We start from the raw sequence: 72,089 nt of genomic DNA, 5'->3' as shown, positions 1-72,089 counted from the left end.
AATATGCCCCAAGTTTTTGAATATCCACCAAGTTTTGGAAAGTTCAGTACATTATAGTTCAGCCACAAGATGGAATATTATACTATCACTTAAAATTATGCACTCATAGAATCTTTCATGATTTGGAAAACTATTCACAATGTGTTATAGAATGATCTGAATATGATGATGGGATTGTGAGTGAAGTTTATTTCTTGCTTATTCTGTTTCCCATGTGCGCTTAGTCACTCAGTCGTGTCTGACTCTTTGTGACCCCATGAACAGTAGCCCACCAGGCTCCTCTGTCCATGGGATTCCTCCAGGCAAGAATACTGGAGTGGGTTGCCATTTCCTTCTCCAATGTTTCCCATCCCAGCCACCAACTTCTACAAATGTAATGGCTGTCATTTAAAAAACACTGTACTCTCGAGCTTCTCTTCCACAATCACCCTTGTGGGCAGACAAAGAACTCTCTCACCCCCTTGTCTCAGCAGACCCCCTTCTTTCCAGCCCTAACTCAACTGTCCTCACTGGTGGCCCTTTCACTCCCCTGCATTTGCCCAGTTAGGAGGGAGACGGGCCCTCACATGGCGTGCATTGTCGTGGCCACCCCACCCACAGGACCCAGCACCCAGGGAGAAGGCACAGTGGTTCCCCAGGCTTTGGCGTTGGCACGGTCTACCTGGGTCCATGTATGATGCTGGCTAAAGATCGTGGGACGCTGTCCACGTGAGCCAAGTACGCAAGAGTGAAGGTTCTGTTATGACCACCACTGTCTCCCCAAAGTGGATTCAACAAATATTGAATGAGTGAATGAATGAATATTTCTTCTGTGAAATGGAGGAAGTACGCCCACTTGACAGAGCGCTGTGAGGACCGAATGCAGTGATGTGAGCCCACAGGCCCCTCATAGATGCCAGATGAACGCTGGTACCCACGCCGCTGCCAGCTGACCCCCGACGGGGGCCTTGGTCTCCCCGCTCTCCTATGGTTAGATGGCTTTGCTGAAGGTATGCATGGCTTAGCCTTGTCTCTTTGAGTTTTCCCAGACGGTCAGAAACACGTGGCTTTCCTCTTTTGTTTTCCTTTTGGTTTCCTCTGAGTCGATTCTGCCACTGGTGAAGGGCAGTAAATTAATAACTAGCTTTCCCCCCACGACACCAAGCCCAACAACTAATTGGCTCGATATCTCCCCGCTGCTGTGTCACTTTGGGATTTTCTGGGTGAGATATAAATAAGCCGATTCTATTAATAAGCCATTTGGCCAAGGGAAGAAAATACTCTTCCGAGATCCCCAGGGGCCTGGGGAAGCCGCCCGGTGGCCCGTGGAGCGAAAGACTTGATTACAGGAATGAAGCAGGCCGCCTCCGTGCCCGCCTCCCTGCAAAGCTGCACTCCCGGCAGAGGCCTCTCTGTCCTGGGGGGGCGGGGGAGGGAGAGCTTTGTTAAGTTTAAAAATTATAATTTAGATAAATCTGCACATTCATTGGTCTGAGGGAGTCTCTGGAAAATAATAGTTAGCAGGATAGAACCTGCCGCATTTCAGGGCTTTATTGTCTCCTCATAATTAAGTCCTGCACAGAAATCCAATTACAAATGTTCTCAATCGCCCTCCAGCTAAGTGCTAACAGAAGAGAGGAGGAAGGCTCTTGGACTTAAATAACTCTGGATAAAAATTAATATCGTGGCCGTGTTGGCTAATTAAAAGTACCGCCTCTATTAGCGGGCCTTTATATTAATAAATGAGACTATTATTATCATATCCAACAACCAGAGCCCTTATCAAGTCTGCTCTGTCAGCTTTGCTCTTGGAAGAACAAGTTCATTGCCTTGGGTCCAGGATTCTATGGGAGCAGACGGAATGACTCCCTTCTAGTCTGGAATTTACAGAGATGGACACCCTGGCCTCCGCTGCCTTGCCTGTTCCTCACACTGTCTGGAAGGTGAGATGGTTCCTGCTTCACAGGTGGCAGAAGCTAAGGCTTCACGTTCAGTTTAGTTCAGTTCAGTCACTCAGTCGTGTCCAACTCTTTGTGACCCCATGGACTACAGCACGCCAAGCTTCCCTGTCCATCACCAACTCCCAGAGCTTGCTTAAACTCATGTCCATCAAGTCGGTGATGCCATCCAACCATCTCATCCTCTGTCGGCCCCTTCTCCTCCTGCCCTTAATCTTTCCCAGCATCAGGGTCTTTTCAAAGGAGTCAGTTCTTCGCATCAGATGGCCAGAGTACTGGAGCTTCAGCTTCAGCCTCAGTCCTTCCAATGAATATTCAGGACTGATTTCCTTTAGGATGGACTGGTTGGATCTCCTTGCAGTTCAAGGAACTCTCAAGAGTCTTCTCCAACACCACAGTTCAAAAGCATTGATTCTTTGGCACTCAGCTTTCTTTATAGTCCAACTCTCACATCCATACGTGACTACTGGAAAAACCATAGCTTTGACTAGATGAACCTTTATTGGCCAAGTAATATCTCTGCTTTTTAATCTGCTGTCTAGGTTGGTCATAGCTTTTCTTCCAAGGAGTAAGCGTCTTAATTTCATGGCGGCAACCACCATCTGCAGTGATTTTGGAGCCCATGTTCAGTAACTTCTCCTAATAAGAGGCAAAGGACCCTGAGTCTAGGCCTTGTTATACTATTATATATATATGCAACATTATATATATATATATATGCCTCCCCCTGTATATATATATATATGTATATACACACACACACGCATATATATATATAATATAATTGTATTATATATTATAATATAATGTTATCATATTACACTAGCTAAAGTTTCCTTGCTGGGTGAGGGGGCAAGGGGAGGTTTTTAGTACATATTGGTTCCCAGAAATTGGAAAACTCCCCTTCAGTGTATTTGGCACATTCCTTTGTTTCCTGGTGAATGATTTCAAGTCTCCTGTGGGCCAGGCAGTGTCTGAGGCACCAGACACATGGTCATCCCCACTCTCAAGGGGCAAGCAGGTATTTACAATGGCAGAACAACACAGGGCACTTCAGGGCCCGCTGAGAAATATTAATAGCCAAGCCAGGCCTAGGGATAGGGAAGACTTGTCAGGGGAGATGGCAGCTAAGCTGAGTTTGGAAGGAAAAAGAGAAGAAACCCAGGTGCAAGGGGAGAGCCGACAGAGTGTGAGGAGGTTCCCAGGCAAGGAAACCTTGTATGGAAAGGCTTAAGAGAGTAGCTGGACAGTGTTCCTGTGCCTGAGACATCAAAGTCAAGGTGCATTTGGAGAAAATGATAAGGCTGCAGAAGGAAGTCAGGCCTGATCACATCAAGTAAGGTCTTGCCACTATACTCACGGTTTGGGCAGCTTACCCGAGGGTGATAAAAAGTCTTTGAATGGTTTTAAAGTTCTGGTCTCTCTGGCAGGAATGTGGGGATGAGCTGGCTACTGGAAGCAAAGGGCCAGTTAGAAGTAATGCAGAAGAGACATGAGGGGACAGTGAGGGGCCCCACTCAAGAAACATACAAGACACTTTTCTTTTCTCCGGAGCTCCAGATATGTTTCTCATAAGCAGCCATGTTTAAACACAACTGGACTATACAATGATCTTTTACTTTTATCTAGTCTGACTCTTTGGAAAAGACCCTGATGCGGGAAAGATTGAGAGCAAGAGAAGTGGGCGACAGAGGACAAGATGGTCAGATGGCATCACTGACTCAAAGGACATGAGTTTGAGAAAGCTCTGGGAGATGGTGAAGGACAGGGAAGCCTGGCGTGCTGCAATCCATGGGGTCACAGCGTTGGACACAACCGAGCGACTGAACAATAACAGTTTGCTTTACTTTGTCTTCGTATTCAGTGCTCCCATTTCATTTAGTTTATATTTTTCAATTTCTCCATCTCTTGTTTCTTTTTTTATTGATGTTCTTTCTCAAGCCTTTATCAAGCATAGTAGAAAAGCTTTTGTATAATATATGTAAATAATATGTATGATATATATATTTTATAAAACTTCTGAATTTTTGCCTAACTAAAGAATTTATGATGTTTTGATTCTGCTTATTTGACTTAGTACGAATAGAATACTAGATTTCTAATTTAAAAATATAGATATGCAACAAGCAACAAAGGTTTACAGTATAGCACAGGGATATAGTGCTATATTGATATCTTATAATAATATAAAATGGAAAATAATTTCAAAAATAATATGTGTCTACGTATAACTGAATCACCTTGCTGTGGACCTGAAACATTGTAAGTGAACTATATATCAATAAAATACATACTTTAAGAAAGAAAATAAAACATACAAAACATAGAATCCACCCAACTCAGAGACTGGCCACAAGCACACGTGAGGGAGACACAGGAGCCGTATCCAACCCCAGCTTTCTAGCTGGAACAAAATGAAGGGATTCCAGAAGACGGGAAAGAGAGAATGGATGAGGGGCAGCTTTGGGTGAAAGATAAGACATTCGATCTGGGGTATGAAAAGCTTTCCGTTCTTGATGGACATGCAGGGGCGTTGTCTAGTGAGCTGCGGGGCCAGGGGTCTGGAGCTCAAGGGAGACAAAGCTTCGGGACTGAGCTGATCACAGATCAGCGATTCTGGGGTGACCACAGATGACATCATCCAGGGGGAGCAGGTGGGTGGGCCTCCACAATCTTGTTCATCTTCACAGCAGATACTTAAAACACTTAGCGTGCGTCTCCTATAGGAAAGGCACCCTTCTCTTGTCATCAAGCATTTCTCCTATTAGGATATCGTGTCTTGGTGACAAGAGATGAGGAATGTCATGTCCAATTTCCCCCAGACCCACACAGAAATGTTAGATTTTTATTTGAGTCATCAGAATCTGTGGGCAACCCAGTGAGCATGAATTGAATTCGAATACTGAGCCCCGCCTTCAGTTGGCCTCAGGTTTACTCCGAAGCCAGAACGATCATGAGACCAGAGTGACTGAGAAAAAGCAGCCAAATACTCTCACAGTCTCAGAGAATATTTATCCTAAGTCACCAGAGCCCCATAATGAAACCCAGACTCGATCATTTTAATGTCTAAACTCCAAAAATAATGATAATAATGAATGAAATACTGACTAGACGTAAAGAATGAAAGCTTTTAAGTGAGGCAGGAGTAGGGGGAAGAGGGAGGAAAGAAAAATATCTGAAAACAACATCTTGTTTTTACAAAGTAATGGGCCAACCACTTGCCATCCATCAGCTAACAAATGCAGGAAGGTCCAGATTGATAGGAATGCTAAGAGAATGGCGAATGGCCGTGGAGGCAAGGGATTTTCTCAAGATAAGAGGGTTGTTTCAGCTTTCACTGAAAATCTTTCCAGCGTATCTGGTTAGGCTTTCCTGCTCTAGTGAGTCAGTTGACTTTCAGATCCTGCTCTTGGGTAGACCTGGAGCAGGTGGGAGGCAGGTCTGGCCAGTGTAGGGTTCAGGAGGTAAGCAGTGTCTTACACAAGATTATAAAGTGTTCAAGCAGAAGGCAGACCCCTAACATTGTATCTGGAGAGGTACCAAGGTCAAAGCCACATGACAAGGCCAAGACCTGACCATCAACCCAAGCAACTGGAGGGGAAGCTAAAGATGGAGTCAAAGCAAGAAGTTAAGAGCTGGGAGAGAGAACTGGGAAGCTAGAGAACAGTAAGCAGGGCCAATGGTGACTAGAGGGGTCTAAAGGAGTCCTGGAGATCAAGAATTAGTCTAGGTGCATCTGTTGCTGGATGACAAATTATCCCAAAACTTAGTGGCGTAAAACAAACATTTGCTATCTCACAATGCCTATGGATCAAGAATCTGAGCATATCTCAGCCTGATGCCTCTGGTTCAGCCTCTCGTGAGGCTGAAGTCAAGCTGAAGGCCAAGGCTGAGGCCTCCTCTAAGAACCTGACTCGGGGGATGGGGCAGGAAGAAGGATCCACTTCTAAGTTGACTCTTGCCATTGTTGGCGTCTCGTGGGCCTCTTCCTAGGCTATCTAAATATCCTCACAATGTGGCGGCTGGTAACTGGAGAAAGAAGGAAACAAGAACAGAAAGTGAGGGAGAAACAGAGAGGAAGTAGCACCCAAGATGGAAGCCACGATCTTTCTGTATGCCAGCCTTGGAAGTAACACGTCATCACTTCTACCATATTTTATTCATTTAGAAGCAGCTAAGTGAGTCCAGCCCACACCAAAGGGGAAGGGATTACACAAGTGATGACTACTGAAAGGCCGCGATCACTAGGAGCAGTCTTAAAAGCTTACCTACCACACTGTGGTTGTTTTTTGTCTCCAAAGGTGGGACCGCATGTATGGGCAAGCCAGGTTCGTTTAAAGGGCTGGAAACCAGTATGTGGGATAAACAACTTCTCTGACGAATGAGAGTCTTGCAGAATTTCTGGCTCATTCATTATCTTCCTGGGTTGTTATTTTCCATGGCAGCAGATGATGAAATGGAAGGTTTAGACAGCTCGGGTAACTGCATACTGATTTTCAGGTATTTTCTACAAGCTGACTTTTTTACCAAATCACTGATGACATCCTGACGTTTGTTCCTGTCCTCCCGTTGATCCCTCTCTCTCAAAAATTCCTCTACAATTATTGTCTGTGTTACAAATTAGTCTCAAATAAAAGGCACTGAGCTCTAAGCCTCTACACTTTCTCACAATGCTACTTTGACTGATAAATCTTCTGGGAGCAGAGCTCCAATATCCAGCCAGTCACATCAGGAAAATGCGATTTCTCTCTTGTCAAGGTGCTTGCAAGGCCTTTGCTTTTTTAAAGGGGGTGTCAAGCATCAGGATGGGTTTCTCAGGTGGCGCTAGTGGTAAAGAACCCGCCTGCCAATGGAAGAGATGTAAGAGATGCGTGTTCGATCCCTGGGTTGGGAGGATCCCCTGGAGAAGGGCATGGCAACCCACTCCAGCACTCTTGCCTGGAGAATCCCATGGACAGAGAAGCCTGATCGGCTACAGTCCATGGGGTCGCAAAGAGTGGGACGCGACTGAAGTGACTTAGCATGCACGAACACCAGGGGGTGAGTGAGAACACAGGGTGATGTGTGGTCAGAGGGACACAGTTAAATCGCATCTGGGGCCCGTTCCACCTGCCTGGATACAGCCTGGCTCCATCCATTCAGTTTCCCAGAGAGGTGTGTGAGCAGATGGAGTCCAGGAAGATCCAGGAAGGGAGTGCACAGGGGGACCCTGGCTGCATGTTTTTATACCGGGACTGGGTGTTTGTGGAGGACCCCTTGAGAAGGCATGCCACAAACGCATCTTTCGGTGCACGTCAGAACAACCAGGGACCAGGCCAGGTCTGTGGAGGGGAAACAGGAAAAATGAGGAAAGAAAGAAGGATGGTAGTAGAATGTGGGGGAAGGAGGTGGCCGGAGAAGAGAAACTAGCAGGAAGAGCCCAGGGTGGAAATGGCAGGAGGCTCCCACGCCTGGCTCAGGCGCCAGCAGCCATACTGCCCTCTTCCTAAACTCCTTTCACCAGCTCTCGCGAGTTCTCACGGAGCCCAGAGGACACAGGATGAACAAAACAGGCCTTGTTGCTACTCAACCAGAGTTCCCTGTAGAGGCAAACGGAAGTGGAGCAGGCAGAGAGGCTCGTGGGGGAGACGGCGCGTCACGGGAATGAGCCGTCACACGCACAGATGCTGCGGGCCCTTCCCCGCCCCCCGCCCCCAGCCCCAGCGCAGCAGAGTCTGCGTCCCTCCTTCCGGTTTGGGCTCTCCTGAGGAAATGACCCTCCCCACCTCCCTCCTCCAAGCCTCAGCCCGAGGACCCGGTGTTCAGTTCTCACGCATACTTCCCTCTCGGTCTCCCACCACTCTGACCATCTCTCGGGATCTGAGTTTGTTTTTTTTTCATCCTTTCCCGGTCTCTTCAAGAGCTTCCCTGGTGGCTCAGCTGGTAAAGAATCCCCCTGCAATTTGGGCGACCTGGGTTCGATCCCTGGGTTGGGAAGATGCCCTGGAGACGGGAAAGGCTCCCCACTCCAGTATTCTGGCCTGGAGAATTCCCTGGACTGTAGAGTCCATGCGGTCACAAGGAGTCGGACACGACTAAGCGACTTTCACTTCACTCACTGCCTCTTCAAGCTCTGGCCATTCAGACGTGTTAGGAACAGGAAGGGCCAGAGGAAAAAGCAACGGCTGCCGTTTGCCACAGGGTCGGGAAAGAGCACGTCCTCCAGCCCTGCTGACGGGAAGAGGAAGGAAGTGTGTCCAACAGGCCCCTCGGGGCAGAGGTAAAGGGCGGCGGCCCGGCCTCCCTGGCACCCTGCTGGTCTCTGAATGGCCCTGTTTCCCTGTGGTATCAAGACAGCTGGCCCTCTGGGCACGCGGTGGGGAAGACAACTCAGCCAAGGAAGCAAATGGCAGCTGGTGTGACGTTGGCTCCAAGGTACGCCTCTGGTCCCGGTCCACTCTGAGAGCCCTCGGTGTCTCTGGTCGCTGGATTCCTCTCCAGCCTCCAGGCCTCAGAGGCCAGCTTCACCCCACTTGACTTGCTAGTCGGAGTTCTGAGGTGGATTGTTGAGACAACCCTCAGCTCCTTTCCGCCCCTCATTCCTCACCTCCTTTTATGAGTTCCTTCCTAAATGTCTGCCCTAAATCCCTCCTGTCATGATGTCCTTCTACAGGAGCAGAGACCTGGAGTCAGCAAAATGCCACAAATTCTGGACACCCTTGCTGCACACAGAGGTCAAGCGCCTGAAGCAGCTTAACGGTTCACACGGGTACGCTGGGAACCAGGCGTCTCAATTAGCGCTTGAGAAGGATGGATGGAGAGCCAGGGTGAGGAAGCCTCCTTCAGAGGCCATGGAGCCGCCCCCGAAGGCTGGGGGGCGTACACCCACAGTGCCCACCCCTGGCTCAGCTCGAAGCTCCAGCGACAGGACTTGGAATGCACTTCCGGGGGAAACCGACCAGCCCCACGTGCGAAGGTGCTCCCAGCCGGGTCCCCGTCGTTGGTCCCGCAGAGCCCTTCTCGGGAGCCGGGTGCCCCATCATGCCTCTGACTCGTGCCTGCCCTTCTCCCACCCAGAGTGCCAGTGTGCACGCTGAGCCATCTTTTTAATTTTCTGGTTGGCTTGGCAAATGGCAGCTGCCCTGTCCCCGGAGCCCCGGGCTTCTGCACAACTTCCCTGCGCTCCCCTCCGCTGTCCCTGCCTGGCGAGCACCAGCTCACCCCAGCCTGGCCTTCAAACGGGCCTTCGTGCCAGTCAGACACCGTGTCCCTCCGTTGCCTCTGCCCTCCCAATCCCAGGGGCTCCCTTCCTCCCTGACCCCCACCCCCAGACTCAGCAACGGGGCAGCTCCAAAAGCCAAAAAGAGGAGAGGGAGTAGGGAGGGGAAGCTGGGAACTAAAAGCACCCCCACCCCCCGCCCGCATCTGCTGCTGCACTCACGCCCCTCCCCCAGCCGCCAGCAGCCCCCTCATGAGATCCAAAGGCTCTGGCGCCAGCCAGGCCCCTTGGAGCAGTGACAGCCACGTGCTGCGTGTGCCCAGTTCTGCAGCTGGGCTAATTACTGGGGATCCAGAGCTTGGGGTCCAGCCCCAAACCAAACAAATTAGGACAAAACCCATAGCCTTCTTCATTCCTCTCCTTCCCAGCCAGCAATTGCTAAAGGACCCCTATAATTGATAACAGTGCAATCAAAACCCACCACCTGTCCTTAATCCTAAGGACTCGGGAGCCCAGCCAACAGCACAGCGCATCCCTCTAAGGCCACAGCAACACAGGGTTTAACGATACAGCATCTCCAAGGGCCAGCGTCGCTTCCTCCAGGCTGGACCGTGTCCTTGCACCTGGGACCTGGGACCTGTCACGTCCCCAGACATGGTCCAGGACATGGACAGCTGGGTGGACAGGCTAGACCTTGGAGGACTTGGGGCCAGGACTTCCCACAGGGGTGGACCAGCCCTCTGAGAACTGCCGCTGCTGCTGTCAGCACTGGTGTGGACCCGGGGGTTTGTGGCTGGAACGGCAGCAGTGGGTGGCCTGGGCCCTCAGGACACTCAAGTGCACAACTCAGAGGCTGAGAGTCACCTCCCAGGAGGCCAAATTCAGAAAACTGGGGAAGCAGGAGGAGAGGATCAGCCGGGTCTGGCTCCAGCATCAAGGCCAGGTTCAGGAGCAGATATTAAAGCAAGGATGCGGCGGTGTGTGAGAGCTGGGTGTTAGGGAAGGAGATCACAGCACGGTCAAGGCCAGGCTCCACCAGCCAGGAGGAATCAGGACCCTGATCCGATGCTGAACTCAGACAGCCTGACCAGGGTCCCACTTAGTCCTGAAACAGAAGTGGCAAAAGACGCCGGGTCAGAGACGAGGACCAGCTCGTGGACATTGGTGAGGCGGACCTATTCCCCACCTCCGGTTTGAGCCTGAACTGACAGGCCCTTTGGGGGAGCTCTGGCCTGAGAGTGTCAGGCACCCAAACCCCAACACCAGACCACACGGGACGGAGCAGCCGCGCAGGTTCACGTGACCGTGGGAAGCGAGGGCCGGCCGGTCTGGAGTGAAGGGGCGGAGAACACCTGGAACCCGGTCCACGCTGAGCACCTGCCCAGCAAAGTGCCCAGTCCCAAGACCAGCATCAGCCTCCCTGGGAACCTGCTAGAAATCTACCTTTCCAGCCTCACCGCAGGCCCCTGTATCACAGACTCAGACGGTGGGGCTGGACCACCTATATTTTTATAAGCTCTCGCAGCGACTCTTGATTCTAAAGGTTGAAAATCTCTAGGTGCAGTTCCCAGGGGAGGGCGTGCGTGCATGCGAAGTTGCTTCAGTTGTGTCCGACTCTTTGCGACCCCATGGACTGTAGCCCGCCAGGCTCCTCTGTCCATGGGATTCTCCCGGCAAGAATACTGGAGTGGGTTGCCATGCCCTCCTCCAGGGGATCTTCCTGACCCAGGGGTCTAACACACATCTGTTACATCTCCTGCATTGGCAGGCAGGTTCTTGACTACTAGTGCCACCTGGGAAGCCCTCTCAGGGGAGACTTTCATTTATTCACAGTTGTTTTCAAATTCAGTCCTACGCTGGAATTATCTGAAAGGCTTGTTAAAACACAGATTGCTGGAGTCGCTGACTCAGCAGGCTGAGGTGGGCAGCCTGAGAAGGGGCATTTCTGACTAGTTCCGAGGCGATGCTGATTCTGCTGGTCCAGGGACCACACTTTGAGAGCCACTGATTTAAATATCTGGGGACAGGATGTAATCCTCTGACTGGAGGTGAGCTCCCAGACTGCATCTCTGGGGCAAAGCCAGGGCCCAGGAGGAAGCATCAGTTTTAATTAGGCAACGTGATGGGATGGATGCTTATGTTGTCCCTTCCAAATTCACAGGTCAAAGTCCAATGGATTTGGAAACAGGGCCTAAGAGCAAGTGATAAAGGGTAAATGAGGTCGGAGGCGGGACTTCCATCTGAGAAGCCTGGTGCCTTTATAAGAAAAGGGAGAGACACCAGAGCGCTTTCTCTCTCTCTTCCTCATGAGGACATGTCTAGAAGGTTGTCTAGAAGCCAGGAGAGAGGTCTCACCAGAAACCATATCATCCAGCCTCCAGAACTGGGAGAAACAAAGTTCTCTCATTTCAGCCACTCAGGATCCCCTGGGGAAGGGAAAGGCTACCCACTCCAGTATTCTGCCCTGGAGAATTCCATGGACTATATAGTCCATGGAGTTTCAAAGAGTCGGACACAACTGAGTGACTTTTACTTTCACTTACTTTCCGGCTGTGGTGCTTTATTATGGTAGCCTAACCCTGAGTATTCATTGGAAGGACTGATGCTGAAGATGATGATATTCATTGGCCACCTGATGCGAAGAGCTGACTCATTGGGAAAGACCCTGATGCTGGGAAAGATTGAAGGCGGGAGGAGAAGGGGACGACAGAGGACGAGATGGTTGGATGGCATCACCGACTCAATGGACATGAATCTGAGCAAACTCCCAGAGACAGTGAAGGACAGGGAAGCCTGGCGTGCTGCAGTCCATGGGGTCACAAAGAGTTGGACAGGATTTACTGATTGTACAAGAACAACAACAAGCAGACTAAGAGGCTCAGGGACCAAACAACCTGAGTATGTCTGGTGATTTAATCAAAGAGAGCGAAAGAAAAGTGTCCATGTTTCTCCCTCAGCTGTCAGCACAATGAACGCCATGATGGTTTCCTGCTGGTTCGGACCCCTCCTCACCTTCTGAGTGATCCTCCTCTTTTCCCTCCCTGTGCAAATAGCCCTCCCGAAACTGCCTTTAAAGTCTCTTCCTGGTTCCCCTCTCCTCCTCCGTCCGTCCACCAACGGCCTCTCCACCCAGCCGCAGGGCAGGCCTTCATCTCTGGTTGAAAGTCACACCCCGGTCTCCAAGCGGCCCCCTCCGTCCCTGCCTCAGTCTCCTTTCACCTCTGCCCCTGGCTCCAGCTGGGATGAATCATCTCAAGGAGCAGTCAGGAGAAGCAGGCTCAGCCGGGCACAGGAGGACCCAGCTAGCTATCGAGTCCCTGCGGAGGCAGCAGCCCCGGGTCAGGGAGGCTCCCAGAAGATTTATTGGCCACTAAACCCAGCTGGAGGGGGTGGAATAAGTAGGCAGGGTATAATCAAAGTGATACTTTATGTTGTTCCATCTCAGGAAAATAATTGTTCCACTGGAACATCATTACACTATCATTTTTCTACTCTTGCACCACTTACTGGGAAATAGAAACTCACTTTCTTCTTCATAATAAGGAGCAATTTCAATAACTCAAAAGGCTTTTTCTGAGATGGAGCCATTCTCCATCCTTCGGCAAAGGACAGTCCCCCGCCCTGGACTCCCAGTCTAGAGCAAGGGTCTCGGGAGCTCCTGGGGGCAGCTGTCCCCGCCTCACAATGCCCTCCTGCCCACCACTCGGGGGACCATCTAGCCCAGTTTCCCAGGATTAAAAGGTTTTCCAAGATCTTGGACTTTAGGCACCAACGTCAGGTCATAAAAATAAAATAGGGAAGGAAGATTGGCAGTAAGGGGTAGAGTGGTGTACTTCTAAGGAGGTTGATTGGGGTAGGCTTCATTAAGAAGGTGGCATCTGAGCACAAGTTTAAAGGCAGTGAGGCAGGTTTATGAGGATATTTGAGGGAAGGGCATTCCAGACAGAAGGATCAGTCAGGGCAAAGTTCAGAGGCAGAGCTTGGCGTGTGTATTCAAGAAATCCCATGGAGGCCCTTGGGGCTGGAGCAGTGCGAACAAAGGGAAAAGGGAAAGAGAGAGAAATGGCAAGCATGATCAGAGGCCAGATTTTGCAGGATTCTACAGACCTTGATGAGACCGTTGGCTTGTACCCGGAGGAGATGGACAAAAGGACACGATTCAGTTTATGTTCTCATGGACTGGCTCTGACCGCTGTGGAAGACCATGGAAGACCAGTTAGGAGACTGGAGCAATAACACAATTAAGTAATGACTGCCTTAGACCAAGATGGTAATTAGCGGACCTGGGGAACAGCAGCTGGATCCTGGGTATATTCTGAAGGTGAAGCTGATAGATTTTCCTGATGGAGATTGGGTGTGAGCTGTTAAGAGCAAAGAAGAACAGCGTGACTTCCAATATTTAAATGCACAGGGCCCATCACTAGATCGTAGAATAAATAATGCATGTATTTCAAAGGCTCACTCTACCCCAGAAAAACATGCACTTGAGATATTGATGGATTTAAGTTAGAAACTAAACCGCACTTCCAAATAGAATCATTTAGACTCTGGAGTATGGTCTTTAATGCAGAATAGCTTTGCATTCATCCCTAGGGCTGGGGCTGAATAACAGGACCACCTACCCAAGGTCAGCTCTCTAGCCTCGTGGCTGACTCTGTGCAGTCCAGCTGTTAAGAGATTGGATCTGCATTTAAACTGTCTGAGGTTCCATTTTTTTCATCTAATGATTGTCGTGAGAATTGAATAAGATTATGTTCATAAAATACATAACACAGGGCCTAGACCCTGGGGGATGCTTCATTACGGGTAGAGATGTTGTGCATGCTAAGTCACTTCAGTTATCTCTGACTCTTGGCGACCCTGTGGACTGCAGCCCGCCAGACCCCTCTGCCCATGGGTTTCTCCAGGCAAGAATACTGGAATGGGTTGCCATGCCCTCCTCCAGGGGACCTTCCTGACCCAGGGATCAAACCCACATCTCTTGCGTCTCCTGCACTGGCAGGCAGGTTCTTTACCACTAAAGCCACCTGGGAAGCCCCAAGAGATGTTGAACGCTCTTTGAACGGCGTTGAAATTCTGACAGTGACCAGCAGAGGGCACCACCAGCGGAGACAGTGCTGCGCACTGCTAGGGAGGCTGGCATATATGCCTTGGATCCACTAATCTGGAGAAGAAAAAAAATAATAATAAATAAATAAATAAAATAAACCGGCTTCACATAAATAATAAGCTGGCATTACGTTTTTCTTCTCTCCTCTTTCTCCTTACCCCTTTTTGCCAAATTTTACATTTCCCCCGATTCTCCGCCTCGTTTCAGAGACCCCCTGCTGTGTGAAATGGATCTTCTATTTTGGGGCTGCCTTTGATCAGAACAGCCCCAGAGCCCTGGCACTAGAGAAGAACAATGTACCAGCCTGCACCACCAGCCAGTTCTCAGCTCCTCCCCAGAGCCCAGCAGAAGACCAGACGACTCTCCCGGCACCCTGGGCGTGGGGAGGACAAGACAAGGAAAGATCAGGTTTGCCCACTTTTGCTCTGGTCCTTGGAAGTTCTGCTCCTTATCTCGTCTCCCATTGCTTCACCACACTGCCAAAATTACCTCGATAATATATTTTTTTTAATTTAAGAATTCATTTTCACTTCGAGAAAGAAGAACACTGCAGCCAGATAAGAAACTCCATCTGTCATCAAGAAAAAAGGGTCGTGGATTTGGGTGTCACAAATCCTGTAATGTCTTAAATTAAGGTGCCACTTCTGCAGGCTTTCTTCGTGTTTGTGAAATGATTATTCTACAGAGGTGCATTTAATATGGTTAAAATAATGATTATGCATGTTTAATACATCAATTTAAGTTATTATCTCCCAAGCTATAAAATGCAGGATAATTTCATAAATAATTATAAAGCATTTACAAATAGTGACTTGATGCAAACCATTCTTGCTAATCCTTTATCTTTCACAAACACAGAAATAACAATTAGATTCCTGGAATGGGAAAGGGAGGTTAGGTTCTAGAAAGTGTCACTCCCTTACTGAATGCAAATAAGGAGACAAGGGAAAAAACTAAAAGCCTTGGGTAGAACCAGTGTACGTTCCCCCTCTCCTGACAGCTGGAAGATGTCCATCTGGGGTATCATTAGTCTAGGTACCCAGCTTTCTCTCTGCAGGGACTTAGGAGTGGGGGGGGGGTGGCGGTGTGGCCTCAGGGAAGGGAGGAGTCTTTGAATCCCTTGGAGAAAGAATAATTCTGCCTCCTTCTAATTTTTTAAGAAATAGAGAAGTTGCCATACTGAGACCTGACCACATGGTTAGAATAAGAAGCAACGTTCCCCACCCAACTCACACACACACACACACACACACACACGTAGGCAGGACATCCCTTGACTCTTGAAAGTTTGATCCAGATCTTCAATTATGCGGAAGGATGAACTGAGTCACTAGGGACCATATAAGACAAAAAGCTTCAGCCTCCATCCTTGAGCCTGTCCATCAACGACACAGGCTTAGAGAGGCAGGAGATCCCTCAACGAGCCTGTACTCTTGATGGGGAGCCTGAATGTTCCCTTTGAAACTATTCGATGACACAGACATCATAGAGCTGAGGTTAAATCAGCCACAGTAAAATTTAGTTGACATAAATAAAGTAAATCCAGGAAGGCTTTTTGGAAGAAATGAGATGGAGCCAGGTCACAGATCAGTGGAATCAAGTAAATCAAAGACAGGCCAAAGATGCTGAAAGGGACAGTGCACGGTGTATTTAAGGCACCTGGCACACAGTAGGGACCAGCTGTGACTCAAGCTAGGACGTCAAGAGCCAGGAGATATCTTGGGATAATGCCCTTTGCATCCCGCCAAAGCAGTCTGTCTCTCAAAGGCTGGACAGTGGCGGAGATGAGGACGGGAAGGGGTCCCAAGCATGCCTCCAGCCGATCCAAACCCCAGCTCTGCAGAAACAGACGGCTCCCAGTTTGGCACCAGCATTTAAAGGGCTGTGGAGGGAGAAAGAGAAGGGGCCAGACCTCAAGGGCCCCAACGCTGGGACGTCGGTTCCTGTGATGGTGCATCATGGCTACTTACAGACCAGCAGAGCTCAAGTGAGTCCCTGCTGTAGACCGACTCCCCAGGTCTGGGGAGGGGGAGGGGTAGAGGAGGGTCTTAAGAGCAGACCACCAACCAGTGGGTCAGCGCAGTGCCAGGTGGCAACCCCACGGAGGAGGCTGCTGACAGTTGCTGAGTGGGCTCAGGAGTAGGCTCCAATCACAGCTCAGATGTAAGAGCCTCAGAGAAGCTAGAGGGCATCTCCTCCACTTCTGCCAGTCTCAGAGCCCCCAGCAGAGAGGGTCAGGGGGTAAGACAGACCGAATTCTTACAGCTGAGTCCTTGGCCCCTTTCCTGCAAAAGAGTTCATGTCTAGGAACCCACGCGAAGGGCACCTTTCACCCCCACACCTGCACCCGCACACTTTTGTCACCACCGTGACACGTCTGCAGAGGCCCTGGCCAGGTCCTCAACACTCCCCTAGTCGCGGTTCTGGCAACATGCTGCTGGGCAAGAAAAGGAATCCCTCTGACTCTCAGACACCAAAGCCCAGTCCGAGGGACCCTCAGATCTTTCATGCTGTATCTCTATCTCCCTCCTGTGTCCTCTGCACTGTAGTTTTGGTAAAATCAACTAACCCAGTAATGAACTCACTGAAACAGGATATCTGCTTAGCTTCAAAGCATCACCCCTCAAGGATTACCTGGTGGTTTTAACACATCTCCACAATTTCTTTGCCACTTTCCCCCAGAAAGTGTTGCTTAAATCCATGCCCTTGACTGTGGTCTGGACTTGGTGAGTCCCTTCTAACAGACAGAGTCTGGGAAGGGGAAAATAGTGACTTCTTAGTAGGGAGCATTGGTGAGGAATTACCCAGGAGATGAACTTCCTGGGTGGCTCAGACAGTGAAGAATCTGCCTGCAGTGCGGGAGACCTGTGTTTGAACCCTGGGTGGGGAAGATCCCCAAGGGAATGGCAACTCACTCCAGTATTCTTGCCTGGAGAATCCCATGGACAGAGGGGCCTGGTGAGCTACAGTCCATGGAGTCGCAAAGAGTCAAGCACAACTGCACGACTAACACTGAAGCTTTTTCTAGTAAGATACACGTAGGCAGGGCTACTAGATTATTCTGGAAAATTAGGCTGAGGCTACACTCTCAGAGAGTGCCTAGAAGGGCTCACATCCATGGCTTGTCATGTTGAGACCATGAGCCCTGTGAGGTGACTGGATGAGACGGGCACTCCGCCTCGGTGGTATTCTTCCTAAAAGCCATGCATGCTGGTGCTGTCACTTCAGTTCAGTTCAGTTGCTCAGTCGTGTCTGACTCTTTGCGATCGCATGAATCGCAGCACACCAGGCCTTCCTATCCATCACCAACTCCCAGAGTTTACTCAAACTCATGTCCCTCGAGTCAGTGATGCCATCCAACCATCTCATCCTCTGTCGTCCCCTTCTCCTCCTGTCCCCAATCCCTCCCAGCATCAGGGTCTTTTCCAATGAGTCAACTCTTCACATGAGGTGGCCAAAGTATTGGAGTTTCAGCTTCAGCATCAGTCCTTCCAATGAATACCCAGGACTGGTCTCCTTTAGGATGGACTAGTTGGATCTCCTTGCCATCCAAGGGACTCTCGAGTCTTCTCCAATACCACAGTTCAAAAGTTTGGCTCTTCGGGCACTTGTTGTCCACATCACTCATCTCCATCCTTATAAGCAGAGATGGCTTTGCAGGAGTAACACTCAGCTTGGAAATATCCACCACACTCCCACCCTCCTGCTTTCCCCACCAACTCTTTCCGGCTGAGACCACCCCCCAGCCTCTGGAGACAGGACAACAGTGCCTCCTGGTGACGGGGGTGAGGAACTGCGCATCTCCCCATCCCTGCTGCTGCTGCTGCTGAGTCGCGTCAGTCGTGTCTGACTCTGTGCGACCCCATAGACGGCAGCCCACCAGGCTCCTCCATCCCTGGGATTCTCCGGGCAGGAACACTGGAGTGGGGTGCCATTTCCTTCTCCCATCCCTATAGCTCTTCAGATCCCGGGCCCTGATGGAGCCCTGCTCCACCCTGCCTTCTTTCTCTTTCATCTCCTCTCGAGACTCAGTGAACTTCGGCACAAGTGACCCTGTTTCCCATGTAGGCACACACCCTTTTCCGGTTCTTTGCTGGGCTTTTTCCCTTTCTTTCTCTCGAACCCAGGTCTTCCGCATTGAAGGCAGATTCTTAACCAGCTGAACCACAAGGGAAGCCCTAACTCTTGGCAAGGCTCCCCCAGGATTCCTTCACTCCCTTTTTGTTACATTTGTGAACAAACCAATGACCTTCATGGAGACCAGTAAGAGCTGGCCTCATTATATGCAATTGGGGAAAGGGAGGGACATCCCTGAGTTCTGCACAGAAATTAGATAAAAGAAAAACTCAGTCTCATTGACTTCTAAAACCCTTGGAAATACTCTGAAATTCCATTTAGGTTTTTCCATGTCTCTCTCTACTTTCTCATCCTTTTCTAATCATTTTTCCTCAGACTCCAATATTCAAAATAAAAAATGTTTACCTATTTTACTCAATACTATCATATGTCTCTCTTAATTACTAGCTTTACAAGAGTATTGTTTTCTACTATTTTTCATGGCAAATGCACAGTACTTAATCTATACTCTGGGTTAAATAGGTTTTTGGCAGCCCGCCCGGGAGCCTTGCCAGCGCTGATATCCTTGTCGTTGTGGGAAAAAGCTTCAGACAACTAACTCAAATGAATTTTTGGAACTCAACCCATTTATAAGTCAGGAACTGCCTGGGCTGCCATGAATGGTTGTTTGATTGGTTTGGGGGATATAGGTCTTTCTTGTTTCCCAAATGAACTCATTCAATATGCAACAAATACAAATTAAGGCCTATTACAGGCAAGCCGTCCGCCAGACCCAGGGGATGCTACGGGGCCCAGTTTAGTATCTGCCCTCATGGGACACAGACCGGCGAGCGGGCAAGTCCAAGGCCAGGCTGTGATGGGGGTTTGTATTAGCTGAAATTCACCAGAGAAGCAGAGCCAGTAGGAGGTTACATACACATAGGCCTCCCCGATGACTCAGGGGTAAAGCAGCTGCCTGCAATGCAGGAGACACAGGAGACGTGGGTTCGATCCCTGAGTTGGGAAGATCCCCTGGAGAAGGAAACTGCAGCCCACTCCACTATTCTTGCCTGAAAAACCCCATGGACAGAGGAGCCTGGAGGGCTACAGTCCAAAGGGTCACAGTGAGTCAGACAGGACTTAGTGAATAACCGAATGTGTGTGTGTGTGTATATATATATATATATGAAAAGAGAGATTTATTTTAAGGAATTGTGGGGGCTGGCAAGTTTGAAATCTTGTAAAGCAAGCTGGCAGGCCTGAAATTCAGGTAAAAGTTGATTCAGTCTTGAGTCTGAAGTTTGTAGGGCAGCTAGAAGCAAGAAACTGGGAGGGGGAATTCTGTGTTTGAGTCTTCAGGTCAATTGTTCTTATTCAGAAAACAGGCCTTCAGGGGACTGGATGAGCCCACCCCCCCCACCCCCCCTCACCCCCCCCCCACCCCCTGCTCCCCCGCCACCGACACACACACACACTCACACTATGGATTGAAGTGGGCAATCCACTTCACTCAAAGTCTACTGATTGTTCATATTGAGAACATCTAAAATATATCTTTGCAGCAATGTCTAGACTGGCATTTGAGCAAACAACTGGCCTCCATAAGCTTGCTGAGTTGACACAGAATCAACCATCACATTGGAAAAACCCAGTGAGCCTAGACTCCGTAGGTGGCGTTCCTGCCCTGGTCTGCGGGAATCAGGTACAAGCTGAGACCTGAAATAGGGCTTCTCCAGGTGAACGTTTGGCAGACGGAGCCAGCGCTCCCCTCCACATCCCTGGGTGGTCTGTTCCATGACAGGCTCAGAGTATTACACCATACTTTGCCCACCCCTGGGTTTCCTTTGTGGCTCTGAAGGTAAAGAATCCGCCTGCAATGCGGGAGACCTGGGTTCGATCCCTGGGTTGGGAAGATCCCCTGGAGAAGGGAAAGGCTACCCTCTCCAGTATTCTGACCTGGAGAATTCCACAGGCTGTATAGTCCACAGGGTTGCAAAGAGTCGGACACGACTGAGCAACTTTCACACATAGCTTGCACATGCCTGGGGCTTCCCTGTGGCTCGGAAGATAAAGATCCCGCCCAGGGGATCAATCTCTGGGTGGGAAAGAGTCCCTGGAGGAGGAAATGGCAACCCACTCCAGTATTCTTGCCTGAAAAGCCGCAGGGACAGAGGACCCTTGTGGGCTGCAGTCCGGTACAGAGCCTGGCAAAGAGTCAGCGAGGGCTGAGCGGCTAACACACACTTGTGCACCCCCAGCCTCCAACCCGCGCCCCGCGCCTTCCTCAGACCCTAGGAGGGGCAGCAAGTCTTCTGTCCGCTCTGGTTGCCCAGGGCAAGTTCAGCCTTGGTCCAGGTGGGTATTCCCGTAAGGCCAAGAGCCCAGACCCCAGGGCTCTGGGGTGAGTGTCCCCTCCTCCCCTCCCCGGGGAGGAATCGTCTCCTGGCGTCCACTCCGCCGCGTCCACATCCCAGAATGTGCACCTGTCCTCTTGCCGCCCGAGGATGCCACCGAGCCAGGCCCCGAGCCCGGGTCGGCCGGGTCGGCCCCTGCCCGCCCCGCTCGCGGCCCCGGGCCCCCTCCCCGCTTCTGGAGGCGGCGGAGCATCTGGCGCCCGACTCCTGAGCAGTCCGTCAGCCTTCACGCCGCTGTCACCACCAGACGTGGGGGAACGAAAACAAAAGACGTGACAAATTTGTCCTTTTCTCTTTCATAATTAACCAAAATATCTCAGCGTGTCGCGAAGCACGGCTCCTAATTAACAGACAGGCGAGAGGCGATTAAGGAAAAAAAAAAAGGCCCCGCATCCCCTCTCCGCCCCCTCCCCCCGCGTCCCCCTCCCCCTCCCCGTAATTATGTTTGCAGGAGAGAATGATATTCTGGTCAGACGCGACAGACAGAGCGAGCCCAGTCCCCAGCGAGGCAATTAATATTTCACACCTGCCAACGCGCAGTGGCCGGGGGAGGGGGGGGCGCTGGGGAGGCGAGCGGCTTGTCACCAGGCCAGAGTGTGCAAAAGCCAAGTGGGGACAGTCCTTCTGTCGGGCTGCGGGGATGGGCAGGGCGGGCTGGCGCGGAAAACAACTCTTTCTGGCGTGGATGGGGGGGTGGGTGGGGTGGTGGTTGGAGGATCATTGGACAGAACAAAGAATCTGCCAGAACAAAGTCGTTGCATCTGGACAGAACAGAGTCCTTGCATCCACTCTTCAGCGGCGGTCCGGCTCTGGCCCCACCTCCGGGCTCACTGCACACACACCGCCTCCCCACCCAGAGGGTGGCATGGGAGGAGCAGCGGGCAGCTCCACACGTGGGCACAAAACGTGCACCCGTGCCCCCCGCCCCCAGGCCCACGGGTTCATACACTGCCTGCAGGGGCATCATTGCTGTGCCAACCCTGCCCACCCCAAGCACACATCCTCACACCCTCTCTGGTGCTCCCCAGGGAGCCCACGCACGGACACACACACACACACACACACACACTCATATTCTTGCTTTTATGTACGCACATACACACACAACCATTCCCAAGGCAAACAATCAGCAAAGTTGGTGACTATTTATTATGTTCAGATCCCTGCACCCCTGAGATTCTAGCCTCCGTGATGGAGATAAAACTATTATGACTTTTTAAAAAAACCAAGAAAAGGAGGTCACTGCAAAGCTCTGTCTGGTAAGTGATACCTGCCAGACAGGGGTGTCTTCCTCGCCTGTTCCGAGCATGCGCTAGTCACCAGGTTCTCTCACAGTCGCTTCATATCCCTTACATCCCTCACGGGAAAGTCACGCAGACCCAGAACACCCCTGCGTCTCACATACAGGAAATCCGAGACTCCCGGAGGTTAGGCATCTCACCCCAGTTAGAGAGTTAACAAAGCTGCGATCTAAACTCTTCTGTCTGACACCTAATTCAGGTGACCCGTCCACAATCACCTAATGGTTAAAGCCAGCCAAGTGTCACAGTTGAATGTGTTCCCAGACGAATGGATAAAGGTAACGGAGTACATTTATACAGTGGAATACTATTCAGCCCTGAAAAGGAAGGCACTTCTGACGCACAACACGGATAAGCCTAGAGGACATTAGGCGGAGTGAAATAAGCCATTCACAAAAACACACTGTGTGATTCTTATGTGAGTGACCTAGAGAAGTCAGATTCATAGAGACAGCAGACTGGGGGTTGTCAGGGGCTGGGAGAAGCGGGGGGATCCATGTTTACTGAGTGTGGGGTTTCAGCTGCAGAAGATAAAAAGCTTCTGGAGATGGATAGTGGTGATGGTTGTACAGCAATGGGAAAGGATCAATGCCGCTCAGCTGTAAACTCAGAGATGGCTATGATGGTAAATTCTATACTATGTGTTTTTACCACAATTTAAAACATAAAACCAACTGGCGCTGTTGCATACCATGCCAAGGGAGTAGAGAAGGACGAAAGATTACTGCGGGCTTGTGGCCTGAGTGAGTGTGTGGAGAGCTGAGATTTGAACGGGCCCTTGAAGGGAGGTGAGGACTTGAATAGCAGGGCTTAGAGTGAAGGTCGGCAAAACACCAAAGTGCTCATGGGGAGCTGGTGCCTCCCTGGGGAGGGCACCTGTGGAGACCATTTCAATCCAGAGGAAACCATTGTAATACAGATGATTCTAGAAGGGATACCTGAGTGGCAGGTTGGAATCACTCTGGATTCCAGAGTGAAGACTCTAAGGTTTCCAAGGACAACAAAGCCTTTGTGCAGAAGGAAGTGGGAAGTGAGTCCAACTGAAGCGTAGGGGCCTGAGGAGGAAAGAAGCCCCTGGACCAGCGGGGACACTCGGACATGGGGCCTGAGGCCACGCTGGGGGGTTTGGACATCCACAGGCATCAGGGAGACTTGGGAGGGCTGAGCAGAGAGTGGCGGGGGTGGGGGGGACCCTGGGGCTGGAAAGGTTGTTCAGAGGTGGAGGTGAAGATGGTCAGAGATATAGCCAGAACTAGAAAGTGAGAGAAAGCAGAGCCTCACCCTGGAATAGGCCACTGCCCTTGGGGAAGAGACTGAACAGGAGAACAGACTGGTAGATGAAAGGTAGATCAGGCCTTCCTGATGGCAGAGAGGCAGCATCAGGGGCACTAATGTCCTCGAGGAGGAGGCCACAGCCCGCCTGCAGGAGGAGGGCGGCTGATGGGAGGGGCGCTGCAGTTCAGTCCAGGTCCCCCCTCGAGAAAGGGGATCCCCTCCCTCGAGCTGCTGGGGCCTTACCGGCTCCCCCTCCAATGCGAGTCTCGATCCCACTCGCTTCTCCCCCATTGCTTTGCTCCACCCCAGTCCAACCATGGCCCACTGCTTTCCTGTGGCCTTCACTAAGTCATAGAAACAATTTTGTCTGCAAGATGCCGATCAGGAAACTAGCCTCCATGTGGTGGAATTACTTGCTAAAAGACCTGCAAAACTGATATTGATGGATCCTATTGAGGAACCTGAGCCTCCTAACTCAAAATAGGAGCAATTCCCAGGTGCGGGGACTTCTGAGACCGTTTGCCATCCTTCCCTTCCCCCAAGGACTTTACAATCAATTTATGCTTGTCAAAAACAAAATGTTGATAAAAAAAGAAAGGGCCGTGCATATCTGACACCAGTGTGAAATGAGTTTATAGCAAGGCCAGTGGGAGAATAGAAAGTATACAAATCCTAGGGACCCAGACACAGGGCTGGCATCTCACCTTCTCTTGGTGAGATCATGAGGTCACGGGCACATTCCTTTGAAAAGCCTCCATCTCTTCTTTAGTAAATGGCTACTGTTTCTTCATGTATTCACTCTTACATCTGTTTATTCAGAGGTAAATCATGAACAGATAGTCCGAGTCAGGCGTTGTGCTTGACACTGGAGACACCGTGAACGTGGAACAGTGTCTGCCCTCGAGGAGCTTACGTTCTGGTGGGATGGGGTCTGGGATGCAGACCAGGAAGAAGCTGTGCTGTAACACGGTCAGGAGACGACAGAGCCTTGGACTGGGCGGCGGTGCGGAGGTCAAGAGAAGAGCATGGACTCGAGTTACGTGCTAGAGGTGAAATTCACAGGGCGTGCTGACAGGTGAGAGGTTAGAACCAGAAGAGAGAGGGGGGAGAAGAGAGTAACTGCCGTAAGGAGAATTAGAATCAGCAAGACACTCGGCGCTGCGCCTGGCCCACACAGGGGCGCTGGCCACTCTCAGCACTGCGGGGACGAGAATGGAACCCCAGGAGGTTTCCACAGAGGCGGGCAGGCGTAGCAGACAGAGGCTTCTGAAGGAGGTGAGTCTCAGGCCCAGTTTAAAGCAGAGGAGGGAAGCGGATTGACACAGGGGGTGGAAGAGGAGGGCATTGGGGATTTCTGGTGGGAGGCAGAAAGGCCTGGACCAAACATAGGTTTGGAAGTGGCAACTGTGAGTCATCGGACTTAAGAATCAGTTAGGATTGCATATAAGAGGATTTTGCTTAATATACAAGTAAGACATATGTAGGATTTTAACTTAAAATAGAACTAAATCCAGATCCTCAAATTCCTGACTCCTCTTCAGATCTGTGAGCCTAGATTGGGAGTTGCTTTTTGTTTTTTTTTGTTCCCCCTCCACTTGGACACTCTCTCCTTCTTTGCAAGGAGGAAGAACTTTGAGTTGAAAAGGCTCCGAGAGGTTGTGGGGCAAAGAGGCCGAGTGGTTAAGGACCAGCACCAGAGCCCAGAGCCACCTCAGCACCTCTAACCAGCTGTCTCCCCGGAGTGTGTTCTAAAAGGAGAGCCCACCCGTGGGCCTGCTGGGTCTTCCTGTTTTAGCAGCTGCTGCCTACGCAACCTCTGCCTCACTTTCAGCCCCCACTCTCTGAAGGTTGCATTGAGTAAGCAGGAAAAGCGACTGAAGCTCCAGACTGGAGTGGCCTCACCCCAGGCGTACGCATCCCCCGCCCTTGGCGGCCGCGCTCTGTGTGGATGGCCTGGGCCCGGCCCGTGAAGGGGGCCGGGAAGGGGCTGAAGCCGCTCCTGCAGCAGGTGGGGCCATGCCTCCCCCGTTCGGAGGTCCGCCTATACCTGGCCCCCCAGCTCAGCACTTCTCAAAGTGTGGTCCACGGAGTCCTGGGGTTCCCAAGACACTTTCAGGGGTCAGAAGAGTCACAATATTTTTCTAATGATATTAAGACATTATTTATCTCTTTCACCGTGTTGACATTAGCACGATGGTGCAAAGGCAACAGTGGGTAAAACAGCTGACGCCCACATGACCCACAGTAACGACGCCAAATTGAACTAACAGGCATTTTATGTTTTCCTCATCTCGTATTCACAGTTTTATGAATGTTCTTCATGAAGCAGTAGAAATTGTTAATTTTAGTAAATCTCAACCCTAAGCCACATCTTTTAAGTTTCCGTGTGAGTAAATGAGACGTACATATAGATCATTTCTTCAGACACTGAAACCTAGTCTTTGTCCCAAGTGAAAAAACCACTTGAGCGACGGAGCTGTTAACTGAATGAGGTACTCCTTTCACGAAACACCATTTTTGTTTGAAAGAACAATTGACAAGCTATGGTAATTTAGACTTATGTTTTTGATTAGAATTTTCTCGAAAATGAGCCATGTGAACCTGTCACTTTAAGGAAAACACTTGACAGATATGTGGTCAATGATAAAATTGTACTTTCACGTGGAAAGTTTGGAAAATTTCATGAACTGATAGCTTCCCAGTACTTAAAATCTTCCCTGATGAGGTCAGTGACAATAGTAACAAATCTGTTTTTTTGTTTTGTTTTTTTTCTTTTAATCTTATATAATGTGATGTGTCAACATTTGCAAATCTACAAAACTCAGTGAAATAATGTTTTCCAAATGTCCAGGCATGCCTGGATAAAAGATCCGTTGCTAGTAGAAGAATCACCCATGTATCTTCATGCAATACCTGCAATAGGGTATGAAATATTTACTGATATGGTTTCAAACTCTCAATTGCAAATAACTTTTAAGAAACTGTCATGTTTGGAGTTTTAGTTTAGGATCAAAAATGAATTGCCACAATTATCTAAAGAAGCTATGAAAAACTCCTACCTTTTCTATCTCCATGTTTGGATGAGGCCAGATTTTCTCCACATATTTCAACCAAAACAGCAAATCCCAACAGATTGATGCAGAAGCAGATAGGATCCAGTCAGACATGAAAAATATTTTGTAATGGAAAACAATGCCACTTTTCTCACACATCTTTTTATTTTGAAAAATATTTTTCATAAAAATAAGTTATTTATTTTAACATGGAATGGTGGTGGTGGTGGTTTAGTTGCTAAGTTGTGTCCAATTCTTTGCGACCCCATGGACTGTAACCTGCCAGGTTCCTCTGTCCATGGGATTTCTCAGGCAGTAATACTGGAGTGGGCTGCCATTTCCTTCTCCAGGGTAACATGGAATAACTCTACTATCATTATTTTTGTTTTTTGCTGTTATTTTTAAATAAATTGAAAATAGGAATTTTTGAATTTCTGTTTTAGTGTCTAACATGGGAACTATTGTATTAGAAATACAACTCACATAAACAAATGATCTTTGGCATTCTCAATAATTGTTAAAAGAGTGTGAAGACTCCTGAGACCACAAAGTTTGAGAATCCCTCTCTAGCTCACTGTCCCCATGCCCATATTAGCTTTCTCTGGGCCTGGGGCCCAAGTGTTCCTCTTGCAACCATGCCCCAAGATTTGGCTCCTGAATTATAATGTCAACCACAGATCCATAATGCTTCTCTAGAACTTTCAAGGGTTCCCTTTCAGGGTGGTCTATGAGGGCTCCATGCTTCCTTAGCTCAGCACCTACCCCTGCTCGCTCTTGCTCTCTCTCTCTCTCTTTCATACATACACAACAATTGCTCCTATGGACAGTAAAGACCCAAGACTTTCTTGTAGCAGCTTTTTGATCCTGGAAAAGTCAGCCTCTCAGGCTTTGTTTTCCTCAACAGTAATACACAGATGTTAATAGTTAAAACCATCCTAGTGGGGTTTGCACAAGCCTCTTATCTTCATCCATCAGAGGGCAGAAAGAAGAAGCAAGAACTTCAATCCAATGTCCTCCAGAACAAAAAACACCATCACAGAAAACTAATCAGAATGATCACGTGGATCACAGTCTTGTATAACTCAATGGCTCATGCTGGGCAGGGCCATCCAAGATGGACAGGTCATGTTTGAGAGTTCTGACAAAATGTGGTTCACTGGAGAAGGGAATGGCAAACCACTTCAGTATTCTTGCCTCAAGAACCCCATGAACAGTATGAAAAGACAAAAAGATATGACATGAAAGATGGGCCCCCAGGTCAGCAGGTGTCCAGTATTGTACTGGGGAAGAACAGAGAAATAGCTCCAGAAAGAATAAAGAGGCTGAGCCAAAGAGGAAACGATGCTCAGCTGTGGCTGTGTCTGATGGTGAAAGAAAAATCTGATTCTGTAAAGAACAATATTGCATAGGAATCCTGGAGTGTTAGGTCCAAGAATCAAGGTAATTCTATGTGGTCAAACAGAAGATGGCAAGAGTGAACATCGACAACTTAAGGATCTGTGAAATAAAATGGACTGGAAAGGGTGAATTCAGATGACCTTTATATCTACCACTGTGGTCTAGAATCCCTTAGAAGGAATGGAATAGCCCTCATAGTCAACAGAAGAGTCCAAAATGCAGTACTTAGGTGCAATCTGAAAAATGACAGGATGATCTTGGTTCATATCCAAGTCTACATCACAGTAATCCAAGTCTATGCCCCAACCAGTAATGCTGAAGAAGCTGAACTTGAACAGTTCTATGAATACCTACAATACTTTCTACAACTAACACCAAAAAAAAAAATGCCCTTTTCATCATAGGGTATTGGAATGAAGAAGTAGGAGGTCAAGAGGTACTTGGAATAACAGGAAACTTTGGCCTTTGAGTACAAAATGAAGTGAGGCAAAGGCTAACAGCATTTTGCCAAGAGAACTCACTGGTCATAGCAAACACTCTCTTCCAACAACACAAGAGACATCTCTACACATGGATATCACCAGATGGTCAATACCAAAATCAGATTGATTATATTCTTTGTAGCCAAAGATGGAGAATCTCTATACAGTCAGTAAAAACAAGACCAGGAGCTGACTATGGCTCAGATCATGAACTCCTTATTGCAAAATTCAGATCATGAACTCCTTATTGCAAAATTAAATTGAAGAAAGTAGGGAAAACCACTAGACCATTCAGGTAGGACCTAAATTAAATCCCTTACAATTATACAGTGGAAGTGACAAATAGAGTGAAGGGATTAGATCTGAAAGACAGACTGCCTGAAGAACTATGGATGCAGGTTTGCGACATTGTACAGGAGGCAGTGATCAAGACCATCCCCAAGAAAAAGAAATGCAAAAAGGCAAAATGGTTGTCTGAGGAGGCCTTACAAATAACTGAGAAAAGAAGAAAAGCTAAAGGCAAAGGAGAAAGGGAAAGATATACCCAACTGAATGCAGAGTTACAGAGAACAGTAAAGAGAAATAAGAAAGTCTTCCTCAGTGATCAGTGCAAAGAAATAGAGGAAAACAATAGAATGGGAAAGACTAGAGGTCTCTTCAAGAAAATTAGAGATACCAAGGGAACTTTTCATACAAAGTTGTGCACAAAAAAGGACAGAAATGGTGAGGACCCATCAGAAGCAGAAGACATTCAGAAAAGTAGCAAGACAACATAGAGGAACTGTACAGAAAAGATCTTCATGACCTGGACAACCATGATGGTGTGACACTCACCTAGAGCCAGACATCCCAGAGTGTGAAGTCAAGCGGGTCCTAGGAAGCATCACTATGAACAAAGCTAGCAGAGGTGATGGAATTCCAGTCGAACTATTTCAAATCCTAAAAGGTGATGCTGTGAAAGTGCTGCACTCAATATGCCAGCAAATTTGGAACACTCAACAGTGGCCACAGGACTGGAAAAAGTCTGTTTTCATTCCAATCCCAAAGAAGGGCAATGCCAAAGAATGTTCAAACTACCGCACAATTGCACTCATTTCACATGCTCGCAAGAAAATGCTCAAAATCCTTCAAGCTAGGCTTCAACAATACATCACCTGAGAACTTCCAGATGTATAAGCTGGATTTAGAAAAGGCAGAGGAATTAGAGATCAAATTGCCAACATCCATTGGATTATAGAAAAAGCAAGGGAGTTCCAGAAAAACATCTACTTCTGCTTCATTGACTACGCTAAAGTGTTTGACTGTGTGGATCACAACAAGCTGTATAAAATTCTTAAAGAGATAGGAATACCAGAACACCTTACCTGCCTCCTGAGAAACCTGAATGCAGGTCAAGAAGCAGCAGTTAGAACTGGACATGGAACAATGGACTGGTTCCAAATTGGGAAAGGACTATATCAAGGCTGTATATTGTCACCCTGCTTATTTTACTTATATGCAGAGTACATCATGAGAAATGCTGGGCTGCATGAAGCACAAGCTGGACTCAAGACTGCCAGGAGAAATATCAATAACCTCAGATATGCAGATTATACCTCCCTAATGATAGAAGTGAAGAGGAACTGAAGAGCCTCTTGATGAGGTGAAAGAGGTGAGTGAAAAATTGGCTTAAAAACATTGAAAAAACTAAGATCATGGCATCTGGTCCCATCACTTCATGGCAAATAGTTGGGGAAACAACGGAAACAGTGCCAGACTTTATTTTGGGGGGCTCCAAAATCACTGCAGATGGTGACTGCAGCCATGAAATTAAAAGACACTTGCTTCTTGGAAGAAAAAGCTATAACAAACCTAGACAGCATATTAAAAAACAGAGACACTACTTTGCCAACAAAGGCCCACATAGTCAAAGCTATGGTTTTTCCAGTAGTCACATATGGATAGGAGAGTTAAACCATAAAGAAGGCTGAGCACCAAAGAATTGATGCTTTCAAACTGTGGTGCTGGAGAAGACTGTTGAGAATCCCTCAGACAGCAAAGAGATCAAACCAGTGAATCCCAAAGGACATCAACCCTGAATATTCATGAAAGAACTGATGCTTAAGCTGAAGCTGCAATACTTTGGCCACCTGATGTGAAGAGCTGACTCACTGGAAAAAACCCCGATGCTGGGAAAGATTGAAAGCAGGAGGAGAAGGGGATGACAGAGCATGAGATGGTTGGGTGGCTTCACTGACTCAATGGACATGAGTTTGAGCAAACTCTGAAAGATACTGAAGAGGAGCGTAGCCTGGCTGTGCTGTGGTCCATGGGGTCACACAAAGAGTTGAACACAACCTAACAAGTGAACAACCAAGTGGGGTTGTTGTGAGGATTAAGTGAGACAAATCAGATATTCCCCATCTGGAGACCTACCCTCACCTTCCCCGCCTGTCCTGTGGCCCTGGAGGCTTCCAGTTGCGTTTGGCCGATGGGAGGCACTGGTGGAGGACTCGGGGGGCAGGAGGAGAGGGCGGTCAGAGGGCCTGCACCTTCTGACATGCACACACACACACACACCGGGATCGGGCAGCAGAGCGGGCAGAGCTGCTCTTGGACGGCCCTTCACACGGGGCACAGAGTCCTCCCTTTGGCCTTCAGGCCTCAGAACGGTGTTTCTTGGCCCCGAGGAAACTGACCACCCCTCTGCTGGTTTCACCCAGCTCTAACTGTTCCTTTAAATTCTCCTTCCCTCACATTGTCTGGGTGTGCCATTTAGTTTCTGCAGGACCTTGGTCGATGCAGGATGTGAAACACTGGACACTTAGGTGTATCTGCACCAGAGACAAGTTCTTTTCCTTCTGACCCAAAGTCCTCTATGACCACCTGGCATCCCCAGCTCGTGGCTCACCTTCCTAGAAGGGCAAGAAGGGACAGAGATTTAATCCCACTCAATGCAGTGTATTCTCAGCACCGCTTATGTCTAAGGCACTGCACAAGGGGTTCACAAAGAAGCTCCAGAAACGGAACAAACACCCTGCACTTCCCCATCTTTGTGCCTTTCCTCCTGGTGTTCCCTGCACCCGGAGCATTCTTTTCTTTCCATCAGCTAGAACCCTCAGATGTCACCTTCTTAAGAAAACCTCCCATATCCCCCAGTGATAAAGAACGATTTTCTCACCCAAACACCTCTTTTCAAGCACTTATCTCCTTTTAACTCGTATCATTCAATTTGATTCAACACACATTTACCCAGTGCTTTTTTTCATGCTGAGCCCTATGGCAGACAACAAGCAGTACAAGGAAAAATTTTAGACAGTACCTGCCCTAGGGGAGCTCACATTCTTGCTAGGGAGACAGAAACACAAATATTTATGATGTAAAGGAAAAGAGGTCATAACAAGTTTATACAAAATGTTATAGTTCAGTTAATGGAAGCACTACAGAAACATCTAAATAGATGAGAGGTGACCGTCAGAAGGGCAGTGGTACCCTCTCAGGGAAAAGGTTTTGGAAGGCTGGAAGCCTCAGTTGAAGAGATGCTCAGCATACAGGCAGCCAACTAGGCACAGAGCAGCCATTGTGAAGGGTGCTCACTACATCAGTAAGCCTGAGGCCATGCCCTTGGGTCTTTGATTTATCGACTGATGGACTGTGGAGATGACTTAGGACCTCCTTGTACCCTGGTGAAGAAACTTAGAGCTGCCTAGAGGGCCAGGAGAGCAGCAGAGTCTCAGGGTTTGATGAAAAGGCTGCAGGTGCTTTCCAATCAAAATCCCAGAACTGGACCATCGACGCCACAGGTGGGTGGCAGCGTGATGCTCCAAACAGCCAGATGAGACCTCAGGGGCCGCCAGGCCAGGCAGCAGCCCAGATGGGCCATTCTGCAGAAGAGATCAGGCCACTTGAAATGATGCTATGTGAATCCAAAATGGCCTTCTCCCCACAGCAGCACAAGGTCTTACACGCTTTCTACCCCAGTGAAGGGGACAAACGAGAAGGAGACGACATCTCCAAGGCTGAGCATTTAGCCAAAAAGAATGTCTTCAGTTCCTGACAAGATGGCAAACTAATCTAAGCTGCTGGCACTTTCTCCTCAGATTAATTCTGGAGAAACTACAGGAGACAAAACAAGTCACGGTTTTGAAGATCTAAACAAAACTGTGAGAACCCCTGGGAGACAGAAAGCTCCTGAAAACCAAGAATAGTTGTGTTTTTGCAAGGGGATGGGGGGTGGGTGAGTGGGAATAGAGGGGGAGAAGCCCCAGTGGGAGACTGGGTTGGCTCTGAAGCTCTGGTCTTGTACTGCCCTCCTCTCCCCCAACACACACACAAACACACACACAGCTACCGTTGTCTATGCAGAGCAAGCTGCATCACAACCAGACTTCCAGAATTCCAAGAGTATTGGAGAAATCCTAGAACCTGCTGAGATGAGCGCTAATGGGGCCAGAAGTGTGCTTCCAGTTGGGCTTGAGTGTCAACTCATCCGTCCAGCACTTCTCCCCAGCCCCCAGCAGTCAAGGTTGGTTTATCTACTAAGGACTGGCTACCTCTCAAGTTCCGCTTCTTTCAAAGGAGAAGGCCAGACAGAGAGCAGTACACAATAGAGGAACAGAATCTAAGGGGACCCTAAATTGGCAAAGGGCAGCAGGTTACTGGGACAAATCAAGAGAGTTTCTGCAGAACCAAAGGTTCTCTGTCTTGGAGCTCATCCTCACCCTCTCCTTTAAATTCACCAAGAGGATTCACCTAACTCACCAATTAGGATTTTAGAACCTCCCCTCCTACACATTACAGACAGAGTCACTGTATTCCCAAGGGAACATAAGTTTACAGGCCAAAATCATTTGACCTTGAGAAATGAAACCACTTTAAAGAAAGAAAACAAACTGAACACCACGCATCCCATGAAGCAGGATAACTGGGACACATGGACCAAGATTTTTAAATAAGCATAATAAATATTCTCAACAAAAGCACTAAATATGAAATAGGTCATGCAAATAAATAAAAATCTTGTATTAGAATAATAATTGAAATAAATAAAAGAGATGAATTGCTGGAAGGATAACCCTGAAGACAGAATATATAAACCAGAAAATCAGGTTGAGGAATTCTCCTAGAAGTCATCAAAAGAAGATAGAAATTTTTAAAGAAAGGCTAAGAATGTTGTAAGTAAACAGAGATACTTATATTCAAATGATGGAATTCCAAGCCAGAAAGGAAAAAACAGAGGGAAAGAAATATTTGAAGAAATTTAAACAAAAGATGAAAGACCTGAGATTGAAAAGATTTATAGAGTGCCAAGTAGAATAGTAAAGAAAAACCCACATCTAGACATATTTTAGTGAAATTCAGAAATCAAAAATGCAGAAAACTTCTAAAAGCTTCAAAAAGAAAAACAGATGATTTAAAGAGGTTAAAACTGATTTCATCAGACTTCTTAACAGTACATTGGATAAAGGAAAACAAAGAAATATTTTTAAAGTATTAAAGGAAAAGAACACTGAACCTAGAATTTTACATATAGACAAATCATCATTTATTGCAAGCGTTATCAAGATATTTCCAGACATATGAGGTTTATAATACAAAATCCCATTTTGATAACTCTTGGAAGAACACTCAAATATAAAGAGAAATAAATCCAAGAAAGTGCTGCAAGAGAAATTCGATGAAAGAATGATCAAATACTTTAATAAAGCTTGTTGTTGTCTGAAAAAGTAAGGATCAAACAAAAGATTTAAAAAAGAAAAACACATTTATAACTCTGAAAACTAAGATTTTAGACACTGTCAAGTAAATAAATGTGTGCATAGGTCTTAAAGACGACCACAATAATAATAAAAATAGAAAATAAAACTTTTAAATGGCGTAAGATGATTTATCTATGCAATGAAAATGAGACCAAATAAAAAACAAAGGGAATGTAGAGTAAATGAAAAATATGAAATAATATGGCAGAAATAACTCCTTATTTAGTAGTGTTACAGTACATGAGGGGATTTAGCTTACCAATTAAAACACTGAGGCTCACTCTAAAATTAAAACAGTGTGGTATTGCTGCACTAGTAGGAGACAATTAAAATAAATTAGTAGGCATAGAAATAGGCCCAAGTGCATAATGAAAAATTTTATATGATAAAGGCAACATCTCAAATCACTGAAGAAAAGATAGAATTTTAAATAAATGATGCTGAGATAACTGAATAGCCATTTGGAAAAAGATAAAATTGGAATCAGACCTCTCACCCTACCCAGGAATAAACTGCAAGTGCCTAAGAGGTGTAAGATACATCAAGGAACACACACAGTATTAGAGGAAAACAGGTGATTTATCTGATAGTTTGGGATTGGTAAAAGACTTTCTCATTATGACTCAAAATCTAAAATCAATAAAAGATAATTCAACTAAATAAAACAATTTTTTGCATGACTAAAATTAGCATAAACAAAATCAAATGCACATTGTATTAAATATATTGGGAAAATATTTGCAATGACTATCACAGAAAAAGAGTTCATGTCTCTTATATGTAAAAAGCTTACAAAATTAAGAGACTAATAGAAAAATCACAAAAACTAACAGAAAAAAAAAGAGAGAAAAGATATTAAAAAGATAATTAGAATAAGAAAAATGCCAATTGAAACTATACTGATACCATTTTGAAACTACAAAATATGCAGAATTTCAAAAGCTTCATAAAGCATTCTGTTGACAAGGATATGAGGAAATAGTCACTTGAAATCAATCCCAGTGGAAATGTAGAATGTAGAATGCCAATCCCACCTATAAGAGGGATTGGCGGTATCTCACACAACTGCATATGTGTGTGAACTTTCACTCAATAGTCCTATTTATATTGATTTACTTTGAAGATCCATCTTCAAAAATATGAAACAAAATATGCACACGGTTATTCACTGTAGTATCATTCATAGTAACAAAATACTAAGAACAATCTACATGCATATATGCAGAGCAGATTGGTAGAATAAGTCATTGTATATCTATACAGTTCAGTTCAGCTTGGTTCAGTTCAGTCGCTCAGTTGTGTCTGACTCTGTGACCCCATGGACTGCAGTACACCAGGCCTCACTGTCCATCACCAACTCCCAGAGTTCACTCAAACTCACGTCCACTGAGTCGGTGATGCCATCCAACCATCTCATCCTCTGTCATCCCCTTCTCCTCCTGCCTTCAATCTTTCCCAGCATCAGGGTCTTTTCAAACAAGTCAATTCTTTGCATCAGGTGGCCAGAGTATTGGAGTTTCAGCTTCAACATCAGTCCTTCCAATGAATATTCAGGACTGATTTCCTTTAAGATGGACTGGTTGGGTCTCCTTGCAGCCCAAGGGACTCTCAAGAGTCTTCTCCAACACCACAGTTCAAAAGCATCAATTCTTCAGCGCTCAGTATATCCATACAATGGCATAATATGCAGCTATAAAAATGAGAAATATCTCTGTAAATTGAAATGATTTCCATGGTATTTTTAAGTAGAAGACACAGATAGTATGCTATATTTTGTAAGAAAGAGGGTGAAATAAGAATGTATGCCCATTTTTGCAAAAGAAGCATAAGAAGGATGAATCAGAAGTAAGTGAAGTTGGTTATCTGAAGGGAATGAGTTAAACTAAGGAAGAAAAGCTAACAAAGAGTCAGAAATGTCTCTAAGTATACTGTTTGCACAGTTTTGATTTTTTTGACCCATGTAAACATTTTACCATACAAAAAATAAAGCTACCTCATCAAACATGTGGGAAAACTGAATGTAGAACTGAATGTAAACAGGAATAAGCCTATCTGAGTATTAAATTGGTAAGATAACTATACACAAGGAAAAATTAATACAACTAACTTTTGATCATAGTACTTGGCTGTCTATGTCTATAATTCCTCAGTTAGACATATTCTAAAAGTAAATGCAGAGAAGTTTTGAACCTTTTCTAACAGGACTGTTTTGGTAGTGGTATAAGTACAGTACTTTCAAAATTATTTGCATGTGTTACAACATTGAGCAAATATATTGATGTTGTTGAGAACAAGGGATGTTGAGAATCTGTTGGAGAGAATCACTGTGGAGGAATGAGATACAAATAAAAAATGGGAAAAGGAGGGGAAGAATCTTGTAGTATTGGGTTGGAGTTAGAGGTATTAATACATGATTTTTTAAGCACTCACTTTTCTCCAACTTTATTGAGATAAAGCTGAAGTACATGAAGCCACACATATATAAACTATGCAATTTGTTCGGTTTTGACAAATGTCCTTACAAATAAAACATCACTACAATAAAGATCGCAAACATTTCCATTGTTCCCAGAAGTCTCTTTGTGAGCTTAACATCCATCCCTCCTTCTACCTCCATCCTCTATCTCTTTTCTGTCATTATATGTTAGTGTGCATTTTCTGGAATTTTACATAAATAGGAGGATACGTTGTGTACTTTTTTGCCTGGCTTCTTTCACTAAGTACAGTTATTTAAGCTTCATCAATGTGGTGTATTTATTTTTATTATCTTTATTTCTAAAATTGGAATGGCTTTGTTATTAAGTTCATTAAAGTTTATATTGTTATGTCTTTCTGACGAATTGTCATTTGAATTGTCCACTTTTATCTTAAAAAGTAAAAGAGTGATATCTTTATTTGGAAGACTATTTTGTCTGATTTAAAATAATCATTCTAGCCTTCTTTTGCTTATTATTTGAATGCTATCTATTTACTTTAAGACTATATTTTTGTACTTAGAGAATGTCAGTTGAAGGAAACAAATTAGAGACTTGTTGTTTTTTATTATTATTATTATTATTCATTTTGTCAAACCCTAGCTCTTAATTGACAGGTTTGGGCCATTAGCAGGGCTCCTCTGGAGGCTCAGACAGTAAAGAATCTGCCTGCAGTGCGGGAGACCTGTGTTTGCTCCCTGGGTCGGGAAGATCCCCTGGAGAAGGGAATGGCTACCCACTCCAGTATTCTTGCCTGGAAAATTCCATGAATAGAGGAATCTGGCGGGCTACAGTCCATGGGGTCACAAAGAGTTGGACACAACTGAGCAACTAACATACATACAGGCCATTAGCATTTAATGTAATTATTAATATTGTTGAATTTAGTTCTGCAGTTCTACTATTTGTTTTCTATTTTTCCCCTTTATATTTATATCCACATCTCCCCTTTCTAGTCCCCTTTGGGATTAATTAATTTTTAATATTCTATTTTTATTTTCTATTGGCATTTTTATAAATCTCTTTGTATTTATTTTGTAGTGTTTCCTCTAGAGATTACAATACATATGCTTTCATATTCAAGTAAAATGTAGAAGCTTTGCAATCATATAAACTCCTTTACTATTCCCCTCAACCAACCTTTATGTTATCATTGTTATTTGTATTATACCTTCATACACCGAAAATTCTACCAGATGGTGTTATAACCTCTGCCTTCTATACTCACATGTGTTCTAAAGAACTAGGGGGAAATATGGTCTCTGTTTACCCAGATAGTTACCGTTTATGTTTTGCTCTCTTCATTCAAGACCAAATTTTCTTTTGTTATCATTTTTATGCAACCTGATAAATTTTCTTTAACACTTCTCATAGAACAGGTAATCTAGTGACAACTTCTCTTTTGCTTTCCTCCATCTGAGAATAGCTTAATTTTGACTTCCTACTTAAAGTATACTTTTGCTGCATATAGAGTTCTGCGTTGACTATTCTTTTTTTTAGCCCTTGAAAGATGAGGTACCACTGTTTTCTGACCTTCAGAGTTTCTAATGAGAAACCTCCAGTATAGAACTTTTGTTCCCCTGTGTGTAAAGTGTCATTTTCCCCTCTAAATGCTTCCAAAAGTTTTTTGCTTTAATTTTCACCATTTTGATTATGATGAGTCTTGGTGTGGTCTTCTTTGAGTTTATCCTATTTAGAGTTTATTAAGCTTCTTGACCCTTGAATCTTGCAACATGAAATAAAATTAAAATTCAATAAAGTGTTAATATAAATATGGAATACATACAGTGAAGGCCTGGAAGAGGAGGAGTCAATTCTACCAAGTTGGTAAAGGAAAGGAGATACCAGAAATGGACGTGAGTGGGTATACAGAGGGTGCGAGAGATAGTCTAGGCACAGGGAACATTGTAAGCAAACACAAGATCTGACACCTAGAGAACTCAGCTCTTCATTCTCCAGCGCTCTTTTACTTCACTTTCTGTTTTCTAAACCAGCTGGTTTTGTCTGTGAAGTTCTCAATAACATCTTTAGGAGAGACATGCTTTCTCATACTGTCTTTTCTTTTTAAGGGCAAGAGTAGCATTTCCCTCTTTTCCTATACCTTCTGAGAATGTCTAACAATGGACTTTACAAATTAAAAAAAAAAAAAAAATACAGCCCTGATCTTTGGACAGTATGTGGAGGACTGATTCTGGTTTGTCACTTTATGAAGATACAGTGCCAGAATGAGGAAATGGTTTTCACTATTAAAAAAGCAAAAAAAAAAAAAACTGCCTCTTTAGACACTAACAAGTTAATTGGTTGAAAAACTTTGAGACTCTTAGAAACATAATAAGTAAAAAATTTCATTTTATCACCCAAACTTATACCTAATAAAACTAGCCCTCCAAACCTTAGATGTTCAACCAGCATTAATTATGACATTTAAGGGGATAAAATTAAGTGCTTTGTTGGTTTCTCCAGATAATTTACATATCATTACTCTACAATTTATTTTGCAGTGAGTCTTATTAAAATTAGTAAATGAAAATGGAATGATATTACCTTCAAGCTTTCAGGACCCTAAGGTCAGAGTCACTAATTTTTTTCTCTTTTAAAATTATAATAGTCAATTTTAAAAATATATCTACTGTAGAATTTAATCATTCATTTTAAAAGGGAAAGCATGAAACCAAAATGAGCTGGTATTTATCATTTCACTGGGAATGTATCAAACCTACAATCAATGCTTTATAATATAGAGGGTTAGAAGAAAACACAGACAGAAATGGAGAAAAATCAACCAGAGCAGAGAAGAGAAAGGGGCAAAAAAAATACCAAAAGTGAAACAGAGAAAATGACATTATTCAACTTTGTTAGCCCAGAACCGTTCAAATGTATTTGACTGTGGAGCGCTGAAAATAGGTCAAGCACCAGTAGTGCTCCCAGGGACGTATTCTGAGAAACGCTGATTAGAGCCATCCTCAAACATCTTCCCGGAGTAGCGGGTAACATTTGTGCAAAGAGCTTGGAGTCCAAAGGCAAAGACTGGAGCACTTGCGGGGAGCCCTTCTGCACCCATCAATTCCCAGACAAGAGACGTGGCCCTGGGTGACCACGATTCAGTCGGTGGCACCCTCTCCCACAGGCCACCTCTTTGGAGAGGCCTAGCCAAAGCGGGTCTGAGGTCCAGCAGGTGGGAGCGAAGTGTTCTGTGAAGCCCACTACGCTGGTGAGAGGTTCCTGCTATGCATCGGGCCTCTGAGCACCTGGAGCACCTCCAGACAAAATTGGGGGTGTGCTGGGAATGTGCCCACTTATCTGAGGGCCAGCACCTTTGGAAGCAGTGCGGTGGAAGCTAAGGAGACAGAGGCTCTCGGATCCTAAGAGATGCCCACCATCCGGAAAGCAGAAATTATGACCTCTAGTCCTGGACTTCTCTACTTCACCTTTATTCCATCTTTATTCCATTTTCTTTCTCCTGGTCACTTGGCGTTTTCTGACTGTCTCCTCTATTTCTCTCCCATCCTCATTTCTATCTCCTCCCTCTCTCATTTGAGGTTCTACGGGGTCATTCTGTCAGACGGGGATCTGACAGGACTAGCCGTGGACCCTCTCTCCCACTCTAGATCAATCCGCTCCCCCCCTGCCGCAGGCCCCTCATCCCCAGACACGGTGAGGGAGGGAGCCTGCCCTAAATTCTTCAGATGGGGTGGGCTGGAAGGGTGGGGGTCTTTGTTGTCCATGTCTGTCGCTCTTGGTCTCCTGAGTTGAGGGGGTGGGGAGGGCCCTTTCTGGGGCAGAATCTCCTCAGAATCCAGGCTCCATCGGCTCCATCCGCTCCATCCGCTCCATCCGCTCCATCCGCTCCATCCGCTCCACCCGCTCCCTCCGCAGAGAGACTCCACCCGCTCCCTCCGCAGAGAGAGGATCCGGCTGGTACATTTCCTGCCAGCTCCGACAGGCCTCAAGGAGACAATTAATGCCTCACACCTGCCTCTACCAGAGAAGGTGCCGGAAGAGGAGGAAATGGCGTCGCGGGGAAGAAGTGCGTCCATCTGCAAAAAGTTTTAAAGCGGGAGTAGAGAGTGGGGAGGGGGCCACTGAACCCAAATCTTACTGAAGAAGCGCCTCTTGGCGTCCCCTCAAGGGCCACCCTGAGAGTGGACACTGAGGCAGACATGGCATCCCCGCAGAGCGAGGCTGACAGGCTTCTCAGTGGTCAAAAATTCCGGAAGGAAGGAGAAAGGAGGCTGGTGGCAGAGCCTCGGCCCTTGGCCTGGAGCCCCGAAATGCCGGACCTTGAACCCGGCCTGCCTCGCGGACGGGGATGGGGGTTTGTCTAAGGTTGCAGGTGCCCAGCTTCCAGGGCCAGGGAGAGAGCTAGAAACCCCCCGGGCAAGTGGCTTCTGATAAAAAGGCAGACGGACAGACGGAGATGGACGTGGCTCCTTCCTTCCCAGACGCCCCCGCGTCTGCGTGGGCAGACAGATGGGCCTTTCCTCTGGGCTTTACAGATTAATGCGTCCTTCGTATCAATTATAGAGACAAGAAAGTGTAATTTTCTCCCCATGTTTGTACTGTTCAGGATTAATCTGCCTGTAAATGGATAATCTGTCAGCTTCCGAGACACTAAAGTGGGGAGGGGGTGGGGCAGGAAGTGGGGGAGAGATTTACCAGTGGGTAATGCCATCTGCTTTATTAGGTTGTTTTATAAACCTGACATTCAATTTGTTCTGGAGGACTTGGTGACGGATTATTCTGTAAATTCCCAAATAATTACGATAACCAGAGAAAGGGGGGAAAAGGAGAGAGAGAGGTGGGTTTGGAGGGGCGGGAGTTGCCGGCATACCTGGGAGGAAGGGTCCCAGAGGACAGAATCCACCCACGGCTGCCTCCGGAGTGGGAGGCTAGGCCTCAGAGAGGGGTTGACCAAAAGGCCCCAGAGAGCCCTTCAGCTCCGGTCTCATCCATCCCCCTGCCTTTTCAAATCCTCAGACTCTCTGCTCACCTCAACAGGACAGTGAAGTCACGTGAGCAGGGACTCTGTTATCAGTAAGATCTCATATTCTTCCTCCCATCACCTGGGTCTGAACCCCATGCTCTCTTTACTGGCTCTGTGAACTTGAGTAAATTAAACTCTGTGCCTCAGTCTCTTCAAGGGTACAACTGGGCCAGTGGTAATACTTACCTCCTACGGTTGCTGCCGAGATCAAATTAGGCCTGTATGGAAATCACTTTAAAATGATGCTTGGTGCATACTAAGTACTGTATAAACGATTTGCATTTTTATTATTCCTTTGTGTTTTTATCCCTCAGGTTTGAGCCTGGTCCAGATAGCATAGTACACTCTGGATAGACACCTGATGGTTGGATCTGAAAAAATCACGACAGTAGTATCCAAATCTTGGCACCTAGAGGCCCCTCAGGCATCCTGGGGTCAGCCCCCACCGTTCATCCCCTTGGAACCTTGCCAAGGACACAGAGCTCCCTGCCCACCGCTGGGCGGCTCAGGCCTTCAACCTGACCCAAAGCCAAGCACTGCCCCCCACCAACCCCCTGCAGAGCCCTCCCCAGGGTTCCAGCTGCCGTGTCTGCACAGTGAGGCAGACAGAGCCCCTCGGGTGAAGCATAGTCTTGATTATCAGCTCTGAGAGCTCGTTTCTCAGCAGAATGCTATTCAATTACCCCGTGCACGTTTATCTTTTAAATTTCCGAACGCTGCCTTCCGTGGCTTCTGTAGCGTATTTGCCGCTTGTGCTGAGGTGGAGGGGGCTGGGGGAAGGAAGGCCATGCAGTGTGTGCCCACGGCCCACCTCCCTGACACCCTTCCTGTGTTCCGGGGTCCAAGCCTGAGGCCCAGCCATGTGGTCCCGGGAGTCCAGGTGGCAGGAGGAAGGGGAGGGACTAGAATCCTCCCTGTCTGCTCTTTCTGCCCACCTCTGTGCCTTTGTCCTCCAAAGGACGGTTCTCTGTTAGTTCAGCTGGTTACCAGGATAAAGAGGCTCTGGAGTGTAGTCTCTGAGGCTTCCCACAGGGAAGACGTCTGTGCCATGGGCGACACCTGGGTAGAACACACACATCTCAAGGTACATTCCTGATCTTAGGCCCCCATGTCATCCATGTGAAAGTCCTACATCCACAAGAACTTATCCCCTTCTTTACTTCATGTAATCATATATGGGGCTAGGATGTGGACTGTGGAGTGGGCTTCTATTGTGTTCCCTGTCCAGTACCAACCTCCCTAGTTCTTCTGGTAAAAGAATTCTTTTTTCTCTGGAGAATCTATTCCAAGTGGTTTGGATGGGACCGTCGCTGCCCGATCTTCACTGATGTACAGGAGACTTTGTCCTGATCAATCAGGATACTTTGTGCCCTTGGCCAAACTAATTGAATCAAGGGTGGCCATGTGACCCAAAGCCAGGTGATCAAGTCCTTCAACAGGGCTTTTCTGCCAAAGGTTTTGGGGAAGAAGCTTTATTGCTTCCAAGTTGCTAATCTGGTAGGATGTGAGCCTTTGGTTATTGGCAGCCCCATGCTCACCATCAGGAGAGCGCCTGGGATAGATAGAGCCCTGATGATATCGTGGAAATCCTTGTCTAACCAGACATATCCTCTAGACTTTTCAGTTACGTGAGTCAAAATATTCCTTTTTTTAATTTTTACTTGATAGTATGAGTTGTGTTACTGTCATACAAAACCTCGTGAATATAGGCTGCAATTAGCACCTCCTCCCCATCTTCAAGCTTCATCTCACAAAGTCAAGGTGTTTGTCAAGGAAGGCCTGGGAGCGGGGTGATCTGCTTCTCAACAGGAGTGAGGCTGTACACCTTCGCAGGGCCTGTCCAGTTCTCAGAAGGTCCTCTTCTATTATAGCCCCTCTTCCCTCGTATCATTCCTGTGTGCGCTGACAGATCAGCTTCTCCTTATTGGTTTTTAAAGTTTCTCCTACTCTCTTTCTGATGACCTTTGTCTTCATCAATAATCACAGGCTCCCTAGGGACAGGGAGATCAATCACTTCTGGGTCTTCTTGTCTCCACCGATTTCTAGTCCAAGGTTCTCAACTGTCTGATATGGAGCCTGATGGTTTGAGGGTATCTGCCTGTTTGCGGGTATAGGAATGTATCCCTGGGGATGCATGAAAATGAAGCTGGAGGGGCTGCCAAAAAGCATGGGGGGAGTGAGACAGAATAAAGAGCAGAGCAATCAGGACCCCTTGGGCTTTCAGAGTCAGAGGTCCTGTTCAGTAACTTGAGCTGGCTCTATGTTATCATTTATTCAGACCCCATCTTCTACCAAAATAGGACCAAGGGAACTTACAACCATGATTCTTGAGATACAGACAATGATAACAGAAACATAGTGTTGACTTCCTTACTATTGTCCAGCCCTGGCACCAGGCCCACTTGGGGACCCCAAGAGCAGCCTCATCCCACTGGCTGTGGTCCTCACTAACTGTCCTACCCAGTCTCTGGCTGGGCTGACTAGTGAAGGGCTTTTCCTGCTGAAGGCAATCTGTAAAGCCTGGAAGAGGTGGCTGAATCTTCAGATGTGCAGACACTAATGCAAGGCTACAAGGATCATGAGGACTCCGGGAAATGTGACACCACAAAAAGAAAAACCAAAGCTGCAGTAACCTGCCCTGAGGAAACGGACATCGACACACTTCCTGACAGAGAACTTAAAAGAACTGTGTTTAAAAATGAAAAAGCAAGTCACAGACTGGCAGAGAATATTCAAAATTTGTATATCTGACATGACTCATGTCCAGAATTTATCTTGAAGTCTTACAACTCAATAATAAAAAAAAAAATTAAACTTGGCAGAAGACAGTTAACAAAAGAAGAAATATACAATAAGCACATTAAAAGATTGCCAACATCTATAATTTTCAGGGAAATATGAATTAAAACCACAGTGAACTACCACTTCATACCCAACAGAACCACTAAAATATTGAAAAATAGTCAATACAAGTGCTGGTGATGTTTTGGAACAACTAGAACCCTTCTACACTGCTGGTGGGAGTGTTAAATAACACAACCTCTTAGGAAAAGAATTTTTCAATTTCTTAAAAAAGTTAAACATACATCAGTCCTCCAACTATCAGGCTTTTACCCAAGAGAAATAAAAACCCATGTTCACACAAAGAAACATATAAATGTTCTTAGCAATTTTATTTGTAATAGTTTGCTTTGGTGGCTCAGATGGTAAAGAACCTGGAGACCCAGTTTCCATCCTTAACTTGGGAAGATGCCCTGGAGAAGGAAATGGCCACCCACTCTCATATTCTTGCCTGGAGAATCTCATGGACAGAGGAAGCTGGTGGGCTATAATCCATAGGGTCCCAGAGAGTCAGACACGACTAAGCAACTAACATAGCTAATAAGACTGCAAACAACCTAAATGTCTATCGACAGTTGAACAGGTAAACAAATGTGGTGCCTTCAAACAATGGAAACTTGTTGTTCAGTCGCTATGTCATGTCGACTCTTTGTGACCCTATGGACTGCTGCGTGCCAAGCTCCCCTGTCCTTCTCCTGTATCTCCCAGAGTGCTCAGATTCATGTCCATTGGGCAGTACCAAAGAATGTACAACAGAATGCTACTCAGCAAGAAAAGAGAATGAACTATTGGCATATATAACCACATGATTAAATCTCAAAAATAATTACACTGAGTGAAAGGAATCAGACACGCAAAAGGCACATATTCTGTATTTCCATGTTGGTGAAACTGGAAAAAAGGCAAAATTAATCTGTGTTGTTAGAACTTTGATCAGGGGTTGCCTGGGATAGAGACAGGATTTTGACTATAAAAGTATACAAGGAGCTTTCTGTGGTGGCAGAAGTGGTCCTTCCTTAATTGGAGTAGTGGTTACGTGACTGGATCTATTTGTCAAACCTCATCAACACTTACATGCTCACTGTGTGTATAATATGGTATGCAAAATATTCCTCAATGAATAAAGTATTCTTGAATCAAAATGCACACACGGAGCAGAGTGATGGAAGCTCTCTGCTCACACTGCCCGTTCCTGCTCTTACTTCTTCACACAGACCACTGCAGATCTAACAGACAGAGGCGAAGGCAAGCCTTTGTGCCAGGGCTCTGGCTTTGGACATCACAGCCCCAGATTCAGGAGGCAGCCGAAGAGACAGTCCAGCCCTGCTCAGGACACAGTCCTTACCAGAACCCTGAGAAAAGGGTCATTCACCAGGTGCCGCAGACACAGGCGGGATCTACACCAGCCTCCGAGCTCTGACCCCGGAGCAGCAAGTTCTTCAGCCTCTGGGTGCCGCCGTTTCCTCATCGGTGAATGGGAAAACTCCTGCACTTTTCAGGGAATAACAAACATCATATATGAACAGGTAGATAAGGAATCTAGAAAAAAGGTACTGATGAACCTACTGGCAGGGAAGGAATGGAGACGCAGATGTAGGGAACGACTTGTGGACACGGTGGGAGAGGTAGGGAATAGGATGGATGGAGAAAGTAGCATCAACATAGATGCACGCTCATGTGTATTTGGACAGCTGCTGAGAACTTGCTGTGTAGCAGAGGGAGCCGGTCTGGTGGTCCCTGATGACCTAGAGGGGTGGGGGGTGGAGGGGAGGGAGGGGAAGGGATGTATGTATAACTACGGCTGATTCGGGTTGTTGTATGGCAGAAACCAACACAACATTGCAAAAATTAAAACAACAAAAAAATTTAAAAAGATTCAATTCATGGACCTCAAGGGTGTAGAACAGAATTCAGCAAAGAGGACTGCACAATAAATGTTGGCGGCTCTCGGGATGGTGGGGGGCCTAAGGCCGCTGGTGTGAGCTCCCGGCGGAGGGCATGGTTGCGGAGGGACCCATCCAACACCCTGCGAGCCTATCTCGGGCTGTCTGTGCCAGAGTGCCGTGCACGCCTGGTGCGGGCACGCCCCACGGACTCTGCGTACCTTGGACTCTCATTTCCTAGGGCCACCTAACAAGGTACCCTAGGAAATGGGTTGCTTAAAGCAACAGAAGTTTCTTTTCTCACCGTGTTGAGGCTAGAAGGCCAGGATGAAAGTGTCGCAGGGCCGCACGCCCTCCCGAGTCGCTGCGAGAGAGAGAGCTTCCTTGCTTATTTCAGGTCCTGGAGGTCCAGCTTCCCTTGGCCCAGAGCAGCATCACTGGAGCGTCTGCCCCCATCTCCATGTGGCCATCGTCCCTGTCTGTCTCTGTCGGTCTCCTAACTCTCCCCTCTGTGTGAGGACATCAGTCACCCTGGATCCGGGCCCAAGCGACTCCAGGGTGATCTCACTTTCACCAGCTGACACAGCAGAGGCTTCTTTTGCCAGTAAAGTTGCCTTCACACAGGGTTAGGCTGGGAGCGTAGCTTTCTGAGGGACACCGTTCACCCATAACACTGGGTCTCCACTCTACACTGAATGTCTGTGTAAAGACGCCGAGGGGACACGTGTGTCCAGGCATGTCATCACACAGGTCTGGGCAGTACCCAGCATGGCTGCACAAGTGTGTGTGTACACTTCCAGGCTCCGGGCTGAGTGGACCCATGCACTGGGTTCCATGTTCGAGTCTTGGATGTCTATCAAACACGGGATTTTCTGTCTCCAATAACAGTGTGGACCCCCCCGGCCCCGACCCCCTGACCCCAGCTCTATTCTGCGGCTCCTTACCTGCCCAGAGGTCCCTGTGCTCACAAACAAAAGGAAGGGCTTTTAATGACTTTCCTCTAGTAAAATGAGTTATTTCCTGACTGACATATTTCCTCCTCTAATTATCTGCTTACCTCCTCTACCAGCTTACTGAGGAGGAGAGATAAAAGGGTCAGGACTCAGGCAGGCACGGCGCGCACACACACACACACTTTCACAAGGAGCGGATAGGGTGTGGTACTCAAAGCGAGTGTGTGTGGAGGACCCTGGGGGTCTTCCTGTCCGAGATAAACATCTGTACAGCTACCTGGAGCACCTTGTACCGCCAGGGTCTTCTACTTTAGAACTGCATGTCTATTTTCAGGCACTAACATTAATATCAATATTTTTAAACATTCCTTCAAGATTGAAAATACAAATAATAATTCACCCTCCTAAAACAACTTACTCTAAAATTGCTGCTGATTTCTGGCACATGAGCATAGACGGGGTGAGGGAGTAAATATCACAGTTCTCCTGCCCGACCTCCTGCTGGCTGCCCCTGAGAAAGAGGGGTTCAGAGCTGAGTTTGAGGAGGGACCCAGGAAAGATCTGACGATCCTTCTGCCTGGCCTACAAGTAACTGGACAAGGATCCTAAACAATGGATTCTCTCCACCTCTTTTTAGAGAAACACAGCTTACAAAAGCAAGAAGAAAGTTCATGATCATATTCCAACCTCCTCATAGTACAGAAGGGAAGACCGAGGGCCGGGAAGGAATTCAGTGTTGTCTAAGCTCAGGGATCCAGTGTCTCCTGACTCCCGGTACATCCAGCCTTCTTTCCTCCTCACCCACTCCCCCTCTTTAGGCCTGGAGGGGGCGGTAGAGAGAGAGGGTGAAGGGAAGAGCCGCATCAGGGAAGGTGCAGAGAGCCACAGAACATTCCATAAAGCATAGAAACCCCTTCTCCAGCTGAAGCTTCCTCCACAACCCAGACCTCCCTCCCAGAAAGTCCAAGGGGCCCCCCACCTGCCCCAGCCCCTCTGCTGGTCTACTTAACCCAGAGACACTGGGGCTCCTGCGCTTTGATCCTGCAGGCGTCGGGAGCTTTTTGTTCTATTATTCACTGCAGGGTGGATGCTGGGTTGTCTCTCCTCATTACAGGCTGTGGCTGGACTGCCCACCACCTCCCCAAGGCCACTGGATGATGTCCATCAATAAGTCAGTAACAGCGACTGGATGTGAGATGCCTTCTGGGGAAAGGGCTGGCACCATTTCAGAAGCAGAGTTTTCGACAAAGCCTCTTTTTTAGGAGGAGAGCTGGAGAGGAAAGCAATAAGCATAAAAACTATAGAAGTGCAGGTAGAGATGCTAAGAGACAAGTCTCTGCCCAGCTGATCGGGCAGCTTCAGAAGGTGGGTCTTGCTCGTAGAGGGGTGTGTGTGTCCCCCAGAGCAGCCAACACACAGTGGGACACCACCAGTATTTATTTAACAAGTGAATGCACAAGTGGGCTTCTCCTCCCAACCCTCAAGACCATCCTCTCCAAGGAGAAGGAGCACAGAGCTACGAGGCACTTCTCACTGCACCCTGTGATGGGCCAAGTCTGGCTGTCTGCCCACGATCGCCACACATAACACCAGAGGGTACAAGGTCTAGGCAGTCATTTCCTTTTGTTCACAGCTGCATTCTCAGCACCCAGCACCGTGCCCGACTCAGAGTGGCCCCTCAACCAATGTGTACAATAAATGAATAAATTGGGTGTCAGACCGGAGACCTATTTCCGGGTCGGCTGCTGGCTTGCTGAGTAACCCAGGCCAGTCACTTCCCCTCTGTGGGTATCAGTTTGTCCCTCTCTGTCCTGAGGGCTGTGTGCCAGAAGATGTCCAGTGAGGTCATCCAGACTAGACATTTCATGAGGAAGATGAAACACGGCGTCACCATACAAAGTCACACGGTGACTTGTCCAGCTTCATGTCCTATCCCTCCCATCATTAAGGGAGCCTCCATCACCAGGGCTCTGATAACCTAGGGGGAAGCAGGTGTGACGGGGTTACATCCCAAACCACAGATACCTGCAGCCAGGATGAATGTTCAGAAACTAGATAAAAGAAATGCCCTAGCCCGGAAGGCATGACTTCCCCCAAAGTGGCAAAACCTTGGCGAGTTCATACCTCCATGCCTGAAGCTGCTGTCTCCCCACCAACTCCAGGCAGAGACTCAGCAGTGGGAAGAACGTGAAAATGGAGGGGAGCCCTTAGGAAGCCTTTTCCCAGCACATAGTCTAGAAACTGCTGGAGAAAAGCACAGGTGGGACCACAGAATATTAAGGACAACTCAGGCTCACGGAGGACTTGGCCTGCCTAGCCAGCAGTGATGAACTTCAAGAGAACTGTGTGCAGCGTGGTTCCCTAAGTGGACTAGGGCAGACAACGATCACTTGTCCTGTGGGAGTCCACTCTCCACAGCTAAGCCCCCCATGTGGGGTGCCCTTCAGACATCATTATGATTGGATGAGTCCCCAGCAACCCCTCCATCTTCACTCTCACCTTGCAGAAATCTTGCCTCTCTGGAATTGTTATTAGTCCACATGCATTATGTCTTTGTGGGGTGGGCAAAGTGGGGGTGGGCTTCAGCCCCGGTTCACAGACCCAGGGGATGGAATTTGAGAGCTGGCCAGGGTTTTTCCAGTAGTTCATGTATGGATGTGAGAATTAGAGCATAAAGAAAGCTGAGCGCTGAAGAACTGACGCTTTTGAACTGTGGTGTTGGAGAAGACTCTTGAGAGTCCCCTGGACTTCAAGGAGATCCAACCAGTCTATCCTAAAGGAAATCAGTCCTGAATATTCACTGGAAGGACTGACGCTGAAGCTGAATATTTTGGCCACCTGATGCGAAGAACTGACTCATTTGAAAAGACCCTGATGCTGGGAAAGACTGAAGGCAGGAGGAGAAGGGGGCAACAGAGGATGAGATGGTTGGATGGCATCACTGACTCAATGGACATGAGTTTCAGCAAACTCCGGGAGATGGTGAAGGACAGGGAGGCCTGGCGTGCTGCAGTCCGTGGGGTCGCAAAGAGTCGGACACAACTGAACGACTGAACAACAACAATAAGCCAGTCAAGTCTTGACCCCGTCCCTCCGCACCCCGCTTCCCCCTCCCCCGCCCCGCCAGAGCCTCGCTCAAGGTCAGGGAGGAGGGAGCGGTGGTTCCCAGCACTGCGGTCACCTGACATGTACTTTACAGGCTGTTGACTCCCAAACAATACAGTCCATGCCGATCTGCAGGGTACCTTCCGCCTAGTTTTCCAGTAAACTATTCCCACCGAACAAACACGCAGTCTCCCCCGGTCCCCGCGCGGACCTGGAAAAACACAGCGCTTGGCTGGGCTCCCGGCCTGGGGCTTGACTGCCGGTCCCCTCCGGGCCAGCGCCGGCCGCACGTGGACGCACGCGGGGTGCCCTGGCGCCCAGCTTCCACCGGGGGGCGCCCGCGGGCCGCGGGAGCGCCGGCCGCTCGCGCCCAGTCTCCCGGGCGCGCCCGGCCCGCGCCTGCGCACACCCGAGGCCGCCGCAGGCTCCGCGCCCGAGAGCCGCGCTTCCGGCGGCCTGGGCGGTGGAGGTTACCGCGGGCCATCCGCCCGGGAGGGCCGGCTCTGAGGTCCGCGAGCGGGAACAGGGGGCCGGTGTCCGCCCTGCGGAGACCCGGCGGCCGTGTTCCGAGGCCCCACGGGCGCTATCAGAGGTGGCGGCCTGCGGTGGCGCGGGGGGCTTTTAGGAAGAATTTGAGAATTCTTCTTAAATTTAGGAAGCAGCCGCTGCGCCTTAAATCTCGGAGCTGCTCTCCTCCGCGGCCTCTGGCCGCCCGGCTGGCCTCGTGACGTTCCGGCCTCGGGTCCATCGACCGCCTGTCAGCTCCAAGCTGAGCAAGGCCACCTCGATTTTCCGAAGTCGCACCGACCCCGGGCAGGGGAGGCCTGGGGCCAGGGCCACTGGCGCGTCCATGGTACAGAGAGAGCCGCAGGAACGGAGGGGCCGGCGGGCCAGTTGGACTTCCTGCTCACCGAGTCCCGAGGTCAGAGCGGGGAACGACGCCAGGGAACAGCCAGACACCGATGGGAGAACTGGGAGAGCACGTTGTCCAAGGTCACTGAGTTTGCTGGCAAGGAGCAAACCCTACCATGTGAGCCTTAACTTTAAGTTCAGTTCAGTCGCTCAGTATGTCCGACTCTTTGAGACCCCATGGACTGCAGCACGCCAGGCCTCCCTGTCCATCTCCAACTCCGGTGTTTGCTGAAACTCATGTCCATCGCATCGGTGATGCCGTCCAACCATCTCATCCTCTGTCATCCCCTTCTCCTCCCGTCTTCAATCTTTCCCAGCATCAGGGTCTTTTCCAATGAGTCAGTTCTTGGGACACTGTAATGGTTCTCCTAGCTCTTGGGAGAAAATTCGAGCTCCTTAAAAGGGCCTCAAGGCCCTATGGCATCATCAGCTCCTGCTTACTTGGCAACATAACCCCTCTCTTCACCTCTCTTCATCTCTGGGCTTTGCCAGGTTCAATGAGCCCAGCCTCCTGCAGCCCCAGTCTCTGCAGGCTAACTCCTCCTTGTCTTCTAATTCCAGGTTCACACACCATTTCCTCTGGAAAGCTTTCCAGGCCTTCCCCTGTGCCTCACGCATAGAGCCCTGTCCAACAGCGTCGTCAGATAGCCCATGCCAAACTTACCTGCTTCTTTACCCAGAGTCCCTTTCTGCCCTCAGACTGTGCCTGGGCCCATGATAAAGTGAAAGTGAAGTCGCTCAGTCATGTCCGACTCTTTTCGAGTCCATGGACTATAGCCTACCAGGCTCCTCCATCCATGGATGGGATTTTCCAAGCAAGAGTACTGGAGTGGGCTGCCATTTCCTTCTCCAGGGGATCATTCTGACCCAGGGATGAAACCCAGGTCTCCTGCATTGCGGGCAGAGGCTTTACGGCCTGAGCCATCAGGGAAGCCCTTGATAGGCACTCTATAAATACGGGATGAATGAATGAATGGATCAGAGCTCCTCCCATCTGGTTTCTGGACCTATGTACTTTTCAACATACTGCACACTGACCCTTTTATACTCTTGTAACTAAAGGCTTATGGCATGGAAGCACCTATGTTATATGGCAAAGCTGGGGAAATCAAGTCTCAGAACAAGAGCCAGTTCTTGAAAGAATACTGTGTTCCTTGCTTTTGCTTCCAAGAAGTAGTTTTCAACATGGTGTTTTCCCTAGTGCTCTGAACAGTAATTTCTAACTTATTTTTGTTAGTTCACTCAGAGAAACGACCTCACAAAACAGATAAAACCATGTTCCTAGAATCTGACAGAATGTTTGAGGGGCTCCATGTGCCGACTTCAATCAGAGAAGCACCATTTTTATTTTATTTTTTTTTATTTTCCAGGTAGTTCTTGTGGAAAAGAAAAGGAGCCAAGGTTTCTATTGATGCTTTAAGAATATTTAGAAATGAATGGCGCCAAAAGATTGCAGTGTAGAGCAGCTGAAGAGCTGTGAACAATGGTTAACAGCTAATCATTTCAAAGGCCTGTAACTTCCATTCCCAATGAGGCACATGCTACAATTTCCCAACCTACTGAGCTTCCCCCCTGTTCTTTTATGCAGAGTCTATGTTTGTGGCTCTTCATTATTTCTTCTTCCCTCGTAGCAGGCAATCTGATGTTAAATGGATACAGGAAGGAAGGCAGAGGTATATTTTTTTCAAAGTTTGTCACATTTATAGAAGTTGCTATGTTACTTTTTTTTTTTTAATGGAGAATAATTGCTTTGCAATACTGTGCTGGTTTGTGCCATACATCACCATGAACAGCCATAGATATACATGCACCCGCTCCAACCTCAACCTCCCACCCCATCCCAGCCCTCTAGGTTGGCACAGAGCGCTGGGTTGAGCTCCCGCTGTCACACAGCCAGTTCCCACTTCTTGATTGAAGAAGAGAGTTGAACGTTTGATATTTCTCCTTAGGAAAAAGTTTTTGCTGTGGCTTGAGGCCCCAGTCCCCCCCTGCCCTGCCGAGTGGCTTTCCTCCAGAGATGCTCAGGACCTAGTCTGTGGGACTCGAGAATGTGTTCTCAGCAAGGGGAACTTTACTGATGTGACCACGTTAAGAATCTTAAAGAGATTATTCTGGATTAGCCACGTGGGCCCAATGTAATCGGAAGAGGCCCAACAAGAAGCGGGGCAAGCGTGTCAGAGTCAGAAGGTGTCAGTGGAAGCAGAGCTTGGAGCCAAAGCAGGGTGAGGAAGACTCAGCTCAACAGTGATGGCTTTGAAGACGGAGGAAGGGACACGAGTCACAAAGCAGGAGTCCTCCAGAAGACAGACAAGAGCAGGAAACGGGTTCTCCCTTAGCGCTTCGAGAAGGAACACAATCCTGCTGACACCTTGATTTTAACCTCAGTGAGACCGATTTTGGACTTCGGGCCTTCAGAACTGTAAGATAAATGCCAAGCCACCACATTTGTAGTAATCTGTTGCAGCAGCCATAGGAAACTAATCCCCCTCCCCTCCCCCCAAAGAGGAAAAGAATCCCTGCCACAGACCCATGTTAATGGAAGAAGGGGGTTCATCGGAGACGGGGACTGGGCTAGCTATGGTGTGGACAGCGCTCGTGCAGCTGGGGGAGGAATGTTAGCGGTCAGCCAGACGCCCGTGTGTTGTCATTCCAGAAAGCGTGGAAGGCGGCACCACGGGGGTATATGCGGTAGCACTTGCACGCAGTTTTATGTTTTGACTATGTGTATAGCCATTTTTATTTCCCCTGCTGGACTGGAAGAGTCCCAGATGGCATTCATTTTTATACCCCGGTTGTTCCCAGCGCCTTGTGTGAACGTGTGAGGCATTTCACACTTCCCGAAGCCCGGGTGTGGCCCGTATCCACTTTGAGTCTCACCACAACTCTCCCAGGGTCAGGTAAGATGGGTTGTAGTATCGCTAGACGTTTTCGTTTTACGAAGGACTAGCACCCAGGTTTCTCTGCACCCAGGCCCTTTTCTCTCCAGCGTTCCGACCATCGTATCTGCAAAGTGAACGCAGGAGCACAGGTGAGGAAGTTGAGGCACTTTCAGAGGCCCAAGGGTCCTGGTGGTGGGTGGGCTCTAAGCAGGGGGTGGCGGGGGGAACCCACAGCAGACAATCTGGTTTTTCAAGAGCAGAGAAGGATGTGGATGAGAAGAGGGTGAGGCCCCCTCTTGTTCTGGCTCCAGGCGAGGCTTCCTGTCAGGGGTGCCCACCCTGAACCCCCACCTGTTCACCAGCTTTCCTAAGGAAGTGTTTCTGTGGAGGTTCAGAGGTGCAAGGGTCATGCCTGCAGGTGGGGCTTCAGGACTGAGTGCCGTCGGAGGAGAATGGTATCTATCACTCTTTTACATTTTAAAAATTCTCCGAATCCCATCAACATCCTCCCAGTCCAGCCTCTGGAATTAGAGATCATTTCAAGTCACAGGTCCCCACTCAGCCCTGGTATAACCTTGGCAGGCGTGGATGGATCCCACTTCATCTGCAAAACTCGGGTAACACCGACCCTGTGTGTTGTTGGAAAGACAAAAAAATAATGTATGGAAGATAAGAAGCATTCCCATGATAGCTATATTACAGATAATCAAGAAAATGGGGGAGATTGTATTTCTCAAGGTTGGGCAGCTGGTAAATAAATGGTGACATCAAGACCCCATCCTCGACCCAAGCCTTCAACTTATCCAAAGGCCCTTCACTCCCCCAGAACATTCTGTGGCCATACGCCGGCCCTCCCAGGCAAAGCTTCCCCACCCGGTTCACGCAGAGAGCAGCAGGGGCCGCTTCTGACTCGGCCCCCACCCAGGACTTGCTGGAAGCCCGCGCGCTGCACAGCTGCACACATCTGGAACCTCGCCGGCTGGAGTCCCCAGGGGCGCGCCGGGACCTCCAAAACCTGTGCGCCCGGAGACATCAGGGCGGCCACAGGCCTCCCCTCAGCCCCGCCGCGGCCCTTCGGCTCCCGCCCGCGCGCCCAGGAGCGCTGAGCCCAAGGTCAGGGTGGACCCCTGGGCGCCAGGCACCGGCTCGGTGGGGCAGCCCCCGCGCGCGTCCCTGTAGGGAACGGCGGCGCGCGCAGGGAGCCCCGGGCGCGCACACGCCCGCAAACCCGTAAGCCCAGCCCCGGGGTTTTGCACCCGTGGACGATCGGCACGAGGGCCGGGGTGGGGGGAAGCCCGGGGCGGGCCAGGGAGGCCGGGAGAAGCCGCCCCGGGCGGCCGGGAGGCGTCGGGAGAGGGGCCCGGCGCGGCGGCGCTCGGCCCGCCCTGGCCCGCAGCCCGCAGGGTTCAGACGGGGCCAAGGCGGCCAAAAGCGGCCGGCGCGCGCCAGGGGCCGCGGCCAAAGCTGACGCGGGGTGCTGAACAATGTTGGGACGAGCCGGCGCGGCCCCCAGGGCTCCGCGGAGCCGCGCTGGAGGGGCCCTCCCCATAGGCGGCTCTGCCAAGCGGCCTGCACCGGGTCCTCCGGCGGCGGCCCAATCCCTACCCCGCTCTCCGACCCCGGAGGGCGGGAGGGAAACGCGGGCTTTCTCCCCGGATTCTCGTCGCCTCGGGGCTCCACGGCCCTGGCGCGCAGCTGGGATCCCGGAGCAGGCTGGGGAAGGACAGGAAACGCAGGCCTCGTCTTCAATCTGTTGTGCAATGCACGCGCGCACACGCGGGTCAGGGGGGCCTGGAGGATGGCCCCGGCCCAGTGCACGCGCTTGGGGGTGCGGGGTGGGGAGCGAAGCCTTCTGGAGGGTGAACACCTGCTTGGCCAGCGAGACAGGCACGGGGACCCAGAAACTGACCCGGGCCGCCCCTCTTCCCCAGGAGCCTTTACACAGCCCTGGCTTAACTTTTTGTGATTAATAGGCCCGCAGATCATAAAGAGCTTTGCATTTGGCTGGGCAGTTTCAAACCCCTCTTTCCTCTTTATGCTCACAGCAACCGTATGCTGCGGACCGGACAGGCTGTTTCACAGCTGGGAGACCCCAGGGCGGGGAAAGGCCTGAGGCTCTGGGCCCCTGTCCCCAGCTAGGATCCAGCAAACCTGTAAGTTCCTTCTCCTCTTCCTCCCGCGGCAGGGGGCCAGGTTTCCACCCTCTGACATTCCCGGACCCGATGGCCTCGGTTTCTCTGAGAGTTAGAGTCCCTACTGCCCGGAGAGGGGCTGACAGCAAGTGACAAGGACGCAGGTTCCCCTTACTGCAGAAGAAGCGATATGAGTGGCCACGTGGCCTCCTTAGATGCTTCCCTTCTAGATGGAAGGAAGGTGGGCACTCCTGGCCCTAGAGCAGGGATTCCCAAAGTCTTATCCGCAGACTGGCAGCAGGAATATCATCTAGGAACTTGTCAGAAGGGCACATGTCCCAGACCTACTGAATCAGATACTCTGAAGGTGGAGGCCAGCAAGCTTTGCTTTAAGGGGCTCTCCAGCCCTTTCTGTGATGCACTCTGAAATCTGGAGGACCCTCTGGTCCAGAAAAGCCTCCGTATAGGCTAGAGACAGGCCCTGCCTCCCAAAGGCTGACTGATGACTTAGGGGCCAAAGAAGGCGAGAAGTGAACTGGGAGGTTCAGTGGTTAGCTGCAGTTGTGAAAGGCCATTCCTCAGAGTCTTAACTGTGTGTGTGTGTGTGTGTGTGTGTGTGTGTGTGTGCATGCATGTGCCCATAAAACACTGGAAGGAGTGGAGACTTTAGGACCCCACACAAAACTGTACTTACAAACTCACTGAACTCCCCACGTGTACCTGCTAAGATGAGCTCAGTGTTAGCTGACTCTTTGAAGAGTTGGTTGGAAATAAAGGCAACCAATTCATTTCATGAAATGGAACTTCATTGTTTGGTACCCTAGGTACGAAGCAGACCAGACAGTGCTGTGTCCATCCCTCAGCCAGCTGAAAGGTGGCACTATCTGGGTTAAAGTGTCGTGCCAGTCAGGGGAGGCTGAGTTTCTCCCTGCTCGCCCCAGGGAATGACTTGGGAGTGGGCATCAGGTATGATTCTGGCCAAGAAGATATGATGGAAGATTGGGGAGTTGATGAAGATTTGATGGACACAGGAAAAGTGCATCCTTTTTTGTCTCTGGCTGTCCTTACCTGGAACTGCCACCATCTTCCTAGACGAAGGAAGAAGTTAGCCTGGAAGGACAAGCAGCATATTGGGGTGATGGGAGAAAGTCGGGAAACACCTGGAGTCTTCACGACACTTTTGAACCACTAAATGAACTGACCTTGGGTGGTGGCTAGAATGAGGGGTTGAGATGAGAAAGTGGGGGGAACCCTTGGGATTTTAAGTGAGAAAAAAAATCATTTTTCTTATTCAGACCGTTTTTAGTTGGGTTTTCTGTTACTTGCTGCCCGTCATCCTAATACAATTAATGTGATTAGGATCGCACTAGAATACATAAGCAGAAAGAAAAAGTCCAATAGGGCATCAGGGGAGTTATGGGGAGGACACTGGAGACTTTTGGCAGCTCTAGGCGTTGCAGTGTCTTCTCCCCCACATCTGATTTGGGGGTCCCCGTGCCCCCACTAGCGCGGCTCTTCCGCTCTCTTGCCCTCTGCCTGCTTTCTGCCTCCTGTTTTCTCTTTCTACCAACTGGCTGATACTCTCCAGTTTCCGGTTCAGATTTCCAAGAATGAGACCCTGGTTGGCCTCTGTATCTACCATTTCTTCAGAGTGCTTCATGCCTGGTCACTTCATCAGCGACTGGTCAGTCTGTGGGTTGACTGTCCTTGAATCCAAATCCCATCTAACCCACCATGGAAAGGCAGGTGGGTGCCGAACACGGCCAGCCCAACTTAGTCTGAGGCTAAGGTCGTAGGCTGGGAAGCTTCCCTTGGAAGAAAACAGTCCTCTTGGCGGGTACCAGGACTGACTTGCCAGCAGTCTTCATGGGGAGCAGTAAAATGGCAGTGCTGAGCCAACAGGGTCAGAGCAAAGGAATCCATCCCCACCGCACGCCTTCTCTGCTATAGATCTGTTTTATACCTGAGAGTAAGGGGCTGCCAGTCAAAAGGCCTGCCCAGATCCTCGATCTACCCCCAAACACTCAGTCATACCCCTCAAAAAACATCCCCACCCCAAGTGCACCCGCCCGTGCATCCGCACAGGAGGCAGACACACGGCTGTTGTCCAAGACGCACGCACCACACATGACTTTTCCGTATGGCGCTGTATGGCAACTGTTGCAAGGGTTGTTTTGTTGCCTCAGTCACGGTGAAACAACGTGTCAGGATGTGGGAGTGTCAGCAGCACTGACGGAACGGGAGCAGAAGCGAGGGCACCCCCAGTGGCTGAGGGCACCCCCAGTGGCAGAGTGCTTCCTGAGTCAAAGCGTTAAACAGGCATAAATGTGATTTAAGCACCTGGGAGCCCACGTGTGGGGGTGTGACCCTGCTTCCACGCGTGTGTGGCATTCTGATAGTATGCGTGTTATTTTCCCCTTAAGAACAAGTAATCACAGGCGTGGAAGAGGTGCAAACTGAGATGTTTCTGTCACTGATTGGTGCTGTGAAGTGGAAGTTATTCAGTTGTGCCTGACTCTCTGCGATCCCATGGACTATATAGTCCATGGAATTCTCCAGGCCAGAATACTGGAGTGGGTAGCCTTTTCCCTTCTCCAGGGAATCTTCCCAACCAAGCGATTGAACCCAGGTCTCCCACATCACAGGCAGATTCTTTACCAGCTGAGCCACAAGATTGGTGCTGTATCCTTAGGCAAATTGTTTGAACTTTCTGAGCCTCAAAGTCTTCATAGGTAAAATGTGTCTAATAATACTTCACTTGTAGGATCGCCAGGATCCTTATATACAGACAGGCACCTAAGAAAATGTCGAGCAATTACTATTATAACATTTTAAAGGTGGCATTCTAAAAGACCCGTTTCCTGGGGCAAGTGGACTCTGGAGTCTTTTGAGAGAATCACGGTCTATAGTATTGACTGGGTCCTGTGATGTCTGTCACCCAGCTCAACAAATGAGCTTGAGATTCTCTGTGGTCATACTATCAGAAAGGAGAAAGGCTAGAAGGTGCCAAGTGGGTGGTGAGATGCTGGGAAGGAGACACCTTCATTCATGTGAATCTGCCCAGGAGATGGAGAGGAAGCTGTAGGAGCATCCAGAGCTGAGCCCAGGTGTAACTCATCATCTCATGCTACGTGGGGAAAGGAGTGGGAGCCAGGCAGGATGCTGGCCGGGCCCCTGGGGAAGAGGCTCAAGTTCACTGGGGAGCAGAGACCCCGGTGATCGTCACTGGCTGGTGTTGAGGCAAGCCGCCCAGCACCGAGACACGGGCAGTGGTGGGAACGGGTTTCTCAGGACTGGGGAGCCAAAAGACCTGCAGGGCAGTGGTGGAAGGTATTTGGAAATCCTTGGGACTAGAGTCAGGAAAGGTCTATCAAGCCTCTGAGAGGACTCACAAGTTCAGTGAGTCTCCAGGAGAGAGTCCAGCATGGTCAACACCTTGGTGTTAGCCTTGTGATACCCTCAGCAGGAGCCTAGCCATGGCATACTACTTTCAAAATCTGAATTATGAGATAATAAGTAGGTATGTCATAAACCTCTGGGTTTCCCAGGTGGTTCTAGGTAAAGAATCTGCCTGCCAGTGCAGGAGATGTAAAGAGACATGTGTACTATCCCTGGGTTGGGAAGGTCCTCTGGAGGAGGGCATGGGAATCCAATCCAGTATTCTTGCCTGGAGAATCCCATGGACAGAGGGGCCTAATGGCTTACTGTCCGTAGGGTCAGTCACACAGAGTTGCACCCGACTGAAGCAACTTAGCGCGCGTTGACATCTTAAGCCACTAAGTTTGTGATGAGTTCTATGCTGATCAGTGAAGAAATATGTGGTCCAGACTTAGGACTTAGAGATGTGCCCATCTTCTTCTTCTGGTTCTTCCTACTTTTATTTCCTTTTTGTTTTCCATTAGCTTTATTTAAGCTCATAAACTAAAAAATAAAATAAGAAATTAAAGTCACAAACTGATTACTAAGAACCAGAAAGAATTTGACTCTATCTAAAGGTTTCTCTGATGGCTCAGATGGTAGAGAAGCTGCCTGCAATGCAGGAGACCCAGGTTCGATCCCTGGATGAGGGAGATCCCTTGGAGAAGGGAATGGCTACCCACTCCAGTATTCTTGCCTGGAGAATCCCGCGGACAGAGGAGCCTGGCAGGCTACAGTCCATGGGATCCCAAAGAGTCACACGTGACTGAGCGACTAACACTCTTAAGTGCTGATAAAATATAAGACAATATAAGAAAAATATGAAGTCTGAGTTCTACTTCCGCCACTCAATTGGTGTGGCATTGGGAAAACTTCTTAACTTTCCTATATCTTGGTTTCTCATCTATAAAATAAGGATTATAATGTTTACTTACTGCATTTAAGTCAGACTTGAGTCACATAATGTAGTCCAATGCACTTTATAAAATATGGCGCTGTGTACAAATGTAAGCTCTGGGAGACTGTGAAGGACAGGGAAGCCTGGCGTGCTGCAGTCCATGGGGTGGCAAAGAGTCAGACTCGACTGAGAGGCCAAATGAATGAAGTCAAACACCCATAAAGCAGAGGAGAAGCAGAAGGAAATTTCTTGCAGGAAATGTTGTCATATGCCTGCGCTTAACAATGGCGAGTGAAACGTCTTACACAGGAAAGAGATCGTTGGAGAGAAAGGCTGCAGGCTGTGTAGCAGCATATGGAAATCCAATCCAGAACAGAGAAAACCAGACAAGAGACGATGATAAGCTCACCCAAGAAGAACAGGAAGACAAACGGAGGAGCTCTGCAACTACCAGCAGCATCCTAGTCAGCAGAGTGCTTTTTAAGGATCAGATTACAGTCGCTTTACGGAGAAATACTTTGGAGAAAATTCAGAAAAGGAAAACCAGCATGGAGGCTATATTTACCCAACAATAACAACAAGGTGTTTTGTTTCCTGCCTGTTCCATTGTTCACTGACAATGAGACTGCAGTTTTAAGATGTGACCCCAGGTGATATGAAAAACGTAAATTCCAGATGAGCTTACAAAAGTAATCGAAAGCTTTCACAAGCACACAAAATCTTAAACTCATTTTTAGAGATGGAATCCATTGAGAACCAATTCCAGGAAGGAAGAGCAGGTAATCCTGTGCCACAGAGCAGATCCATTTGTAGGATCCTGAGTTAATTTAAGACTGAATTGAGTTCAGAGCTCAGTATTACCATCTGTCATTTGTGAGCTGCAGAGCATGTCAATTAGCCTCTGCAAAACTGAGATAATAAACACTTTACAGGGGTTTGGAGAGGACAGGGTGGAATAATGTATATAGAATGGCTGGCTTATAGTCAGTGATCAAAAACGGTAACTAATCTTTAAACTACTGTTGTCTCCACAGCTGCAAAGTAAGGGAGCTAACTAAATACACTGCAGGATCTTTTCTGCCTTTCGAGTCTTCTGGTTCTACCCTTGTCTATTGTTGGTAGGGAAGTAAAATGGTGCACTGGCTGTGGAAAATAGTTTGGCCGTTCCTCAATAAGCTAAACATAGAATCATCATACCACCCAGTAATCCTACTCCTAGTTGTATGATACTCAAATGAATTGAGAGTGGGGACTTAGACAAACGCTAGGCCATCAATGTTCATTACAGCATGATTTACAATAGCCAAAAGATGGAAAGAACCCAGTGTCCATCAACAGATGAACGGCTCACCAAAATGTAGAACCCATATACAGTGGAATATTATTCGATTATTCAGTCGTCAAAAAAAATGAAGCTCTGTTACATGCTACGACATGGGTAGAGCTTGATGACTTTCTGCTAGGTGAAATAGGCCAGGGACAGAGGACAAATATTATGATTGCATTTATATGAGATACATAGAATAGGACCTTTTCTTAGAGACAGAAAGTAAAGATTACCGTGGACTGTGGAAGGGAGAAGGGGAAGTTATTGCTTAATGGGTATCGCGTTTCTATTTGCGATGAGAGAAATGGTTTTGGAAACATTGTGGTAGTGTCTGCTCTCAGCACAAATGTAACTGCTGCCCCTTAATTGTACACTTAAATGTGGGTAAGTGGCATATTTTATGTTATATTAGTAATTTTCCCACCAAAGAGCGTGATTCACTCTTTCAGACTCTCCAAAGTAGAGAAGTGATGGCTCCCAGCAGGTTTCATGTTCCTCGCAGTTGTAAGTGTGGCCTCTTGAGTCCGTTTGTTTGGGTTCAGATCCTCCCTCTGTTACTGCCTGTGCCGCTGGGGTGCAAGGGACTCAGATTTTGGAACTTCAGTTTCCTCTTCAGTGAAACGGAGATAACATCATCCCTACCTCGTAAGGTTGTTATGAGGAAGCTGTGAAGCCCTTACACTGTGACTGGTACAGAGAAAATACTTGCAGAGTGTGGGTGCTCATCCTTCCTTGGTAAGCTTCACCAAAGTGCTGGCAGAAGGCAGGGAGCGTCAGAGGGTGGGGTGCGGGATAGGTGCTTGGGTGAAAGCTTTGCCGCCCTTGATTCTGATTTTCCAAGACGCTCCCAATGAGATGGGAGCTGAAGGGCTCTCTGCCCCGGGCTCTCACCCTCGGGAGACCAGAGACAACGAAGGACCCCCTGAAGCTCTGCTGCAAGCCCACTCCATCCTCTCCACTATAGGCGGAGAGAGAATTCTAAGGCCTTCAGTAATAGCACCTCCCTGCTCCTAGAATCCAATCCAAAGCCTTGAATAAGACTTACAAGGCACCTCCTGATCGAGTCCATTTACTTCTCCCTTCTCAACTCTCACCACACCATCTCATCCTTTGTGCTTCAACTGTGTTGATGCTCACAGCGCCATCTGGAAGGCTCCCTACCTCACCACTTCACTTGGCTCTCTCCTCCCTGCCCTTGGACTTCGTACCTCCCAGGAGGGTTTCTCTGACTCACTGAGGCCGAGTCACATGCTTCTGCCATGAGCTGGCTTAATGTTCTTTCTCCGATTGCTACCATTGTGTACTCACTCTGTTGTTATTGCCTGTTTTCTTATCATCTTTCCAGTGAGATCATAAGCTCCTTGTGCTGTTAACCATTTCATCCCCAGTACCTAGCACAATGCCTGACTTGTAGAAACACATGCTAAATAAATAGATGAGTGAACTTGAGTTCACTCAAGTTGGAAGACTAGATGGATGGATGATCAGGCATTGGTTCTATAAATTGCATCAGGTTGTGAGATGGTGTCATCAGTTTTTTCAGACCTTTACCAGATGGTTTTACCAGTGGTCATGTATAGATGGGCTATAAAGAAAGCTAAGCACTGAAGAATCGATGTTTTTGAAATGTGGTGTTGGAGAAGACTCTTCAGAGTCTCTTGGACTGCAAGGAGATCCAACCAGTCCATCCTACAGGAAACCAGTCCTGAATATTCATTGGAAGGACTGATGTTGAAGCTGAAACTCCAATACTTGGGCCACCTGATGCAAAGAGCTGACTCATTGGAAAAGTCCCTGATGCTGGGAAAGATTGAAGTCAGGAGGAGAAGGGGACGACAGAGGATGAGATGGCTGGATGGCATCACTGACTCATTGGACATGAGTTTGAGCAAACTCCAGGAGTTGGTGATGGACAGGGAAGCCTGGCATGCTGCAGTCCATGGAGTCACAAAGAGTCAGACACAACTGAGCGACTGAACTGAACTGACCCAGATGGTGATGGACCCTGACATTGTATCAGTATTAATGGGAAATAGTGACAGCTCAGGTCTCAAATAAGGGAGGTAGGATGACTGTTATTTAGAACCTTCACTGGCTCCAACTATCTACCTTCAATAGATTCCTACGCATGATCCCCATCCCTCTACCACCCAAACCTACCTGCTTCTTAATTCTTCTACTTCTGCTGAGCTACTAAAATTTAAAAACCGTGTTGCCTTTGACTCTCATATCACTTCAAATCTCTGCAGTCCCTCAGTCCACTAATTTGACTTTCCATCTACACCCACTTTCCTATTCCCACTGTTATTGTTGCAGAAACCAGTACTCGAGAAACCAAGGACCACAGTCGGCGAGTTGGAGAACTCAGGTTTATTACGCTGTCCAGCCCAGAGGAGTTAACACTCCGAGCTCTGAGCCCTGAACAGAGAGATTACAGAGTTTATATAGACAGACTGTAGTGGGCAACACTAGCTGTTAATGGGCTGGTTTAAGGGGTTTTGCACGCGCGGGAACAACAGTCAAGATGGGGAGGGGGATGCCTGGCCTGGACAGTCATGATTATCAGGTTTGCAGGGGCCGGGTGATTGCAAAGAGCAGGATAGGGGTGAGTGAGATAAACTCCAGTTCCTAGTATCACAGGTCCCCACTTTCTGAGACTACGTGACCTACATGGTCTAGACTTTGCAAGGGGCAAGCTGAGTTACAGAGGCAGAAGGAGAAGGAGGTGAGGTAAAAATTTAACTTTTCCTCTTCATTGCTACTAAAAGTGGCTTTGTATAAGAACAAAGCTCAATTAAAGAATAAGTTTTCCTCCACACTGTGAAAGCATCGAGGACCCTCGGGTAACTTAACATCATTTAACTTGTATCACAGACTTCAGGCTCGCCTCTGCTTCTCTGGTGCCTCAGAAAAGCAGCACGTTTGAAATAGTTGGATGATCATGGCACATACACAACCAGTTTTAAATGATATCAAATGGAACAATGAGCTTAGCGCTGCTCATTTTTTAGTCTTTATGAAACTAGGAAAATTAGGGACATGTCCCTCTGCAATAGGAAATGGGAAGGCCGGCCTTTCTCTTTTGAAACAGTGGCCTTGTTTTATTGTCTTTGACAATAAAGAGGTCTTTGCAAAAGAGTATGTGTGTGTATATACAACTGAATCACTTTGCTGTACACCTAGAACTAACACAATATTGTAAATGAATTACACTCCAGTTTTACAAATTTTAGGCAATATATAATCATTAGAATGGAGAATTTGGTAATTATAATAAATGCCTAGTTTTTAAAAAAAAGACTTCAGTTTTTTAAAAAATTGGTAATAAATAAATAAATAAGTCTTAAACAGTGGTTGAATTTGTAGTTTAGCCACTGCCAAAAGGACTACTAATTAATATTGATTATAACACCATTAAATCATAGAAATAATTAAGCTTTTATTAAAATTTCAAAGAGCAATTTTATATAGTCTTCTCTTGCTACTTAAATTGAATCATCTTGCTATTTAAGTGACTTTTTCATGCAATCACTTATCAGTGGCACCAAACAGGCAACTTCTTCAGAAAAAAGTACAGAATAATAGAGACGTTTGCTTTGAGAGGTGTGGATGGGTGGTAACAACCAGCCCAATCACTTGTCAAGCTGAAGTCTTGTTTTCCCAAGTAGTTTGGACGAGATTCACATCTCTTGGCTCAGTTCTGCACTCTGCAGTCAGGGAGGCTTATATACAGCCTCGGATTTCTCTGAGCTTCCGTTTCCTCATCCAAAGGATGTAGAGAATAGTAACATCTCCCTACAAACTTTTCTGGAACAGTCCCCAGCACCTCGGTCAGCTGCCTACTAGCCTGAGTTGTCCCCCTGCCCGAGCCTGGACGTCTCATGCCTCCCCTGAAGTGAGCAGCCTGTCTGAGAGGCCTGTCTAGCTTTTAACATTCCAACAGAGCATGACTCATTTCTATCTTTTCCCATTTCACATCTAGTTCTCATTTCAATAAACAATCCAGAAAAATCTATATCGTTTAGAGGATTTGGTCATTATTTATAACTATTTGGCACGTGCCCAGAAATGGTTTAGGTGTCTGGTACTGCAGAGGGTCCAAGCATCTAAATCACCCATCAGAGAGTCTCCAAGTTCTAATCATGGAATTCTAGCCCTGAAGGAAGCACAGCATCACGTTTTTTTCAGCATTTGGAGATGCTTTCACAAGTAGCAGGTTAGTATGTAACGGCATGCGCTCTTACTTAAGAACAACATGACAACCAGCTATCCTAATGATTCTTCTGTGTCTCATAAAACCAGGGTTAGATATTTTCCATGTTGTTTAACCCCTTTATTTGAAGGCTCATACATTAACTCCTACTTGAGTTGTCTGCAGCTGAACTGTATTCTCCTGACTGTCAGGAAAATTGAAAACTATTCAATCTAGTGTGTGTAGCTCTTGACCTCGCTGCCAGAAGGCTTAGAGCCCGCTTCTGGCCTCTGTGCCAGTCGGTCCAATGTAGCTGCCTAACTGTCCACTCTCCTTGCATCCTTCAGCGGTGCTCTGCAGGGCTTTACTATGAATTATCTTATTTTGGACTGTGTTTCAATCTTGAAAGCATTAGTTGCTCAGTCATGTCCGACTCTTGCGGCCCCGTGGACTGTAGCCCGCCAGGGTCCTCTGTCCATGGGATTCTCCAGGGAAGAATACTGGAGTGGGTTGCCATGCCCTCCTCCAGGGGATCTTTCTGACCCAGGGATCGAACCCCGCTCTGCTGCATTGCAGGCAGGAGACAGGCAGGGCAGAGAGCGGCATCGCCTGCATCCCTCCCCTCAGCTCCTCCATCAGCAGTGTGCAGCCTCCACCCTCCCAGCTTCAGGTGAAGGAGCGTCCACCTTGGGTATAGTGGGCAGAGGCTGGGCCACCCAGACACCTCTTCAGGGCTGAAGTGCTTTTCACCCACTACTGCAAACACTCAGCAATCAGTCTTCAAGTCTGGCCTAAAGGGAAGCACTTTGCCTGCGCCTCCCTAGAACAGTCTGCATTCAATGACTGGCTTCCTACTCAGGAATGGTCTGCCCCCTTGATCCAACTCAGAACCACAGTAAGGGATCGTCTCAGCTTCAGAGAGTCCTGTGAAGTCTGGTGAGGTCTTTGTAAAACCATGGATAATCCAAATTCCCCTTCTGCTGAATCTTCTTTCTATTCATCTCTTCTCCATGTGTTCAAATGAAGAGCAACATTTAATAAACTTCTTCTATGCTAAAAAAAAAAAAATTACTGTTTGAGCCAAATTTTAATCAAGTCCTTTCTAAAATAGGAGGCAGTAAAATATGCAACCCTAAATTTAAAAAATTTGATAGTTCATTCAATTCAACAGTAGGAATAACAGCAAAAACACTGGGTAAGTATTATAAGCAAATATAAGTAAATCACTGTATCGATATTTGAGATATCTGTTCAGAAAGGATCAAATAGAAGTGATTAAAAACTAGGAATGTTTCATATATATATATACTCTTATATATATATATATATATATATAATATGCAAAGAGCCGACACATTGGAAAAGACCCTGATGCTAGGAAAAATTGAAGCCAGGAGGAGAAGGGGGCAGCAGAGAATGAGATGGTTGGATGGCATCACCAACACAATGGACACGAGTTTGAGCAAACTCCGGAAGTTGGTCATGGACAGGGAAGCCTGGCGTGCTGCAGTCCATGGGGTTTCAGAGAGTCGGACAAGACTTAAATACTGAACAACAACAACCACATATATATACCCAGGTGGCGCTAGTGGTAAAGAACCTGCCTGCCAAAGCAAGAGACGTAAGCGACGTGGGTTCCATCCCTGGGTCGGGAAGATCCCCTGGAGGAGGAAATGGCAACCCACTCCAGTATTCTTGCCTAGAGAATCCCATGGACAGAGGAGCCTGGCAGGCTACAATCCTTGGGGCTGCAAAGAGTTAGACACAACTGAAGTGACTTAGCATGCATGCATCGTTTAGCATGCACACATATACGTGTATATATGTGTGTGTGTGAGTGCTAAGTCACTTTAGTCATGTTCGACTTTTGCCAGCTTTATGTTCTGGACAGGTCATGTATCATCTCATTTGTTCAGATTCATCATCTCAAAACTGTAGGTAAAAACAGTCACAACTAATGCTGCTTTGAGGATTAACGAGATACTTAGGATATGGTGAGCTCTCAATGAAAACTTTTAGCTTTTACTCTTAGAACTCTCTTTTTCTAATTTATAACAATGCTTCTAACAACATATCCTGACAATGTTTAAAAGAGCTGTATTCAGAAGTTGAACACTATAGGCTTACGTCTTTTTAGGCAGGATGACGTTTCTTCCCCAAATGCTAAAGATTAGAAAGTCCTTTGTTTTGCTTTCTGTAGATGTTGCCTCACTTAAGCTCCAGTGATATAGAACATATGAAAATCTTTAACAGACCCATTTGGGCAGGCAGGAGCAGCTGTGATCATGGAGGGGCGGGACCCAGACTTAGTAACTTACAGGGTCAGGGAGCCATGCAGCCCCGCTTCCTTGACCCCCGCCTCCCCGCCACCAGACATTAGGGAAACAAAGGAAAAAGTAGCAGAAACAAGATCTTTCTCCTTGTTTCCCAAACAAGAGCTGAATGAAGTCTTGATCTGTCTCCTCCAAGCTCACCCATGAGTAAAGCCTTCACTCAGTGGCCAGCTTTCCCGTGGTCAGAGAGGATGGGGTCTAGCAACATACCCACTTGAGATGATGACTGCATATGGTGAGCAAGCCCCAAACCCTGGTAGTCAAGGGATTGAGTCATGGGTTGGGGAGAAAGATGGTGACACAGACAACTGCTATCTCAGAAGCCCAGCTTCAGCTCTCAACCATCATCCTTGGGCTCCGCCCTGCTCCCAGCAGCAGCAGCAGACAGACAACAGCACCAAACTCTTTGGGCTTAAATGCATCAGCAATCAGATGACCAAGGAGAGAAAACAAATAAATGGGTCACTTTATTATGCTCCAGACATTGTGTTAAATGGTTTACATAGAATATCTAATAGAATATGTAAAACAAAAATGTGAAATGCATGAAAGCTGGATTTCCAAAAATTGATATTTTTTTAATTCCTAATTGTATACTGTTATTTCATTTCACCCTTATTTAGAGGAGTCACAGTGAATTACAGCATAAGCCTACTTTTTAAAGCACCTATTCATGGCTTCCCTGTGTGACTCAGATGGTAAAGAATCTGCCTGCAATGCAGGAGACCCAAGTTTGATCCCCGGATCAGGAAGATCCTCTGGAGAAGGGAATGGCTACCCACTCCAGTATTCTATTCATGTGTGTTTTTCAATATTTATCTATTGAAATGGAATCAAGATCTCTTTATTGGGGGTTTTTAGATTCAGTTAGGTATCTATCAGTTCTCATTAGTGATCATCTGAGATTGCATTAACCAGTACCATAATCACCAGCTACATGTGACCACTGAGCCCTTGAAATACGTCACTGTTTCATTTTATTTAATTGTGACATGACCTTTTCCAGTAGTCATGTATGGATGTGAGAGTTGGACCATAAAGAAAGCTGAGCCCCAAAGAATCGATGCTTTTGAACTGTGGTGTTGAAGAAGACTCTTGAGAGTGCCTTGGACTGCAAGGAGATCCAACCAGTCCATCCTGAAGATCAGTCCTGGGTGTTCATTGGAAGGACTGATGCTGAAGCTGAAACTCCAGTACTGTGGCCACCTGATGCGAAGAACTGACTCACTGGGAAAGACCCTGATGCTGGGAAAGATTAAAGTCGGGAGGAGAAGGGGACAACAGAGAATGAGATGGTTGGATGGTATCACCGACTCGATGGACATGAGTTTGAGCAAGCTCTGGGAGTTGGTGATGGACAGGGAGGCCTGGCATGCTGCAGTCCATGGGGTCACAAAGAGTCAGACACGACTGAGCAACAGAACTGATACTTTACATTTAAAAACTGAAAGACTATAAAATATTTTTCTAACAATATGACTTGATTATTTTGGTAGGACAGCATTTAACCTTCACTGTGAAATTTTCTCTCATGTTACAGTATTATATACACTATTTCTACTATTACATGTAAACACTGTACTGACCGAGTTGATGTCTATACACTGATTTCAATTTCAGTGATTTTTTTTCTAAACACCAATGTAACATTATAATGTGTTTATTTGAATGTTTTATACAGGCAGCACAATTTCCAATGATACCTCTATAAATTATAATTGGTATAATTTGTACCAATTATAAATAATAAATTATATAAAATATTGTTTAATTGTAATACAATTAAATTATTTTTCTATTTAAAAAATAAGCATGGACAAGTTTTTTAATTCAAAGTGAAGGCATCATACTGATGCAGAATTGCATACAGGTGTAAAAGCTAGTCAGAACACTAAAAAAATGATTGGTAAAGGTATGTTGTAAATTTCACAATGAATGACAACTATAATTTGCTGACATGGAGAAAAATGAGAAAGATTGTTGTATAAAAATCTTTAGAGATAATAAAGTACACAATGTTAAGAGACTTTTCAGAAAACACATACTGAATTTGATACATTTCCTCCAGTGTTTGAAAAAGAACTGATGAAATTAAGTTACCTGAAATCAGGATTAAACATCTAAGTTTTTCTTGTTTTGTAGACAATTTATCTTCACTTTCTCTTTTACAGCTTTATTGAGATATAATTGAAATACAAAAACCTGCACATATTTAATGTATTCAATTTGTTGAGTTTTTACATACATTATATATACCTGTGATACCATCACCACATTAAAGGTAATAAACATGTCTATCACCTCCAAAAAGTTCTTTGTGTCCCTTTGTGTGTGTGTGTGTGTGTGAACACTTAACATGAGATCTACCTTCTTAACAAAATTTTAAGTGCACAATATCATATTGTTAACTACAGGTATGTTGTATAGCATATTTCTACAACTTATCTGTCTTCTATGACTGTAAATTTATACAAGTTGAATAGCAACTGCCCATTTTTCTCTCCCTCCACCCACTGGCAACCAACATTCTATTTTCTACTTCTGTAATTTGATTAGTTTAGATAGCTCATATAAGTAGAATCATGCAGTATTTGCCATTCTGTGACTCACTTAGCATGGTGACTTCCAGATCTATCCATGACATCCCAAATTCTTAAGACTTTTAATAAGATTTGAGCTTGTCATTTTGGCCAGATATAAAATTGCTTTCATTTTCACATTTTCAGATGGAGAGATGGTAAAAGAAACTATTATATCAGTTACAGAAATTTTTGTTAGAAAATTGAGAAAAGCACTAAAGAAGATATTTCACAAAAGTAAGAACTTCAATTAAGCCGCCACAACTATTGTTTATAAAATACAAGCTCTTCTTAACAATACCAAATATCAACTGATTCAAAATCAGAATAATTGTAAAAAAATTTGCACCTGTCTGTCTAGGTCACAGATAAGCTTTTCCTTTTCTTGGGTTGCCTTTAAATGAGTCACAATATATAAAAGACACTGTACAATTAGTACATTGGGTATGTTTTGTCTCCAAAGATTTCTTAGTTTACAAAGAAATATTTTCCATTCATGGCCCTAAAATAGCAAAGTCACAGTATAGATATTTTTAAAATATTTTACATCTGTCAAAGAAGAGTATTGGCTAGATATTAAAAAATTAGTTTCTAACACAACAAACAGTTTTCAGCTGTATTAGGCCAAAAAAAACAGTTTCTTGGAATTTTTTAAAAGGAACTGATATTTCCTTTAAGTCTTTGTTTCACTGTATGATACATCTTACAAATATTTATGCTTAGTTGAAGCAGACACCATGAAATTTGTCATGGATATAGTTGTTAAAATCATCCAGTGTTTGTATGCTAATCTAATGAACCATTGCAAGTGGATAGAACTGTTGAAAGAAATAAAAGATGGTGAGTTTAATGGCCTCATGACTTCTTTGCCAATGCTCTTCGGTTGAGTTGTGAGAGTTTTGCAAGAATTTGCTGTACCCTTAACTCTAATTTAAGATTTTCTTGAAAATAAAGGAATATTTGCCAAATAGCCAAAAATCAAAAACAAAATATCAATGTGATTTATACTTTCAGACTGCATATGAATGAGCTAAATTTGAAGGCATAAGAAAAGGAAAAGCTTATCTGTGACCTAGTTAAAGAGACACAAGATTTTAAGTTGAAATTGAAACTTTTCATTATATGATCAATTAATACTGATTTTACACTTTTCTTATATGAGCAAATATGAAAACAATTTTCATTGTGATTGATAGCGTTTAGATAAACTGACTGTAA

General features: G+C 47.2%; 2 long non-coding RNA genes across 4 annotated transcripts; both read left to right on the top strand.

The window, feature by feature from the left end:
- Positions 1-7,958: 7,958 nt before the first annotated feature.
- On the top strand, positions 7,959-14,904 carry LOC122452539. Its single transcript, XR_006272741.1, has 3 exons — positions 7,959-8,351; positions 8,590-8,685; positions 14,453-14,904. It is a non-coding gene; the product is annotated as an uncharacterized LOC122452539 (long non-coding RNA).
- A 35,754-nt stretch (positions 14,905-50,658) lies between these two features.
- Positions 50,659-69,347, top strand: LOC122452458. 3 transcript variants are annotated; one of them, XR_006272703.1, is made up of 4 exons: positions 50,659-51,232; positions 52,485-55,106; positions 56,039-56,146; positions 69,299-69,347. It is a non-coding gene; the product is annotated as an uncharacterized LOC122452458 (long non-coding RNA). The 3 variants fall into 3 exon arrangements; XR_006272702.1 differs by lacking the exon at positions 69,299-69,347 and adding an exon at positions 56,950-57,405 and having other exon boundaries at positions 52,485-55,223; XR_006272701.1 differs by lacking the exon at positions 69,299-69,347 and having other exon boundaries at positions 52,485-55,223; positions 56,039-56,832.
- Positions 69,348-72,089: the final 2,742 nt, after the last annotated feature.

The sequence above is a fragment of the Cervus canadensis genome, chromosome 13, assembly GCF_019320065.1.
Source record: "Cervus canadensis isolate Bull #8, Minnesota chromosome 13, ASM1932006v1, whole genome shotgun sequence".
NCBI classification, from domain to species: domain Eukaryota; kingdom Metazoa; phylum Chordata; class Mammalia; order Artiodactyla; family Cervidae; genus Cervus; species Cervus canadensis.
This window is presented reverse-complemented; position numbering and strand designations above follow the sequence as displayed.